This window comes from Mustela nivalis (genome assembly GCF_964662115.1).
Source record: "Mustela nivalis genome assembly, chromosome: X".
In the NCBI taxonomy this organism is placed as follows: Eukaryota; Metazoa; Chordata; class Mammalia; order Carnivora; family Mustelidae; genus Mustela; species Mustela nivalis.
Window position 1 is genome coordinate 40,408,832 of NC_139040.1, and position 72,089 is coordinate 40,480,920.

General features: G+C 39.9%; 1 long non-coding RNA gene across 1 annotated transcript; it reads left to right on the forward strand.

The window, feature by feature from the left end:
* The first annotated feature begins 3,410 nt into the window (after positions 1–3,410).
* On the forward strand, positions 3,411–35,742 carry LOC309856353. Its single transcript, XR_014307158.1, has 4 exons — positions 3,411–3,516; positions 3,657–3,825; positions 17,216–17,300; positions 34,902–35,742. It is a non-coding gene; the product is annotated as an uncharacterized lncRNA (long non-coding RNA).
* Positions 35,743–72,089: the final 36,347 nt, after the last annotated feature.

The following is a 72,089-nucleotide window of genomic DNA, read 5'->3' on the forward strand; positions in this document are numbered from 1 at the left end:
TTATTAAATCTACTCATATGGGATGTAGGGTTCCACTTTATGTCCCCTTTGCCCATGAGGTCATCAAAACCACAACTCAGTTTCACAATACTTTCTTCTGGATTCAGCAAATGCCCGTGGACAAAAGTTGTTTTGAGTGCTGGACATTTTCATCTAGGTCCTTGTCTTCTTCTAGATTTTGGCCTCATTATTTCTTAACTCTTTTCTTTTTTAGATTTTATTTATTTATTTGACAGACAGAGATCACAAGTAGGCAGAGAGGCAGGCAGAGAGAGGAGGGAAAGCAGGCTCCCCGCTGAGCAGAGAGCCCCATGTGGGGCTCCATCCCAGGACCCTGGATCATGACCTGGGCGGAAGGCAGAGACTTTAACCCAGATGCCCCTATTTCTGAACTCTTAATGAAGGTCATTTCTTGTTATATTTCATCTAGGTTTTTTTTTATTTTTTAAGAAAAATATTTTAAAGATTTTATTTATTTATTTGATAGAGACACAATGAGAGAGGGAACACAAGCAGGGGGAGTGGGAGAGGGAGAAGCAGACTCCCTGCTGAGCAGGGAGCCCGATGTTGGGCTCAATCCCAGGACCCTGGGATCATGACCTGAACCAAAGACAGATGCTTAACGACTGAGCCACCCAGGCACCTCATCATCTAGTTTTTTTTTTTTTTTTAGTTGTCCTTATTTGGGATGGTTAGCCCAAATAACTCAGTCTGCCATTACCAGAAGCAGAGATGTACATATATCCTCCTCCTCACTGCTCTCCTTATCCCCAGTCTCTCTCTTCCTTCCAGTTTCTCCTTCTCTTTCACAAGGTAACTGAAAGCTTCTTCCTTATTGTGTTATTTCCTCTGCACAAATCCTTCAAAACTTACTGTTGAAGGTAAAACAGAAATTAAATTCCTTAGTTTGGACAATCAGATCTGAAACTCTCTTTTGTTTTACTTATTCACTGAATAGGTATTTACTGGGTACTCACTAGGCCAGATGCTACCTATTCTTTTGATTCTTACCTCTTTTACTGCTTGTCTTACCTCCTAATTCACCATACACTTCAGCCAAACTGGAATGTTCACTATAATGTGGCAGAGCTGGGTCAAAACACAGATGGGCTAACTCCTAGGTCAGAGCCCTTTACACCATGAGCCCATATTCAGGTTTAAGTGCATTCGGTCTGAGTATTCATGTATATTCTTTTTTAAAAAAAGATTTTATTTACTTATTTGACAGAGAGCAAGTGAGCTCAGGAGAGAAGTAGGGAACAGGGAGCCCAATGTAGGACTGGAACACAGGACCTGAGCCGAAGGCAGACGCTTAACCGACTGAGCCACCCAGGCACCCCGATTTATGTATATTCTAGTAAAATAACTAGACAAAAGCTTAGCACATAAAAATTATACTGGCTTTTATGTATTTCTTGTTGCCTTTTAGGCTATCTGTCATGTGAGTCTGGAATGTAAGCTCTGAAAGTGAATTAAGTATTACCATCAAGTTTTTAGCAATCGCTATAATCACAAGGACACCTGGGGTGGGGGAAATGAAGCTTGCTTCCTTTGACAAATATGGCACTGATTGTGGAATTTGTTCCAGGGGCTAGGAAAAATGAGCTTGCAAACAAATCTACTCCCACCTGCTGGCAGTTGCCTGAAATACCAGTCAAAACCAACTTTCACTGAAAAAAAAAAAAAAACAACAACAACAACAAAAAAACAAAAACCAAAAACGAAACAAAAAAACAGTTCTGGAACTAGGCCAACCCAGAAACAGGATTCTGGGTTTGGCTTTTTCCACTATAGTATCTTGAGCCAACCCCTCTTCCTTTTCTAGGCTTCAGTGTCCCCACATGTACAACTCAGGTGCTTGGCAAAATTACTTGGAATGGCTGTTCCATTTTTTGTAAGCAAGAATTGTCCGCACAAGGATGCCTGAGTGACTGGGGACAAGGAATGAAGGATTACAAGCAGGAGGGGTGGGCTTGACTGACCCGCTCTTGCAAGTGATGGTTAGTGATGCTCCCACATTTTTTTTTTTCTAACCTTGCACTCATGTGGGAAGGAAGCATTTGCTGCGATGGAAGAAAAAAGAGGGAAAATGAGAGGGGAAATGAAGGTACTAGGGTGCTCTGCTGGTTATAAGAAGGCAGGAAATTATGAGATATATTTTTAAAGTGATTCTAAAATGGTAAAAAAAAGTGTGGGTGGTTGTTGATGATGGGTAAAGACTTAAATCCTTAGCTGTGACAAACAGCCACCCCCAGGAGTTCCACACAACTGAAACTTTGCAATATGTTGGGCACAAACACTTCCAACTCATTTACCAAATACTGAAAGAAAGAGAAAGGGAACAATGTTTCTGCTGGAATGTTCTAGTTAACCAAGAGTGAACTTGAAATCTGTTTTGATTTCAACACTTTTAAATGGCATGCCTTAGGATGTTCAAAGCTGAGTTCTATTTGTTGATTGCCTATTTGGCTTTTGTGCTCTGAAGAGGCCTCTTGCTAAACTTGTTTTAAATTGGACCAGAGATGGGAAGGAGAGAGGGTAATGAATGGAGGCATTTTCTCGTCTCAGATATCCTTTTATCCCACAGAGCTATCTATATTCAGGATAGTAGAAAGAATAAATACCCTCTAGTCAAAATGCCAGGCTTTTCCATACGATGGGGACAGAATGCTGGAACATTAGACTGGCCAGCTCTCCAGAGGCTAATTCCCTTGAAGATACACTTATCTTTGCCTTCTTTTCCCCTTTTATGGTGTCAGCCAGCAACACTCCAACGCTGTATCCTCTGGTTTGGGGTGTGTGTGTGTGTGTGTGTGTGTGTGAGCGCGCACTCCAATTTCTGTCCTACTGAAGGGTCACTCCTGCTGTGGCCAGAACCCTGTCATAAAAATTTATTTGGTGATCCTCTTCCACTCCACCCAGAGGCTCAAGCGTCTGGAAATGACCAACAGTCTTGTCCTGCTTCCCCCAAATGTCTAGCTCATTCAGAATGCAGATTCAGCCAGGGCAGTCAAATCACGGCACTTATTCACCACAAAAAACAACCTCTTGGCTACAAGCTGTTTTAAGAGAAAAACAAATTTTCCATTTTTGCGGGGGGGGGGGCGGGGGAGGGGTACGTCGAGCAGCGGACCCTGGCCCAACCCTCCAGAGCCAAGGTGCTGGAGTTGGCCCAAGAGATACTGCAGATGCCTGTAAGAGCAGAGGACTGGGCAGCACCCCAGTTGGGGAAGATAGCAGGGTGGTTTGTCTTTTTGTATGGCTCCTGGCATCTGCACAATTGGCTAGGCTGGCGCGGCCATGGAATGGGCGGAGCCAGCGGCGCGGCTGGCTCAATGCCCGCCCAGTTGCAGCGGGGACTGGATTCAGACCCAGCGTAATTCAAAGCGGTTGACCCGTCCTGTGGGCGCGGCGTGGAGTAGAGCTCCTGCGTGGCTCTTCCTCTCGCCGCGCAGGACTCCGGACCGACGCCCGCACTTTCTGCTCACCTTTGCCCTCTATGCTGAGCTCCTAGAGGTGACTCTTTGCGGAAGAGCTAGTGCCCTCACCCCATCTCATTCACCGCCTGACCCCCCCCCCCCCAGCTCCCTCTAGCCTCGTGCTTCCCGCTCACCTCCTTCTGTCCTTTTCCCGATCCGCGACCTTATTCTCCGTAGGTCCCAGCTATGCCATCCCGGGCTTGCTGGGATCCGCTGTCTTCCAATTGCTCTTCAGGACCTGGCTCCTGGAGGGCGACACCACCCCCCCCAACCTAGAAATTCCACTTTGACCTGTAATGAATCCTCCTCCAACGTTCCCAGCGTCGTCTTGGACCCTCTTTTATTGGTAAGCTGGTCGCTAGGCTACCGTGAGCCGGCAGGAGGGGCGAGTGGGCGGTCTTTTGGTAGGAGTTGGCTTGGGGACGCTTGGACCTGGGCTTCTGAGCCCCTGCTAATGCACCTGCCTGTCAGCCCCTGCAGGGGTTGGTGGTGGTAATGAGGGTGGCCAGTCCTGTGTTTCAGCCCATATGTTACAGTGGCACCTGATAGCACCCAATTTCAGTATGTGCCCAAATAGCAGGGGGTGGGGATACCACCACCACAGGGTCCAACCATCTGTCCCCAGGGACTAAGGTCCCAAGCGTTTTGGAGTCATGGGCATTGGCCCCCGTGTGTGTGGGGGGGGGGAGTGGTGAGGGTTGTGGGGTGTTAACTTCAGAGCAAAGAACAATTTTATTTAAGTAAAAGAATGAGATTATTTGGGAATGGCAGAGGAATTGCAATTTGTGACAAGCAAGCTATGGCAAAACATAAGCAAGTCCGAAGAGACAAAGGGAAGGTCAGCTTTTATAGGTTTTAGGAAGAAATTGGGGAGGGTTCTGGACAAAAGTTGACTGGAGAAGATGGGAGGGGCAGTTTGAAGATGGTCAGGGTTTCTCATTGGCTACAGGTGGTGATTAGTGTGCAGCTGGATCAGGGAGGGGTCTTCCTTTTCTTTTTTAAAGATTTTATTTATTTATCAGAGAGAGAGAAGGGGAGAGAGCGAGCACAAGCAGACAGAATGGCAGGCAGAGGCAGAGGGAGAAGCAGGCTCCCCGCTGAGCAAGGAGCCCATGTGGGACTCCATCCCAGGACGCTGGGATCATGACCTGAGCCGAAGGCAGCTGCTTAACCAACTGAGCCACCCAGGCGTCCCGGGTCTTCCTTTTCTTAAAGACAGGAGATAAATTCCTATGTGGAACGTGCCCTCTCTCATCAATGTCATTATCTTCGTTCTTCCTGCTGGTTATGTATGCTGCAGTGAGAGGTATGTACTTGAAAGGTCCCCCTCTGGGGCTTCCTGACTCCATTTTAAGTGTTTCCTTTAATTATTTTCACATTTACCCCTTTTGATCAAGATCTTTCCTTGAAAGTATTGCTGATCAAGAGTCAGAATTTTCAAATTTCAAATTTAGTGGTTTGTTCCTCGATAGCAGGAAAGATCTTTCCTGGTTGTCATTGGCCCACACTGGAGAGAATGTGCTTAATGATTGGAGCCATCGAGGCCACATTTGAGGAGTAAGGAAGGGTAGGAGGGAGAGCTATCAATCACTTCCCATGAAGAGTCTGTGTCTGGAGCACCTGGGTGGCTCAGTGGGTTAAGCTGCTGCCTTCAGCTTGGGTCATGATCTCAGGGTCCTAGGATCGAGTCCCGGGTTGGACTCTCTGCTCGGTGGGGAGCCTGCTTCCCTCTCTCTCTCTGCCTACTAGTGATCTCTCTCTGTCAAATAAATAAATAAAATCTTTTTTTTTTAAAGAGTCTGTGTCTTATCAAGGTCCTAAACGTTGGAGATTATCTCAAAGTGCAGAGCTAGCATCACGCTACTTGATGTATTACTTCTGAAGAGATTTGATAAGCAACAGTTAAATTTTAAAAATAATTATACAAGCAGAATTAAAAGTAATGACAAATCCAGTTTCCAGGATGGTTCCAAACCAAGATCCCAAACCCAGCTAAATATATCGAAAGACCAGGGGTCATTAGGTCAGATTTGTTTTAATCAGCGCATATGTCCCCTGATCTCACGTAATTGAATTTCTACTTCTCCAGAGGTATTTACCCACGTACAACAAGTGGTACCTGTTGTTGCACAAACACCTTGCTCAGCAAGTAGATAATCAAGGGCTCTACGATTGTCCAAAATTACATTAGTCAATGAGTCAAATGATGGCTGATAGGATGCTATTGCTTTGGGGCGCCTGGGTGGCTCAGTGGGTTAAGCCGCTGCCTTCGGCTCAGGTCATGATCTCAGGGTCCTGGGATCGAGTCCCGCATCGGGCTCTCTGCTCAGCAGGGAGCCTGTTTCCTCCTCTCTCTCTCTGCCTGCCTCTCTGCCTACTTGTGATCTCTCTCTGTCAAATAAATAAATAAAATCTTAAAAAAAAAAAGGATGCTATTGCTTTGGAATTGGCTGTGGAATTGGCCAGCTTTGCTAATATTAGGGGGAGATATCTGATTCTGTGTTCATTGGCATTTACTCCATCAATCCAAGGAAGTAAATATCTTCCTATGGAGGCAAACCAAGGGACATGTATACCTCCTAGAATTTCCCATCTATGATGGCTCTGGAGGTCTAATGGGGCAGACCAATGGGAAGTCTTTTGATTTGTTATAGATGTTAACAGGAATGCTATTAAGTAACCCAGTAACATTGCCAGCTATCTAAGCATTCATATGCCCATAGGAAATGCTGTCCCTTGCAAACAAAACCAGGTGGAACATAGAAGACTAAGGTCTCATTATTGATAGATTCCTTAACTGGAAATTTCCTGATTTGTAGCCATGGTTCAGAGGAGTTAGGATGACATTCTATGAGAGTCCCATCTTTTCCTAAAGGGCTTTTCTAAAAACCTTGCAAAGAGGCATAAACTTATTTATATTTCCCTTGGGTGCAGGGAGACAGATCACAGTTCTATAAGGAAAAGAACCTGGGGGAGTAAAAATTGTATGACTGGCAAAGATGGAGGGATTTGGCGGAGGTAGTATGATTATGTCTAAGGAAATGTTGAAGGTGTGTGAACACCTGGTTGCAATAAGCCAACCTGCTAATTAACATCTCTAGGCTTTTGGTTGTAATCAGCAGTGGCATTTCATTCTAGAAAGCAAGCAGTTGTAGGTAATACTATGGGATCTCTGACATCGAGATCAGGTTGGAGCTTCTTGTGACAGATCCAACGGTCAGAGAGGTTTCTCCCTTTTGCAAAGGATTGGAAATATGGATAAGGACACTGTCTTTTCCAGGAAGAGAGGGCAAAGAAAGTACAAGCAAAGGAAAGAAGGTATATAGATGCCTGGTCCTGTCATCTTGAGAAAGCTTTTTCATCTGCTTCAGTTCCTGGAAATCTTTATTTTTGGGTCACCAGTTGGTGTGTAGGTCCAGTAAAGGTTTGGTGCTTTATTTTTTTTTAAATTTTATTGCTTTTTTAAAAAGATTTTATTTATTTATTTGAGAGAGAGAGTAGGAGCAGGAGGAGAGAGAAGGGCAGAGGCAGAGGGAGAAGCAGACTCCCTGCAGAGCAGGGAGTCCAATGCGGGGTTGAGGGGTTTGATCCCAGGACTCTGAGATCATGACCTGAGCCAAAGACAGATGCTTATCCATCTGAGCCACCCAGGTGCTCTGTGTGCTTTCTTTAGAAGTGACATGGGAATCCACAATTCTGTTCCTTGGAATTCGACAGCACAGTGGTTGTTTAGCAGCACCTGATACAGGTCCATTTCAATGGGGATGAAGAGAGACTTTCTCGTCCTTGTGAGTGGATATAGTTCACCTTATGCTGAAGTAGCCAAAGATGTCACTTCAGTTACTTCCAAGGGAGTTGGAATTATATATCCAACACCATATTTGCCATTTTCACCTTTCAAATAAGAACTGCCAGTGAGCTATGACAAATTAGCATCAACCAAAGGAGTTTCCTGTAAGTCATCACAGGAGTCAGGAGGTGATCTGTCAGAGTCAAACAGTATTGTCTGGAGTATTGCTCTAGAAGAGGGAAGGAGAGTACCAGAATTAAGGTTATTATGGTGAGAAAAAATTATGTGAAGAACTGTGAGCAAGAGGATTTCATAGGTGGCGAGATGACTGGCTGAAAATAGTTGAGTGTGATGAGAATTTAGGTAGGGATGGAGGCTGATAGAGTATGAGGGTTGAGAACAACAGGATGATGAGGGATAACAATACTGTATTGTTCTGAGATCCCAGACAGAACCCCATTCACAGTCATTAGAATTTAGGAAGGTTTCTATTTCCTGGGGGCACAAAGATGGTTAGAGGGGATCCCTGACTATTCCTTCAGTGGCCTTAACTAAAAGGGCAGTGGCAGGAATGGCTCTGAGGCAAGGGAAGGTATTCTCAGGCCACAGGGTCTAGCTGTTGGCTATATTACCCTATTGGTTTATGATGGTCCCCATGTTTTTGGTTGAATACCCCCAAGGTCCTTCCCTTCCCTGTTGTATATAAAAGGGAAAAAAGGAAGTTGGTAATTGGGATGTCCAAGGGCAAAGAGATTTATTAAGCTTTCTTTTAAGATATTAAAATTAGGATATCCTGAGCATACCAATTAATGGGGTCAGGTTTAGTGTTCTTTAGTAATGTATGTAAAGGCTGAGCCATGAGAGGAAAGTTTGAAATTCATTTCTGACGCTAGGCCATCAGCCCACCTGAGGGAACCTTATAATGGGCACTTAGTTTTGGGGAAATTCAGGATGCTATGGAGCTTACTTGGATCTACGTGGAGCCCTTGTTCTGAGATTAGGTGCCCTAAATAACAAATTTGAATTTGAACAAAATTCAGTTTTTCCTTGGAGACCTTGTGTCCCTTTTAGGCTAAAAATCAGATGGATGCTGTTTTCCTGTGAAAAGGGGACACATGATTAGTGTCCTTATAACTAGCTCTAGTGTCATTAGAGATGGAACAAATAAATGACATTAAAGGTTCAGAGACGGAGACAAACCATATGAGACTCTGGGGGAAAAACTGAGGGTTATAGAAGGGAGGGGTGGGGGATGGGGTAACTGGGTGATGGGTATTACAGAGGGCACGTGTTGGGATGAACACTGGGTGTTATACACAACTAATGAATAATTGAACACTACAACAGAAATGTATGTACTATATGCTGGCTAACTGAACATAATCATAATTTAAAAAAGGTTCATTTGCTTCATCTAGTTGGCTATTTTGGTTGTTGCTGTCAAATTATAGAATTTATTTCCCCCTTTTGAGAGAAAGAAATTCTAGCACAGTATTTCTCCAAGAAATCCTGGCCCAACAAGTGAATAGAGGCAGAGAAACTAAGGAGAAAGTTGGGTATCTCTCAGAGGGCTTAAATAAAGGGGGATAGGGTTAGAGACAGGAGCCAGTTGAGGTTTATTTGACACACATTTCCCATTTGTTAATACTTGAGGCAAGGGCTATTTGATAACAGACGGGTTGAGAGCGGAGGGCATAGCTCTGGTGTCAGTAATGGCAGAGAGAGAGTTATTCCTAATCTGGAGAGTTGTTTCTCTAAACCAGCTAAGAGCAGGATTGGGAAAAGCCCCTGTAGTTCTTGGAGTTTCATTGTTGGGAGTTAGGAGGAGGGCACTTGGAAAGATTGGTTAAAACACGGAGGACACTTGGAATGCTTAAGCTTATAATGGTCTTTTTTCCAATGCTGTGGCTTTTTGCAATAATGACAAAGATCATCAGGAGGGTTTTGTTTAGGGGCCTCCATTTGTTTTGTTGGAGTTGTAAATTACCAGCCTATTCTTAGGGCTTTCCCAAAACCTGTTGCCTGGAATAAGTTTCAGGCTTGTACCCAGAAGCCCAATGAGCCCATGAATAATTATTATAGCTGGTTCCAAATTGTTTTCAGAGAGAATTCTGTTCTTTTAAATGTCAGATCCACGGGAGTAGCTTTTAACTTTGTGGTTGTGAATGGGCTGAACTGGGATCTTTCTTTTCTGGTTAAAAAGGACCAACATGGAATGAGAAACTATGTCCACTCCTGGTTCAGTTAATTTAACAAATCAGCTCACCCACGTCTTAGATGATTCAACTAAAAGGAAGACCACTAAAGTCCCTAATTTACAACTCCAACAAATGCTATTTCAGGTGTACAGTATAATGATTCAGCACGTCCATATATCACCCCATACTCATCACAAAAAATGCTCTCCTTACCACATAGTCTATTTAATTCTAGGTTCACAGTTTTGTTTGTTTGTTTGTTTGTTTTGTAAGATAGTACTTGCGTGCACATGTATGCACACATGTGGGGAAGGGGCAGAAGGAGAGGGAAAGAGACTTAAGCAGGTGAGGCTTAATCTCAGGACCCTGAGATCATGACCTGAGCCAGAATCAAGAGTTGGATGCTTAACCCACTGAGGTAGTGCCACTGGTTCACTGTGTTCTAATTTGGTTCTCAGAAAAACGAGTTTGGGGAGGTCATTGAAATTCTAAATTATTTTTGGTTAAGTTGGTCCAGACAGTTAAAAATGTGCATGAGGAGGGACCATAGTTTTTAAATATAAAACCAGACAGGATCCCAGAAGAAGGACCTTTTTGATAGTGTTTAGAAGATTGGGACCCCATTATTTGAAATCAGGGATTCATCATCACTAGCCATCAGGGAGATTCAAATTAAAACCACATTGAGATATCACCTTACACCAGTTAGAATGGCCAAAATTAGCAAGACAGGAAACAACATGTGTTGGAGGGGATGTGGAGAAAGGGGAACCCTCTTACACTGTTGGTGGGAATGCAAGTTGGTGCAGCCACTTTGGAAAACAGTGTGGAGATTCCTCAAGAAATTAAAAATAGAGCTTCCCTATGACTCTGCAATTGCACTACTGGGTATTTACCCCAAAGATAGAGATCATGACAGGAGCCAAAAGCAGTGGCTTAACCCACTGAGCCACCCAGGCGCCCCGTGACCACTGTTTCTAACCTGGTGACCACTACTAGATACTTGGGGCAGCCAGCCATGTGGTCATTGTGACTGTGTACTTCTGGGATGACTCTTTATGAGGTTTGCAGATAGGAAGAGGACTCTTAACCACAGGGAGAACTAATTAAGCATGATACCTCTGGTTGCCTTAATAGTCCTTGTTCTGGACAGGATCATGAGCTTGTGTATCTCCTGTGCTGTTGCTTCCCTTGCTGCTGCCTGTACACTCTCCTGACTTCCAAGAGTATTGAAGAAGAGCACATCCATGGTGGATTTTGGCCCAGGAATGGATGAGAAAAGGGGGAAAAGCATTCACTATTCAGCTGTTCTCCCAATGTAAGACCCCTATCCAATGCCAAACATTGCTGTAAGGGAGGCCCCTAACCCTAATGATCTGATTCTGGATGAAGAAATGTATAAATATGAGCAGAGTAGAGTGGAACCCCCTGGAACAGAGTATATCAAGTGAAAAAACAAGTAAAAAGAAAGAAAGAAAAAAAGACTGCAACAAACCTGAGTACAGGCAACTGTAATATTGTGATTTGTAAGAAAGAAATAGGTATTTGGTCATTCAGATGACCAAAATATTTTTCATATTTATTTGGTCTTTGTCCATGGTTTCTGACTCACAGCTCCTAAAACACGTGGAATTTCCTGTGGTAAGAGCTTTAAGGTTATCCTTTGTTATGTTAATGAGGCGACTTTTGGTCCTTTCTTAGATAACCTAAGAATGGGAGCTATTTGCCTCAAGGACCAACCATGTGGAAAGAGGGCTGAAACTTACAGTCTCACCCCAGACCTCCAAGGAGGAAAGAGGGGCTGGCTAGAGGTTGAATCAATAGCCAGTGGCCAATGATTTAATCAGTTACGCCTATGTAATGAAACCTCTATGAAGATCAGAAGGATAGGGTTTGGAGAGCTCCTGAGTTGGAGAACAAGTGATTTTCAGAGAATGGCATGCCTAGAGAGATTATGGAAACTCCCCACCCATTTCCACATACCTTTCCCTATGTATCCCTTCCATCTGGCTGTTCCTGAGTCATATCTTTTTATAGTAAATGGTTATCTGGAGAGTAAATGGGTTTCTTTGAGCTGCCCTAGCAAGTGAATCAAATCCCAGGAGCAGGTCATGGGAACCTTTGGTCTGTAGCTGGTTGCTCAGAAGCATAGGTAACAACCTGGTTGTAACAGGTAACAACTGGTATCTGAGTTGGTAGGGAGCAAGCAGTCTTATAGACTGAACCCTTAACCTGTGGGATCTGATGCTCTCTCTAGATAGTGTCAGGGTCAAGGTGGACTGGACACTTTGCTGGTATCTGAAAATTGCTTGATAGTGTGTGAGAAGGACCCTCACCCACCCACCCACCAAGCTTCACGTGTCGAAATTAGGTCCAGGAACCCAAGAGAGGGAGGAAAAAAAATAAATTGAAACCAAGGTCCACAGTTTAATCCAATTGGAAATCCAATATTTACTGAAAGAATTTATACAACACAATGATAAAAGCCTTCTCCAAAAAACAAGACTGTAGAATCTGTCCAAATCTGAATCAGTGGACACTCTTGTTGGTGTCTTGAGAGGTTACTTCATTGTAGAGGCTTTAGTAACCCCCTGTCATGCTCTATGGAGTCTTTGGACCACCCATGATGTTGGGTTAGACAACAGGTAAATTTGGCTGTGGGCTTCTGATGCAAGAAACTGCCTGTCTTGGCCTTGCACTATACACCATTAGAATGACAATTGCTGGCCACATACTGGACTATCCTCAAAGTAGAGGCTCTCAGAGATCCTGAGCCTATGACCCTCTGTACCCCATTGCCCAGTATGCCTTGGGTCATGGAACTGGCACCCCATAACCTCAGCATGACTAGTGAGGCCTCCTCAATAGAGGATAGAGCCAAACCTGAGCCTTCTAGCAGCAAATCTCTCTTGCAGGAAGGCATGGCCTTATCTGTTTTTACTCCCTTACCAGATGTCATAATGGTCCAAGAAACTCCCCCTACCCCACCAACCTCTTGGCTACTTGAGAAGCCCATTGCAATCAACTGATTCAACAACACTGGGAGTCTGTACACTACAGATGGTATTGTCACCATCATAGATATTACTGCTTCCCATCCCTTAACTAGGATGACCATGATAAAATAGAGGACAAAAGTGTCAGCACAATTGGCCAAACTTCAGGTAGTCATCTTAACACTAGATGCTCTGGATATCAAATAGCCCCATCTGCACATCTTTATAAACTCTTGGGCCATTGCTTATGAGTTGCTCCCTTTTGGGGTAAAGAACTCTGAGAATCACTTGTCTCACAGATACCCAAAATATAAATCAAGACACTATACTGAATTGGGTCCCCTACAAGTTCACATGTTGAAACCCTAACCCGCAATGTGACTGTATTTGGAGCTATGGCCTTTAGGGTGGTAATTAACTTTTAATAAGGTCATAAGGGTGGGGCCCTAATCCAATAGAATTGGGTCCTTATAAGACAATGAAGAGACCCCAGAGCTTGCTCTCTCTCTCTCTCCCCACCCCTTGTCTCCCATTCTCCCTCCACACTCACATGAAGGGAAAGCTGTACAAGGACATAGAAGACAACCACCTGCCAAGGATAGAGGTCTCATCAGAAACCAACCCTGTTGGTGCTTTGATATTGGACTTCTAGTCTACAGAACTGTGAGAAAAAAAAATTCTTCTGTTTAAGCCACCCAGTCTGTGGTATTTAGTTATGACAACCCTAGCAGACTAATTCACAGGATAACAGATGTCTCTCTATATACAGTTGTTTGTTGTTATTTGTGGTAGTTATGTCCTGTAAAAGTCACCATGAGTACAGAATTAGTGAATAGGAAACTGTCTCTCCTAGGAGAAATAGAGGATTAGGTTCCTGGGAGCCTCTAGTCACAACAACATATTCATCCACCAATCAGTGTGTAAACTTTGTTTTTTTGTGTTTCTATTTAAAGACATCTTATTTTGTATATATTGTTGATTTATTTAAATTGATATTTAACATGTTGATGATTTACACTGAACTCACTGATAACATCCCTCTAATTCATGCCTAAAACGTGTATTTTCTCCACAAGGCACATCACAGCCTTCTTGTGTTTAGGAAAAGTCTACAGTTTGTCAGCATTAAACTTGGGGGCCGATTTAAACAGTGAAACCACTAACAAAAAGTACACAAATGTGAACAACATGGTACTAACTATACTGTTGGAAGGTCACTTGTTTATTGTATGAGAGATGAAGTAAGAAGCTGGAATGCTACTTTGTCTAAACCTAGCTGAGAACTTGTGGGTCAGATGATTCAATTTTTTTTTTTTTTGTCACTCTGCACATGTTTGCAAATAACCACAAAAGTGCTGAGTGTTGATTTTGCAGTTACAAATAAGTTTTAGCAGGTAGACAAATTTGCAAAATAATCAAGATCAAGTGTATTAAGGTTACAGTGTAAGGGCTTCAACAGAAAGATCTTTGGAATCCAAGATCTTATGGTTATGGCCAAAGCATTCATTTCGGGTCTCAATACACATTGCTGGGCTCTTGAAAAAGGCAGTAAATGGAACTGGCAACTCCCCGATTGGCCTCAAGCTGCTTGCTTAATTGACAGCTCTAATTAGCTCCTCAAAGAACTCCTGCTTAAGTTACAAAAGTGGTAAATAGACCTCCTCTACACACATTGTTGTAAGCATTGGTTAGCCTAAATTCATGTCCTCTAAGTACTCACTACACCAATGCCACAGTTGCCATTATTAGCCATGAGGGTGGGTACTTTTAAAGTTCATAGTTTTCGATAACCTCTCTCTTTTTTGGGCAAGTGACTATTCCATTTCCTAGGGAGGCCCCACTACTCCCTAAGAGTCTCAGTTAACACCAAGATTTAAACTGATGTGAAGGCATCAAGGACTCAGTTATGTTACAGGGACTAAAATTCAGGTTCTATATTGTCTTGACATCTGGTAAAATTGGAAGGACCTCAGATGGTCTAATCAAAGTTCTCCTCCCCATGCTGTGCATGTAAATAAGTTCTCTTAGCTAAACAACCCTCCTTTCTGAACAGACCAGGTATAGTTCCGGCTTATCCCTAGCTAAGGGTTTCAATTCCCTCCCAGTTGTGGAATTATTCCAACAAGCCAATAGCATTCTCCCCTGGAAACCAGAGGTACTATGTCCTCAACAGGGCAAAGCCTGCCTCCTATAGACCCTGGTTGTTCACTCTGTTCCTGAGTGCAACTAGAGTGCAGCTCTTCCTGGTGCATTGTGTCCAGCTGTCTCAGGCTGGGACTATATGTGACTGACACATGGTTGTCCTTGCATTTGTCCAGCGTCAGGTGTTATGTGTTTGGCTATCCTCACCACCATAGGAAAGAATCCTTTCCTCCTTAATGGGGTGAATAGGAGGTGATCAAAATGGAGGTACAGAGCAATGGGAAAGACACAAAACAGAGAAATGAGAGACAACTGTTTGAGGACAGATTTTAGCCCACTTTCAAGGGTGTGTGTGTATGTGTGTGTTGAGAACCTGAGGGACCCTACTCAGTGCTACCAATGGAAATTATTAGCCTTGGATGTGCAATCTATAGAAGTATATTCATGTGGCCAGAGATGGGTATACTTTGAACTTATTCTTGTGAAACATTTGAAGGTACAGATTATTTTTTGTCTGTGTTTTATTTAAGTTTAGGTCTGTAGATACCTGAAGAGTTGTTAAATAGCTATGTCATGCCGATCATGCAGAAATATGTATTTGTTGTGGCCACAAGATGCTGAGCACTGGCACATGGGTAATGTATGATTGGAAACGGGAATACATCGCTTTAATTCAGGAATAATTCATCAACATAATTTGGAATATTGCAAAATGAAATTCTGTGACTGAAGATAATCTGGAATAAGTTTTCAAATGGCAAACGAGAAATGAACATGTACCGAAGGGGAAGGAAAGGGAGTTCGGCATTTCCAGGCAGCAGCTCTGCATTGTCCACAATCTCATATATCAGAGTGTGCTAGTGAATTCCCCCTGCAACACACACAGATTTGTGGGCTGTGATGTTTCTTGGCCAACATATGAAAGATCCCATTTCCTAGTGATGCTCAGGACCTGTTCTCATTCACAGGCCCCTTTTGGGGGTGAGTGTGTGTGGAATGGTCTCACTGAAGGTCTCAGGTGCCTTGCACGAACATTTCAGAGCTCTTTAGAAACACCAGCTAAATTAGGTTCTTGGGTACAATCCCAACATCTAGGCCCCATCCCAACATCCCAATTAGGTTCTTGTTTGAGAGTTCAGCTCAGTTATGACATTATCTACTAATTGCGTCATATTGCATGGGTTGAGTGTTCAGTCCCACAAGACTGCCCTCCCCCTACACCAGATGCCAGTCGCAAGTCTAGGTTCTTACCTGTGCTTCTGACTGATTGCCTATAAAGGAGACATTATCAAAGCCCTCTCCTAGGGTTTGACTCATTTGCTAGAGAAGTTCACAGAACTCAGAGAAACATTATACTTACTAGATATAAAAGGAAGTAACTCAGGAAGAGCCAAATGGAAGAGACACATAGGGCAAGGTATAGGGAAAGGCTGCAAATTTTCTATGCCCTCTCCCAACCCACTGCTCTCCCTAAATCTCCATGTGTTTACCAACCCAGAAACTCTCAAATCCTGTCCTTTTGGGTTTTTTTATGGAGGTTTCATTGTATAGGTGTGATTAATTAAATCATTGGCCAATGGCTAATGATTCAACTAGCATCTCCTCTCCCCAGGAGGTTAGGGGAGTAGGGCTGGAAATTTCAGCCCTTTAATCACGTGGTTGATTCTCTTGGCAAACAGCCTCTGTCTTTAGGTGCTTCTAAAAGTCACCTCACTCACATAATAAGAGATACCTCTGTCACTCTCAAAACTGAAGAAATTCCAGGATTTGGGGAGCTTTGAGCCAGGACCTGAGGAGGAAGACCAGATACATGTGAGAAATATATATTTGGTCATTTTAAATCACAATATCATACCAGTTCTTTGCAGGGCTACTGCTAGTTATTCATACTCACCTAAGACATCTTGAGGCATAATGTACATGGTTAATGAGAGATTCCAGATTCCAGAATGAATGTCTTTGAGAAGATAGCCAAGAATCTGAAATGGGTTTGTTTGGGTGAGGATCAAAAGGTTTTTTTATGTCATATGCTATATGTCCTAAAAACAGGTGTACAAGAGCAAGGTTGACATAGATTTGATAACAAAATGCCCAGTCCCAGCCCAGGGAGGGGAAGTGTGACTTTGAGCTGGAGAATGTAAACTGGTCACCACAGCTCAAGAGGGTGTCAAGGGTGGAAGATTACTTTTCCTGGTTCTAATCAACCAACTTAGAGAGCTGTGTCCATGCTGATTGCAAGGTGGAGCTCTTTAGGGATTTGAATACATTTATCTGAGGGCTGCCACCTGTCTACTTCTTCCACTCTCCAGTTCCCAGAATGTCTGCTGCTCCCCCATCATCCTATCTGATAACATGGACCCAGGCTTTGTGACCCACCCTCTGGTTAAAAGCTGAGGAGGAAGAAAAAATCTGCCTCATTGCTGTGCTTCTGGCTAACTCACTGTGGGAAGAGAGTTGTGTGGGAGAGAAGGTGTGTACGCATACAACTGTATGTTTGCCTGTGTACAGAAGGGAAAGCTCTGGAAAATTTACAGCTGGTGTGACCTCTGCTGTTTGTTCTCTGAGAAACAATATGGCATTTACTGATGACCAGTGACTTCTCTGTTTCAGCAAAAACTACAAATGAAATTGATTAAGAAGGTTTGGGGCAGGATGCTGACACAATATGATGTTCATCTGAGTCCAGCTTTTGAAGGTAAGCCACTTCTAGACCCGAGATCTGTGTATTAAGTTGAATAGAGCTGAGACACAGCAAACCAGTCCCATGAGTTAAGCTGACCTGTGACATACCTCCAGGCTTTACACTTCTACCTCTCCAGATCCCACCTTTCTGACCTGCAATAGAGTACTCCTGGGATGCTAGTCCTCAGGCCATTTGCTCTGACACTGGAGTTTCTCTCACTTTTCTGGCTTCATGTGCAAGATGCCTTCTGCTCTCTCCACACTCTCTTAGGAGGGTACAAGAGTTGAGGCACATTACCTTGTGTGACTGTAGGAACACAACCCACAGAAAGAGGTGTGCAGGCCAGATTTCCTATGTGTCTCAAGCTAGAATTTTCTGTACCATCTGCCATGCTCTATGGGGAGGGCCCTTGAACACACATTCTTTTTTTTTTTTTTAATGTCATGTTATTCACCATACAGTACATCATTAGTTTTTGATGTAGTGTTCCATGATTCAGTGTTAGCATTTAACACCGAGTGTACCATGCCATCTGTGCCCTCCTTAATACCCATCACCGGGCCAACCCATCCTCCCACCCCTCTCCCTTCTAAAACCACCATTTGTTTTCCAGAGTCCATAGTCTCTCGTGGTTCCTCTCCCCTTCTGAATCTCCCCCTTCATTTTTCCCTTCCTTCTCCTAATGTCCTCCATACTATTCCTTATATTCCACATATGAGTGAAACCATATGATAATTGACGTTCTCTGCTTGACTTTTTTACATAGCATAATGCCCTCCAGTTCCATTCATGTCAGTGCAAATGGTGGGTATTCATCCTTTCTGATGGCCAAGTAATATTCTGTTGTATATATGGGCCACATCTTCTTTATCCATTCATCTATTGAAAGGCATCTCGGATCTTTCCACAGTTTGGCTATTGTGGACATTGCTGCTATGAACGCTGGGGTACACATGGCCCTTCTTTTCACTACATTTGTATCTTTGGGGTAAATATCTAATAGTGCAATTGCTGAATCATAGGGTAGTTCTATTTTTAATTTTTTGAGGGAGCTCCACACTGTTTTCCAAAGTGGCTGCACCAAACTACATTCCCACCAACAGTGTAAGAGGGTTCCCCTTTTTCTACAACCTCTTCAACACTTGTTGTTTCTTGCCTTGCCAATTTTTGCCATCTAATCGGTGTAAAGTGATATCTTATAGTGGTTTCAATTTGAATTTCTCTCATGGCTAATGATGATGAACATTTTTTCATGTGTCTATTAGCCATTTGTATGTCTTCTTTGGAGAAGTGTCTGTTCATGTCTTCTGCCCATTTTATGACTTGGTTATTTGTTTTTTGGGTGTTGAGTTTGAGAAGTCCTTTATAGATCTTGGATATCAGCCATTTGTCTGTAGTGTAATTTGCAAATATCTTCTCCCATTCCGTGGGTTGCCTCTTTGTTGACTGTTTTCTTTGCTGTGCAGAAGCTTCTGATCTTGATGAAGTCCCAAAAGTTCATTTTTGCTTTTGTTTCCTGCCTTTGGAGACCCGTCTTGAAAGAAGTTGCTGTGCTTGATGTTGAAGAGGTTACTGCCTATGTTCTCCTCTAGGATTTTGATGGATTCCTATCTCACATTGAGGTCTTTCATCCATTTTGAGTTTATCTTTGTGTATGGTGTGAGGGAATGGTCAAGATTCATTCTTGTGTGTATAATGGTCTAATTTTCCCAGTACCATTTATTGAAGAGACTATCTTTTTTTCCATTAGATATTTTTTCCTGCTTTGTCAAAGATTATTTGACCATAGAGTTGAGGGTCCATATCTGGGCACTGTATTCAGTTCCATTGGTCTATGTGTCTGTTTTTGTGCCAGTATCATGCTGTCTTGGTGATCACAGCTTTGTAATAAAGCTTGAAATCAAGCAACGTGATGCCCCCAGCTTTGTTTTTCTTTTTCAACATTTCCTTGGCAATTCAGGGTCGTTTCTGGTTCCATACAAATTTTAAGATTGTTTGTTCTAGCACTTTGAAAAATGCCATTGGTATTTTGATAGGGATGGCATTGAAAGTATAGATTGTTGGGCAGCAGAAACATTTTAACAATGTTTATTCTTCTGATCTATGAGCATGGTATGTTTTCCATCTTTTTGTGTCATCCTCAAATTCTTTCATGAGTGTTCTATAGTTCAAGTATAGATCCTTTATCTTTTTGGTTAGGTTTATTCCAAGGTATCTTATGGTTTTTGGTGATATTGTAAATGGAATTGATTCTCTAATTTTCCTTTTTACAGTTTCATTGTTATTGTATAGGAAAGGAACTGATTTTTTTGTATAGATTTTGTATCCTGCCATATTATTGAATTACTGTATGAGTTCTGGTAATTTGGGGCTGGAGTCTTTTGGGTTTTCCACATAAGGTATCATGTCATCTGTGAAGAGAAAGAGTTTGACTTCTTTGCCAATTTGAATACATTTTACTTCTTTCTGTTGTCTGTTTACTATTGCTAGGACTTTTAGTACTATGTTGAACAATAGTGCCAAGAGTGGGCATCCTTGTCATGTTCCTGATCTTAAGAGAAACGCTCTCAGCTTTTCCCCATGGAGCATGATATTCACTGAGGATTTTTCATAGATGGATTTTATGAAATTGGGTAATATTCCCTCTAATCCTATACACTGAAGAGTCTTTATCAGGAAATGATGCTGTATTTTGTCAAATGCTTTTTCTGCAACTGAGAGAACCATGTGGTTCTTGTCTTTTCTTTTATTTATGTGTTCTATCACATTGATTGATCTGTGAATGTTGAACCACACTTGCATCCCAGGGAAAAAAATCCCACGCGGTTGTGGTAGATAAGCCTTTTAATGTACTGTTGGATCCTATTAGCTAGGATCTTGTTGAGAATTTTGGCATCCCTATTCAGCAGGGATATTGGTTTGAAATTCTTCTTTTTGAGGGGTTCTTTCCCTGGTTTGGGGATCAAAGTAATGCTGGCATCATAGAATGAGTCTGGAAGTTTTCCTTTTGTTTCTGTTTTTTAAAAGACCTTCAGGAGAATAGGTATTATTTCCTCTTTGAATGTTTAGTAGAATTCCCCAGCGAATCCATCAGGTCCTGGACTCTTGTTCTTTTGGGAGATTTTTGATCACTGCTTCAATCTCGCTAATGGTTATTGGTCTATTCACATTGTTAATTTCTTCCTTTCAGTCTTGGAAGTTTATAGGTTTCCAAGAATGCATCCTTTTCTTCCAGGTTGCTTAATTTATTGTCATATAGCTGTTGATAATAATTTCTGATAATTGTTTTTATTTCCTTGGTATTAGTTGTGACCTCTCCCCTTTTATCCATAATTTCATTAATTTGGGTCCTTTCTCTTTTCTTTTGGATAAGTCTGGTCAGTGGTCTACCAATCTTATTCATCTTATTCATTCTTTCGAAGAAGCAGCTTCTAGTTTTGTTGATGTGTTCTACTTTATTTTTGATTTCTAATTCATTGATCTCTGCTCTAATCTTAGTTATTTCCCTTCTTGTGCATGGATTAGGCTTAATTTGTTGTTGATTCTCTAGTTCTTTAAGGTGTGAAGACAATTTGTGTATTTGGGATTTTTGTATTTTTTTGAGTGAGGCTTGGATGGCTTTATAGTTGTCCTTTAGGACCATCTTTGCAATGTCCCATAGGTTTTGGACTGAAGAGTCTTCATTCTCATTGGTTTCCATGAATTAAGTTTTTCTTTGATTTCCTGGTTGATTCAAACATTCTTAAGCAGGATGGTCTTTAGCTTCCAAGTGTTTACATTTCTTCTAATCTTTTTCTTGTGATTGAGTTCCAGTTTCAAAGCATTGTGGTCTGAGAATATACAGGGAACAATCTCATTCCTTTGATATCAATTGAGACCTGATTTGTGACCCAGTATGTGGTCTATTCTGGATGGAGTTCCATGTGTGCTTGGGAAGAATGAGTATTCTGTTGTTTGAGGGTGGAATGTTCTGTATATATCTATGAGGTCCATCTGGTCCAGTGTATCATTCAAAGCTCTTGTTTCTTTGTTGATTTTCTGCTTAGTTGATCTATATATTACTGAGAGTAGTGTGTTAAGATCCCCTATAATTGACGTATTCTTATCAATATGTCTCTTTATTTTGGTTAACAGTTGGCTTAGTAGTTGGCTGCTCCCATGCTGGGGATATAGATATTTACAAATGTTAGATCTTCTTGTTGGATAGAGACTTGAAGAATGATATAGTGTGGTTCTGTATCTCTATAATCTTTAGCTTAAAATCCTAGTTGTCTGTTATGAAAATTGCTACCCCATCTTTCTTTTGAGGTCTGTTGGCATGAGAGATCATTCTCCATCCCTTTACTTTCAGTCTGGATATATCTTTAGGTTAAAAATGAGTCTCTTATAGACAGCGTATGGATGGGTCCTGTATTTTTATCCAATCTGCAACCCTGTGCCATTTTATGGGAGCATTTAGGCCATTTATATTGAGAGTGATTATTGAAAGATATGTTTTATTATCATCATGTTGCCTGTGAGGTCCTTGTTTCTATAGATTGTCTGTATATTTCTGTTCTGTATCACTCTTGGGGGCTTTCTTATTTTATAGAACCCCCCCCCAAAATTTCTTGCAGGGCTGGCTTAGTGGTTACATATTCTCCCCCACTTCGGGAAGGGCAACTAACCTGGACCACACAGCTTTAAGGTACAGTAAAACCTATCCTGTGTCCACAGAACAGGAGTGATGTTCTCTCGCCAGGGAATACCCAGGAAACCTAAACCAATGGCTGACATAAGAAAGGGTACATTCAATAGAAGTTCTATGGGAGTTTGAACTAGATACCAGTTCTAAAGGATTAATGAAGGCTAATGGTTCACACATATGCAAATAGATAGAGTTCTTTTGAATATTCATTGCCTCAACCCTAAAGAACACACAGCTGTGATGATTTGGCACCTGAACGTAGATCACTAGGGCCACTATGTTTGTCATGGGAGCTACCTTGAAAGCAAAGGCCATTGCTGTAGGCCCTGAACTTTGAAAGTGTGTCACTTGATTGATTTCTCTTGACTCCACTGCTCCCTGCAGAGTGTGAGGGGATAAGGTGTGGTGCATATATTCCAAGGTGAGTGGACATCTGGGGACTGGGAAGCTGGAGTGGAGAGGGCAGAAGGCAGGCTTTTAAAATAACTCTACTCTATAAGGAACCAGTGCCTTTTTTAGGTGGATTCTCTAGGGAAGAGGTCAAAACTCTTGAGTGAGAGAGGGCTGGATATATGGGACTTCAGCTGTTAGAGCACAGCCAACTCCCTCTTTGCATGATACCAACATTTGGATCAATTGGGCCAAACACTGCTGGGTGTCAAGGGGGTAGCTCCCTCATTTCTTTCTTTCCTTGTTCTCTTGTATCTTAGCAAAAAGCTAACCAATGAGCATTTAGGTACCATGCTCATTCTTCCTCTTTTTTTTTTTAAAGATTTTATTTATTTATTTGAGAGACAGTGGAGAGCACACAGCAGGGGGAGGGGCAGTGGGAGAAGGAAAAGCAGACTCCCCACTGGACAGGGAGATGTGGGGTTTGATCCCAGGACCTTGAGATCATGACCTAAGCCAAAGGTAGATGCTTAACTGACTGAGCCACCCAGGTGCCCCTCTTCCTCTGTTTTAAGGCAGGCAAGGTAGCTATATCTCAGCAGGCATCCAGGGCCAAGGTGAGTGAGGGAATCAAGGGCCAACCTCTGGGGATTGTCAGGTGTGGATAGTCTGCATTATGTCTGAGACACCCCCCCACCCCCCGCCACCATCTTTCAAGCTGATCTGTTTACAACCTGGTGCCTAAGTAACAGTGGGGATTGAGGGTGCGTGCTGGGTTACATTAAGCTTTCTTGGCATGCAGACCTGGGACATGGGAGAAAAGGTGGGTCCTTGGACTGATTTAGTCAAATGGTAAATGAAGAGGGAAATGCAAGAACAATGCAGGACCTTCTTTAGACAGAACAAGGCACTGCAGGCTCTAGGCCTAGGGCTGGTGTTTGTGTATGTGGGGAGTAGGGAGGCCAGTAGATGGGGCAGCTGCAGTCTGAATGGAGTGGGCAGCAGGGATGGAAGAAGCAGAGAACAAAGCAATAACACCATGGCACAAGGTGTCCCACTTAAGGAAATAGCCTCCCCAAACTGGTCAACAACCCTCGTGTGCTCTAGGGAGAGAGCTTAGCCCAAGGAAACAGAAGGAAGGTGAGCACCTGCCAATGGCCTGTAAGTACCAGTGAGGGGAGGTTAAAGTTGTTGAGGGGAATGTTTCACTGGGAGAAAAGAGGGCCTGGGCAGAGATTTACAACTTGAATCTGGAAGAGAGTGAGACTCCTGCTATCAAGGAGCGAACATGCTAGATTACATTTTCAATTTCACATAATCCAAGGAGGAAAGATACAGCAGGAAAGTGAGAACTGACACTGGACAGAGATGAGCAGGGAAGCCAGGACAGAAAGGAAGAAGGATGAGGGTAAAGAAGAATACTGAGTATAAGAAGGGAAACACCCAGAAATAATTAGTAGTTGGTGTATCAGTATCCCTTAAAATCCATTCAAACCATCACCTGCTTCAAAAGCAGGTTGAGCCCAAGCCTGTACCCATATCTGTGAGGTCATCAGTGGCAAGCAGGATCTAGGCAGTGGCATTTACCTCATGGGAGTCACCTCCTCCACACCTATTCCTCTTTTCAAGCCAGGCTTCAAGGAAATTAGGCCGAGGGCATCAGCATTTAGGGACCCCTAGATCTCTCTATGAGACCTCCCAAAACGCTTCAAGTCAAATCTCTTTTTGTGTCTGAGTTGGAGTTGAGTTTCAAGAATTAACCCATTTTTCTTCCCCCACAAGCTCACAAGCAGAGGTCTTAGTGACTGTGACCTGTTTAGTTTTACTTCCTTTAGAAGGAGGGGGCAGTGAGAAGAAGAGGAAGAGCAGGAGCCAGGGAAAGGTAACATAGCTGCTTCCCTCTGAGCAAGAGACCAGGAGCCACAGTGTTGTGAAAAGCAGCTCCCTGGGGGTTTCATTCAGCCCAGCACCTGGCATGACATAGGCAATGCCATATTGTGAAATGAAGGAATGAGTGAGCCATTTTCATCACTCCTTTTTTCATTTTGGAGCACTAGAACTATGATAAATACTAAGGAGGGAGAGAAGTTGTAACAGTGATGTTCTGAAGGGGGAGGGAAGTAGTTATTCCTTCCACTTTTCTTGCCTTCTTGAACTCATCAGGGAGGACAGTAAAGGGATATGGGGCTGAGGCCACCACTCCAAAGATGGGTTTTAGGCACTATACCTGGAGGCTTTTCTTTTAGTTCTACTATGAGAAATACTGTAGACTCAGTGTCAAGGACAATACATTTATTTCTTTTTCTTATGCTGTTGGAATTTGAGACGTCCAAGGTCAAGGTGCTGGCTAATTTGATTCCTGTCTTGTAGATGGCTGCCTTCTTGCTATGTGCTCATGTGGTGGAGAGAGAGCATTCTCAGGTTTCTTTCTCTTCTTCTAAGGGTACTAAGCCCATCATGGGGAGCCCACCCTCATGGCCTCATTTAGGCCTAATCATCTCCTACAGGCCCCACCTCTAAATACCATCTTATTGGGGGTTAGGCCTTCAACATAGGAATTTTGGAGTGCACACAAATATATAGTCCATAACACTTCTATTTTCAGTTATCCTTTTAGAGATGTGAGGATCCTTTAGCTAAGTTTTCATACTGATCACTGTTAGCATGTAATGTGGCCTTTTGAGGCAGATCTGTGCCAGGGCTCATGGCTTGGTGAAGGGAAAGCAGACTGCCTTTCAGCTCCCCCTTTCTCTTTTAGCTGGGAGCCCTTGGACAGGCTCTGTGCTGGTCCTTTAGGGTCCCCAAGATTCCTCCAGAAGGGATGCGTGGAATCATTGATAGAATTGTTTGCGTGGCACTAAATAGTCTAGAATGAAATGTATGATGCTGAGATTAGTGGGGGGCCCTGGCTGCCTGATTCTGTTCAAGTTCAGCATAATACCACTTCCATTCTTCCATTCTTCCAAGGTATGTGGGGGGCCTGAAAGGCTATAATAGAAATCTGCATCTATAGAAATCCCTGTCACTACATAGCACTTTGCTGGGGCTTGTTCATAATAGCCTTAAATGCTGGCATTTGGGCAGCACCTTAACTCAAAGGCCCGTTTACTTCTCCATTGTCATCCAGAAAATTATTTCTAATAGCACTTTGCTTTTGGAAGCACTGAGCTTGGAGTAACATGTTTCTCTCTTTGCTGCTCAGCTTCTGGGCCATCAGCCTGCAGTGAAGCCAGCAGGCTGAATCACAGTGGTCCTGCATATTTCCATAGCAGCAGTGTGATGTAATGCATAAAGGATAATGTGGCTTTGCTTTAGAGCTATTTATAGGCAGCTTTGAGCCAACAGAGAATAAAAATTTATTCATGCACAGCACCTTACGGTTCACAATATGCTTTTAAATCCGTGATCATATTTGAATCCTGCCAGTGGAAATAGGGGCCTGAAAAAAGGCCCCAGGAGGAAGAAACATACTCAAATATAGGCTTACACATCCAGTTACCTTGGCACATTAAAATAACACACAGTCATTCTCATTCACTCACACAAACATACTCACATGCTTATATGTTCATTCACGCACACTTGTACATGCTCTGACATTTTCATATTAACAGGCTCACACATTTCTCACACATGGACATGCTAGTACATTTACATAGAGACTCATACACTCTCATTCACTCACATATGAACATGCTTCCACACATGGACAGACTTGTATATTTACTGAAACAAACGTGAGTATAAACACACATTTATACTCACAAGTATTGCTTATGAACAAGTTCACATATTCACACATATACTTACATGTACAGGCGTGTTAACTCTGTCAATAGGATGACACAGGCACAATGACATAGCACACAGTCACTTGCACACAAACATGATCACACACACTCATGATCAGACATTCACTTACATACATGAACATGCTGATACATCATTGAAATACAAACACATAAAATTATGCATTCATTCACACTTGCATGTGGACAACGTCACACAAACAGACTCATAATCCCTCCCACAAAGACATACTCATGCATTCAGTCATACTTATGAGCATATTCCCACATTCACTCACACACAGTTATACTCATTACCATCGCAGGATATTCTCACACATGTATTAAAAACATTAATATTTTCACTGACCTATACATGTTCAAACACATAAACTTATTCCTACAGTCATTAATATGAACATATTTATATATTCACATGTGCATCTAGTCGTATCTTTACTCACATACATGAACCTAAATCAGCAGGTACATTAACACATTTTAATGCAATCATAGGTATAGTTATGATTGCTCACACATGTATCCATGTTCACATTTGCTTATTGATCATATTCACATTATAACATCATCATACAAAAACCTCATGAATTTACAAAGGAAAATGTTCATATAAATGTACACACATTCACACACAAAATGATCAGACATTCATGCATGCACTAAGACATTAACATGATCACAGACATATTCATACATTCATTCACATGAACTTGGTCAAAAATTAACTCTCACATATAGACACTAACACATACAACTTCACTTAAAATTGTACATTGTCATTTTCACATTCATGAACTGGCTTATGCATTCAATTGCACACAGGAAAAATACTCCTAGGTTAATGTACTCACACATTCCAACTTGCTCATGTATTAATTCACACATAAACATGAGCACATTCATGCATATGCTCACCAGTTCAAGCATAGACATGCATGAACACAGGAATTCATTAATACACAAACACAAACTTTCACACTTGCATGTTGGCATGCTCAAAACACAAACATGTTCACACTTTCATTCACATATGTTCATGTGCACACACATGTGCATTCCCAGATATTCACTCATATAAATATAAACAATATTTTTAAATCCACAAACATGGTCACACAGTATCTCACAACAGCACACTGCCATTTTCACTCACATTCACACATACACACATGCACATATGTTTACTCATTCATATGTGCCCACACTTACTTCCAATATTCACCCCATTCACACATGTGGACATGCTCACATGCACTCACACAATTACACATGCATGAATAAGTTTACATGTTCACATAGTTGACATGCTTATAAACACACATGCAATGCATTAACATATTCACTTGTCCCCAACATTCACTTACACACATGAACATGAGCACACATTCACATACATACAAGATCATATTCACTCACACAATCATACAAAAACCTACATACACTCAGACACTCACATTCACTCACACTTACACATGAACACACAGTATATTTCCACACAAATGGACACACATCAAGTCAGTCACACACAAACATGCTCACATTCACTCACATACACACCTTAACATGCTCCCTACAAACATGTTTGCATATTCACTAATTCACATGCATAGGCTCTTGTATTCATTCAAACTTGCATTTCAATAAATAGCTACATCCTCATGCATTTTCTCAGACATAGATATCTTTTCACATTCATTCAAACACAAATACATAAAAACAGAGATACAGAGCCCACGTTCACTCATATTCACTTATGAATACACACATATGCTGACACATTCAACACATGAGCACACTCAAATGTACATACAATCACTTGCACACAAACACGAACATATTCACATATACACACAATGAACCTGCTCACATACTCACGTACTCTCATTAACACCTTCATGTACATGGACATGATCAACATTTACACAGATATTTTCACATATGCAGACTCATACACTCACAGAAATATATGTACACATTAACTAGCTCACATGAATGAACGTGGATACATATATACTTGCAGATAAGCATGCTGACATAGTCTTTCACAAATTTACTCATACGCATGAAGACACAGAAACACAAATTCACATTAACACATGTGAACAGGCTCACTCATACACAGATGTGCTCACACATATCCACACAATTCTATCTTTGCTCACATGAACATACTAACAGATTTACTCCTTTTCATAGACACAGTCACATACACTGACACATATATTCATTCAAACACACATATATACTCAAATTAACATGTTTATACATTCAGTTACCCAGTATGTCTCATGATTCCTGTGTCACTCACATTTACTGATATGCATGATCATATTCATCTTTAAGATGTTCACACACTCCCATGTACAGATGTTCAACCACACAGACACAAACATGGTCACAATTTCCTCACACAGACACCCTTACATATAATCATTTGCACATACACACTCACATGTATAACTATGGTCACAGTTCACTCAGATTCATAAATATATTCATCCCAAACACACTCAAAAATTCCCTAACATTAAAACATTCACTGAGTTACACAAACATGTTCACAGATGTATTGCATAGACATACAGTCATGCTCACATGTTCACTCACTTACAAAAATGTTCATTTGCTCACATATAAACATGCTTACAAATTCACATACAGATACTCATGCTCACAAGCATACACTCAATTGCATTTGCACATGCATATTAACATGCTCACATTCACTTGAATACACATTTTCTCACACTCATCACAAAGCTTACACATTTACTCATACAGATATACTCACATGAATATTCTCATATATTCCTCACAAAAATACATTCACACATTAACAAGCTCAGACAGATGAACACAGTGATATATTTATTCACACAGGCATGCTTACACATGCATTCACTCAAATAGAACTTGCTCACACAATCACAGACACACTCATATAAGCTCACAGTTATGTACTCATACATTAACATAAAACAGTATCATACTCATCTATTCTCACAAATGACTATTCACATACCACAAAGCTCACACATTTACTCCCACACAGATAGGCTAACATATACTCTTAAGCCCTTCTTGCACATTAACCCACAGAAATATACTCAAACATTAACATGTTCACATAAACACTTATGCATTTACTTACACACATCAATATGCTAACATTCATGCACATGCTTACAAAATCACTTATACATATGAACAGTCCCACTCATTTAAACACATAAACTCATACTTGATTAGGTTCCCACATTTATTCCCACACACATATGCTTATATGCATGCACAGTCATATTCACTTATACAAACATGTTCACACACTCACTCACCAAAACTTGCTCAAAATTTCACTCAATTGAATGTATTCACAAATTCACTCAGTCACATTCACATATGTTTGCATACATACACACTCACACATGTACATGGACACACTCACAAATACAAATGTGCCCACACATTTACTGGCACACAAAGATGCTCACATTCACCAGAGGCTCACAAATTTGCTCACATATATACACAAAGATGCTCACAAATTCAATGATTCAAATATACTAATATTTTAAAAATACCACACAAACATACATACTTACAAATTCACTCACAAACACAAATACACTAGTATCCATTCACATGGTCACCTATTCACTCATACTCATGTACATGCATATTTACCTAATCAAACAAGTATACTATTAACACATTCCTATTTGAACAGGCTTACACATTCACTCTCCAATGTGGATGTTGTTATATAAAGGTGGCCTCTGTTTATTGTCCCTATGTCTATTATTTTTTTCCAGTAGCTTAGAACCCATGAACTCAAAAGCTGGCCAGCACCAACTCAAATTTTTACACATTAAGTGTTTTAAATAGATCCCAAATAAGCAGATGTTTAACCATTTAGAGCTTGCCTGCTTTGCATACCATGCAAAAGTGCATCCAACCTCTCCTGGCCATAGATAAAATAAGCCCTGTAGCTATAAAAGACTTCAAGGGAGGGCTGCCCTTCAGCTGTCTCTGACCCTGAGACTCCTTGTTGTATTGCTGAATGTCCTTGCCAAGACACATAAGCCCCTACTCTGATTCTGTTCTTTTATGGGAGTTCCCTTGCTTTCCTCTCCTTTTTTAAAAGTGGATCCCACCTGGCAGCCTCTGGAAGGTCTCCTGGTATGAGAGAATTCCCCTGCATGCACATCTGTGAAAGCTTCCTCCAAGATAAAGTCATCGTATGCTACTGCCAACTTTTGGCCATATCTTTTTCTGTGATCAGCCTCTAAACCCTTATAGCAGTTGCTACTAGTGGTGGTAAGGATAGGGGAGGATTTGGGTGATAATTAGGAAATCAATACAGGGTTCATGTCCACTGAGTCAGTGGGACAATTAGTTGGTAAAATGATCCTGGACTGTCTTATATGGTTGAGACTCAAACTTTAGAATGCCTCCATGTCAGTTTGGTATGACCTTTTTCTTTGCTATATTATTCTTGTATTTTCTCGTGGTCTCTCCTTGTGTGTGTGGTTTTGTTTTCTGGGCTTTGTTTGTTTGTTTGTTTGTTTGCCTGACCAAGCAATAGCACCAGAATTTGAGCCAACCTCTGTCACTGCAACTGACTTTTGGGGTTGTAGGCTCTAAGTTCCCTAAGGAACTGCCCACCTGGGCCCCTCAGTAGGCAGGTACTGGACATTGTAAGACCTCTGGGCCTGAAGAGGAAAAGGAGAGGAGCGTAAGTCTTTGGACTGAGTGCTACCTCTGACCCATTACAGGCTTTAGCAAGAGGAGCTCCCTGCAGCTAGGCTGGTGATTTGGGGTATTCTGAGATGAGAAGACATCTTTGTCCCTGGGGACAATTTTGGCAGGTAAAGGAATCAAAAGTCCAAGATGTAGGTTGAGGCTGGTCTCTTCAGACACCTTTGTAAACAGCAAGCCTGCCTCTGCTGCCGTCTCAATCAGATCTGCTGCCAATGGTATCATTCTAGTCACTCACCTGAAAGATATGGAGACCTAATCCCTGGGCTGAGCCAGCAAAAGCATCACTTAAAATGACTGAATGCCGGGAAGTTTATGTTGTGGCTCCTCCCAGGGCTCCAAAGGAGGTGGCTATCCTACTAAACAAGTGTTCCAAACAATGAGACATGTGTTGGGCTGTACTCATGGTAGCTTTTCCCCAGCCCACCACCTGGAGAGAAGGGGGCAGCTCAGCTGTCAGCTGAGGGTGTTAAAATGAGCTTATCAGGCAATAGATGGCCTGTAGTCTGGTGACAGGGCAAGTATGAGAAAGCTGAATTGAACCCTAAGTCTACCCAGTTGTTTCTCAGGCGCAGGGGGAGCTCCTGAAAAGTGTAGTTTCTCTTTATGGGCTATAGTGGTTAGTCCTAAGACAATTCAAGAGGACATAACTGCCCCGGATTTAACAGAAACTTATAAAAGACAAATTCAGAATCAAGTGTTGCCTATTAATTCTACAAACAATACCCTACTTGGCCTACATCAAAATTAGTATCAACAGCGAGACTGCCCCCTTCCGGCGCCAAGTAAACCACTTATATAGCCAGCTCCCTTTTAAGTGTGTACTCTAAGATGAACAAGAGAAGTTGTATTGGACACTAAGGGACAAGGAGAATCCCAAATTAGATGATCTCTGATAAATCTATGGAAAAATTTTGATATTTAGGAGCATTAGATTACAATCTGGGCAGGCTTCTCCTTCAGAGATAGTCCTGCCTTCCCTCCCTACCCTTATCTCTGCTAGCAGCACATCAGGGTCTAGTGGTATGAGAGTAGGTCCCTTCTAGGAGACAGTTACCTTTTTACCACTTTAACTATAGTTTGGACTCCAAAACACTAACAGCACTGGCTGGCTCTGACGGACACAGGTACCTAAAATCTCCTAATCCCAGGAAGCACTCAGACTTTAAAAGGAACTCACCAGGAGATGACTGATTTGAGAGGATTAATTGAAGTGTTAGCTATCTGCTCAACTAATAAAATTGGCCCAGGGGCACCTGGGTGGCTCAGTGGGTTAAGCCTCTGCCTTTGGCTCAGGTTGTGGTCTCCGGGTCCTAGGATCAAGCCCCACATCGGGCTCTCTGCTCGGCAGGGGGCCTGCTTTGCTTTCTCTCTGCCTGCCTCTCTGTCTATTTGTGATCTCTCTCTCTGTCAAATAAATAAAAAAAATTTAAGAAAATTGGCCCAGTTTTGCTAAAAAAAAAAATGCTTCTTACCTGGATGTTACCCCCAAAGACTATCTCTTTTCCCATGATTGGAATGGACTTGTTCAGTGAGGAGACCACCTCTTGAGACAAATCTAAGGGTTACATGCTACTTGTGAGCACTGGTCAATGAGAAACATTCAACCTTTCCCTCCCCATGCACGAGGTTAATATGCCACAGTAATGGCTAAGGCAAAGCACTGAAGGGTTATGTCTTGTCATATCTGACTTAGTTCCCCCATGTGGCCTGCACTTAAAGCCACTACTAATGAGGGGAGGCTATCTGTATAATGAGTACCATAAGACTGTTCCCTGTATTATAGTAGCTCTAATGCATCATCTTAATGAATGACATTCCAAATAATTGGTAGGTGTTCCAGAATCATAGATTGGGCTAACAGGTCCTATTCATTAAAAATTTTGTAGGAGAGTAACCCATGGTTTGCTTTCACCTTGAAGATCAATAGTATATCTTTTTCCAGCTGTCTATGTGGTACATCAGTAGTCCTGTGATAGCATACAGAATTTTCAGACAGGACTAGATGTCTGCCATGCACACCCCAACCCCCAGAACTCAGTTTTGGCATTCTATCAGTGACACCCTCTTCACTAGACCTGGCCAAGCCTCTCTCATAGGCTCTCCCAACCATGAGTGGCCCTCTCACTGAGAAGGGAAGAGCAGTTGCCCCCCATAAGGTACAAGCTTCCCCTCCAAGTCTGTTAAATTTCTGGGCTAATTTGAAACTCAGAGGCGTAAACTAGTCCCAATCCACCAAAAGAGGAGCTCATAGGGCTCCAACTTCCTACATTCGTGAAAGAGGCCAACGTTTTGTAAGAATGTTTGGATTCTGGTGCCAAATATTTGCTGGCCCCCATCTTCCAAGGCATTCATAAGTCTTCCTCTCTTCAGGGGCGGCCTGATTAAGAGCAGGCACTAGGTAAATTAAACGAGGCTATCACTTCAGCTATCCTACTAGTGCTCTGGGAACAGAACTTACAATCAGAAGGTTTAGCCTCTCTAAAGTTCACTTCTGGGAACCTCTGGACCAAATGGACAGACAAATGCCTGACCCAGGGACTTTTGGTATAAGTGACTCTCAGACTCAGGCCAAAGATTTTTGTCACTAGAGTGGCAACTACTGGAAGGGTACTGGGCCTTTACTGAAACTGAAGCCTTTAATGGAGCAGAGTGCCAACTACCTTATGGACTGAGATTCCTATTATGTATGCCCTTGTGTTGGGGGACCTGGAGCTGGTGCAATAAATTAAGAATATGCACATTTTGAACTGCTGCACCACAAGGAGGCATGAGTCACCCACATGGGGTTGTCAAGTACCTCCCTCAGCGTCTGAGCTTCCACTTCAGGGAAATGAATACCTAAAGGTCATTTTGATTGAAGGTGCAGTTTCAATGTACTTGCATGAAGGAAGAAAGAAGACAAGTCCCAAGATTTATTACTTACGGTTCCCAGAAATGAGGCAAGAGTGGGGTAGGGAGCACAGCTAACCAGGGGAAGGGTGGTCCTCCATCCCAGGTCAAGATTAAGCAGAAGGTACAGAGCAGGATAGCGAGTTCCTTGTAAGGTGGTTGGCACAGAGGGTACTTTTTGTGGCCTCAACTCTAAGTGGTTATTTTAAAAGGTACCTTGGAAAAAGCAAAGTGGGAACTTTTGGTGGGAACCCTAAACTCTGGGTGTGACCACGGTTGTTATACTATAAAATGCCCAGATAGCAACTCAAAATAGTTGTTTTCTCATCACAGCCCTGGGTAATAGAAACAGCTCTCAGGAAATTTGGATCAGCAACAGAGGCCTCTTTATTAACATGGGAACAGTATCTACTGGATTGAGCTAAACCCAACCCTGCTAGAGTGTCACAGCTCCATTAAAAAAAAAAAAAAAGCCACATACCTTTCCACTGAGGTTAATTTGCCAAAACTTCTAGGACTTCTGTTGGTTTACCCATGCAAGGCACCAGCCTCTGCTAATGTTACTGAGGGGTTAACAAAACAGATTTTATAGCCTTTGGGACTGCCACAGGTCAGTCAGGCTTCTAGTCCTGTTTTGCTGCAAAGCAAGTACAACAATGGACTTAACAAAATAACAATTTTGGGGTTTTTCATACCCTTTCATCCTGTAGCATCAGGTTATCACAGAAAGACTTGAATCAAGGGCTATTGAGAGAACTTTAGAGCCTGAAGTGTTCAAAGATACTGCTCATAGTCCTCATTATATTAAATTCATGCTCCTTTGACATAACTATACCATATTTAAAATCACAGCAAGTGGTGAGACCACCAACAGAGTCATTTCTATCTAATGGTGTATACCCACACCAGACACAACCCAATTACAAGCTCTCACAGAGAGGGTAGCCCTGGCATTGCCATCCACAGATAAGGAACATTCATCTGGGACTTTGACCTTTCCTTTCTTTTCCTTTCCTTTCCTTTCCTTTCCTTTCCTTTCCTTTCCTTTCCTTTCCTTTCCTTTCCTTTCTCCCTCAGATAAAAATCAAAACTTAGCCATTTCTTTGATCCTAATGAGGACTTGACATGGACCAATGAATCTGGAACCATCTTCAGCCTGTGATCAGTCATAATCCAGAAGAAGCCAAGCAGACTACCCATCACTCTGTGGAGAGAGAGGTGCCCTCACCTACCACCTGCATCCTTTGCTCCACTGAAGGTACTGTGGAAGCCATGAGGGGGAGCTAAAACTCAGGCTAGGTAACACCATTTTAACAATACCCAGAGGACAATCAGTCCCTTACCGCTGGCCACAGTTGACCACTGACTTTAAGCCCTATGCTATTACTGTGCTCCTTCCTTACCTGAAAAGTTTCTACCCTTACCAGTGTTGATTGTATGTCATTCACCCAAGCCCTGGTAATCTGCACACTTCTGTAGACAGGGTCTATCTGGAAACAACATGCCACAGACACACCATAGTGAGAGACACCACACAGGTGAGACTGGGGGCAATAGGAACCATGCTGTTGGCTATTCAGGTTAGTCAATCATACTATCATGACCAAGGACATCAACACGGAGGTTAGCATTCTTTTTCCTATCTCTACCTACTGTTACAAGGAGTACCCCTTCTGGCTAAGCTGGACTCTTACTGCTAATGACTCATAGATGCTTTCTAAACCCTGGAGGCCTACTGTTACTTCAGATCGGTAAGACCCACTGTTAACAATTAGTGCCATCAAACAAATAGAGTAATGGGCCAGTACTTATCAAGTCTCACTTAAGGACTGCCCAGAAATAATATGCATCCAGTATTGAAACCAGGATGCTTGTTATTGTTAGAGTTTGATTAAAAATACTGTCATCCAGAGCCAATACCAACAAACTGTATGTTTACAAAGATAAAATTATAGATCTTAACTAACCCTTGGTATAATGACATATGTAAACCCTGCCAAAAATTTTTGCTGTCATAATTTTTTATCTCTTTTCCTATTAATTACAATGCCCTCTCCCTCTCTCTCTTGCTCTCTCCAGTATAAGCCCCACTTATTGAGGCAGAAAAATATTGCACTAACCAGGTGGCCAGGTTCACTTTACCATGGGTTTCCTCTCTGGTTGCTAATCAGTATAGACAAAGAAGGAAAGGCATACAACATAAAATTAACCAGGACAAGGCCTGCCTAAAATGTCAGGGGCTACAACCAGCTTGGGAGTTCTTTCCTAACCTAACCTCACCATACCAACATCAAGATTTGCATTACACTCAGAGAAAGCAGGTTCTTAGAATTAACAGGCTAACTACCTGAAGTAAACAATCATAGCTTTGGGTTTTTTGTTTGTTTCTTTGTTTGTTTTGAAGAACAGCAAAAGCAGTTCTTCTGAAAAACATATTTGATACCTTGTAGAAATCTAATCACTCTTTACATGGCAATTTCTCCATTCAAATTGACAGCTACCTGTTTACAACCATTACAAAATTTGCCAGGCCTACCAGGACCATCATTAGTAAGAACTTGGGGAAATATTTAAGGGAGACTGCCACCCAATGTTACTCTTGTACGGGATCTTTTATTTTTTTTTTAAAGATTTTATTTATTTATTTGACAGAAATCTCAAGCAGGCAGAGAGGGAGGAAGGGAAGCAGGCTCCCCGCTGAGCAGGCTCAATGTGGGGCTCGATCCCAGGACCCTGAGATCATGACCTGAGCTGAAGGCAGAGGCTTTAACCCACTGAGCTACCCAGGTGCCCCGTACGGGATATTTTAAAAGCATCTACACCACACCTTGTGGGATAAAGCAATGAGAAGCTCAGCAGAAAAGCTAACCTGGGAGGGAAGCTATTGGTATTGTCACATGACTGCCTCCTAGGAGTCCACTTCTGAGGCTATTAAAGCTATATGAATAGCTGTCCAAGAAAAATTTCCACTAGAATGGCAGCAATGGAGCAGGTGGTAGTCTCCCATTGAAACACAGCAACGTTATGATAAACAGGGACAGAATTAGGCTGGATATACAGCGCAATGGATGTCTATTTTGAAATAATTTGGCCCACCTGTGAGGATCCTGTATGTGCATACTCCACATTTCAGGGTCCAATTTAGTGCATTCCTAAATTAATGACTTTTTCCAAACTGCCAAGAACACCCCTGCTAAGTTTGTTCGGTGCCCATGGGAACACATCGGTGCTAATTGTTATTGGCAGGTGGCAGGAAACTCAAGCAACAATTACGCCAATCTGAATAAGGAGGAACATACAGTTGCTCATCAGAACAAACCTGCATATTACCTTAGTCACAGCAATACATAAAGATGGCAAATTGAACCACATTCTGGGCTTAATTATGCCAATCTGCTTTTAGTACACATAGCATATACCTCTCTCTGGTCAAGCTCCCCCATAAACCTCATTTATCAAAAGGAACCTAGTCCTCTAACCATCATATCCAACACAATATCTAGAGGCTAATCTCACATAAGAATGGCACTGGTGGGGGCGCCTGGGTGGCTCAGTGGGTTAAGCCGCTGCCTTCGGCTCAGGTCATGATCTCGGAGTCCTGGGATCGAGTCCCACATCGGGCTCTCTGCTCAGCAGGGAGCCTGCTTCCTCCTCTCTGCCTGCCTCTCTGCCTGCTTGTGATCTCTCTCTGTCAAATAAATAAATAAAATCTTTAAAAAAAAAAAAAGAATGGCACTGGTGGGCTGAATCCATACCATTTTTATCTGACTCAGGTGCTGAATGCAAGGCAGGTAGAATGCAAGCTTATTTGTATCGTTATATGCTTCTATTAATACCACCTGCAGTTGCACCAAGCCACACAAAATCACCTTTATGGGAACAGAAGGAAGTAGAGGAAGCCTGGTGGGCCTGTTAAGGGAATCAAATGGCTTTCCCTTGTTTGACCCTGGAGAATGTTTCTTATACTTGGGTTTGGCTCCAAATTCTAGAGTTTTACTTAGCAGCTGAACCCTCTGAGTACTTCCCCCAACAAACCATGCTAGACAGAACTCTCCAACGCCACAGATCTTTCACATACATATACTCACTCTCACATTCATTCACACATGCTCACATGTGCATCCGCACACTTATATATGCACATTAATACACTCGCACAGGAACATGCTCACACATTGACTCATATACACTCACATCCACACTGACATTCCTCACATGGATACACTCACATATCGACATGCTCACACCAATGACCCTACTGATACTTTAACTTACGCACAGAAACTTGCAAAATTCCATGCACACGATCACAAATTCACTCCTAAACATGAACACACAAGCATTTACTAAACTACACAAATAAACGCACATTAACAAACTCCTATGGATTGCCATGCTTGTTCACACACTGGCAGATATTGAGATATTCACTGGCTCACACCAGCGTGCCCACACTCATAAGCACATATATACACATTCATGCTCACAAATTCTGGAGACATGTATATACTCAGACTTGAATGTTCACATATATAATAGTGCTTAATCACTCACTTGCTAAATATCCTATACATAGTTATTCACACATTCTCTCACACACATCAGTGCACTTATATTCTCTCACACATATGACCATACTTAAACATGGTCACACACTCACATCCTCATCCATTTACTCACACAAACATGCTTATAAATTCACTCACACACATAAACATCTTCAAATTATTTCCATGTAAGTATATTCCCAGTTAACTTGTACAGTAACATGCTCTCATGTATATATTCTCTCCATTCACTGGTAAACATGTATGTTCACATACACAAAGATGCCCACAAATCGACTCAAACATGCTCATAAGATATACATATTCACACACACATTTGTAAACCCTCATGTCAATTTATTCACTCATGAATATGATCACAATTTTATTCACAAACAGCATACTCATAAACTACTCATAAACATTTCAACCCATGTGCTCACACATTCAATCACATGAGCTTGTTCACAAATTCACTTACATACTGGCACACTGGTATTTGCTTAAATTCACACACCCATATATTCACTTATATATGCATATTAACCTCACAAACAGAAAAATACTCACATACTCACTCACATACAAATATACTCTCATATTATCATGCTACTCAAATTCACATTTACCCATTCAGTCATACATGAACACCTATACATGTACTCACACACACACTCCATCCCTCATACACTTGAATATGCTCAGGCATCCACATAATAACATCCTCAATTAAGGACATGCTTATACAATTATTCACTATTAACATCATATACATAGACATACTCACATATACTCTCATGTTGATGCTCATTAACATTCTCACCCCTAAGACCTTGATCATGTATAATCATACATATTGGGGTGAATGGCTAGCTCAGTTGGTCAAATATGCAACTCTTGATCTCAGGGTCATGAGTTCAGGCCCCACGTTGGGTGTAGAGCCTACTTTAAAAAAAGAGACTCTCTCGTATTACATGGAGCACTTGGTGTGGTGCATAAACAATGAATTCTGGAACACTGGAAAGAAATTTTAAAAAATAAATAAAAATAAAAATAGTCTCTCTCTAAAAATGAATAAAAGATGTGAATAGACATTTAAAAAAATCATGCTCATGTATTGACTCACTAGAGAACCTGCTTCCTCATGAACATGCTTACACATGTACTCATGGAAATGATTATTGTCACACATTAGACACACATTCACTTGTACACAAATTCATTCACATGTTAAAATATACTCACATATTAATGGTCTCATAGAGGAAATTGCTCATATATTCACTCACAGATATGAACATACATACAAGTGCACACTCAGTGACACATAAAATAATATGTTTACACATTTATTCACCCCAACTGGCTCACACATTTAGTCAACTGAACATGATTACGGTATCACTCATAGACAAGACACATTCATATATGTCACATGTACACATACATTCCCTCACTTTTTGCAATAAACACTGAAACACGGGCATGCTCACACATTCATTTGCGAAGGAACATAATTCCAAACACATATTCACACATTTATTCATAGGAATGTATTTTTCCATTAAGAAGCTCACGATGAGGGGCACCTGGGTGGCTCGGTGGGTTAAAGCCTCTGCCTTTGGCTCAGGTCATGATCAGGTCATGGGATCGAGCCCCACATCGGGCTCTCTGCTCAGCGGGTAGCCTGCTTCCCCCTCTCTCTCTGCCTGCGTCTCTGCCTACTTGTGATCTGTCTGTCAAATAAATAAATAAAATCTTAAAAAAAAAAAAAGAAAAAGTGCAATTGCTGGGTCATAGGGCAGTTCTATTTTCAACATTTTGAGGAACCTCCATGCTGTTTTCCAGAGTGGCTGCACCAACTTGCATTCCCACCAACAGTGTAGGAGGGTTCCCCTTTCTCTGCATCCTCGCCAGCATCTGTCATTTCCTGACTTGTTTATTTTAGCCATTCTGACTGGTGTGAGGTGATATCTCATTGTGGTTTTGATTTGTATTTCCCTGATGCCAAGTGATATGGAGCACTTTTTCATGTGTCTGTTGGCCATCTGGATGTCTTCTTTGCAGAAATGTCTGTTCATGTCCTCTGTTATTTCTTGTACTATTGGGTATTTACCCTAAAGATACAAATGTAGTGATCCAAAGGGGCACATGCACCCGAATGTTTATAGCAGCAATGTCCACAATAGCCAAACTATGGAAAGAACCTAGATGTCCATCAACAGATGAATGGATCAAGAAGATGTGGTATATATACACAATGGAATACTATGCAGCCATCAAAAGAAATGAAATCTTGCCATTTGCGACAACATGGATGGAACTAGAGCGTATCATGCTTAGTGAAATAAGTCAAGCAGAGAAAGACAACTATCATATGATCTCCCTGATATGAGGAAGTGGTGATGCAACATGGGGGCTTAAGTGGGTAGGAGAAGAATCAATGAAACAAGATGGGATTGGGAGGGAGACAAACCATAAGTGACTCTTAATCTCACAAAACAAACTGAGGGTTGCTGGGGGGAGGGGGTTTGGGAGAAGGGGGTGGGATTATGGACATTGGGGAGGGTATGTGCTTTGGTGAGTGCTGTGAAGTGTGTAAACCTGGTAATTCACAGACCTGTACCCCTGGGGATAAAAATATATGTTTATAAAAAAAAAAAGAAAGAAAGAAAAAGAAGAAGCTCATGATGAGGCACCTGGGTGGCTCAGTGGGTTAAACCCTCTGCCTTCAGCTCGGGTCATGATCCCTGCGTCCTGGAATTGAGTCTCACATCAGGCTCTCTGCTCAGCGGGGAGCCTGCTTCCTCCTCTCTCTCTGCCTGCCTCTCTGCCTGCTTGTGATCTCTGTGTCAGATAAATGAATAAAATCTTTGAAAAAAAAAGCTCACGAGATGAACATACTTGCACATTCACTCACATATACAAAAATACCCAAACATATGATCATTCACACAAAAATGTCCATAAATTTATTCCAACATAATGACACATGAATGTGTGCTCACATACACACATGCACAGATCCTGCATGTATGAACATATGAAAATTAACACACTCACAAACAGGAACATTACCCATTTATTTGCAAGTAAACATTTTAACACTCATCATAGAGCTCACACATTCAGATGTACACAGGAACATACAGTCCCAAGCACATGCTCACATGTTCATTCACACACAAATTTACTCACATTAACAACCTCATGCAAACGAGAATGCTTACACATTAACACACAAAGGAGAATGCTTATACAGTAACACATAAATGAACATGCTTACATCTATGTACAGATTCACAAATTTACTCATACACATGAACAGGTACAAACATTTACTTAACCACACAAGTATACTCACACTGACACTTGTAAATAGGCTCACACATCAATATCATACATGGGCATGCATGGGCACACATTTATTCACTGACATGATCATGCTCAGAGGTTTACTCACACTGGTGGGTACACTTATTACTCTCATGGATATGCTCTGTCATTCACTCACTCAAAACAAATATACTCAAATCAACATGGTTACACATGTGGAATACGTTCACTCACTCACCCATACATGCTTGTATACACAGTTACTTAAATGGTCACTCCTATGTATCAATGCTGATACATTTATTCATGTGTATGTGAATTCTTGAATTTATGTTCACAGACACATAATCACTTACAAACTCAAATCTGCTTAAAAATTCATTCACGTGGAGTGCCTGGGTGGCTCAGCTGGTTAAGTGTCCTACCCCTGATATTAGCTCAGGTCTGGATCTCAGAGTCTTGAGCTCTAGCTCCATGCTGGACTCCATGCCCATGGAGCCTGCTTCAAAAAAATTCACTCACATACATAGACATTCACATATAATCACTTGTACATATTCACACACCCAGTCACATGTGCCTATCAAGATACTAACTATAAAAACCTGGTTATTATTCAGTCATATATATTTGTGCTCAAACACACAAACTTATGAAGTTATGAAGTCATGTACTTATAGATAATAGACATGCACATACTCACACATTCAGTTACTAATAAAACATGCTAACAGTTTACTCAAGAATGTAGTGACATTTTAACTCACATAGTTACATACATATATAATATCATTCACCCTCCCAATTACACAGACATGCTCATTCACTCACATAAACATGTTCACAAAATCACTCACATATCCAACAGACTTATTTATACTCACATGTACATACTCACCCTTTAACTTACACAAAATCACATGATTATAGGAGCATGCTCATATGTTCACTTGTACATGAACATGCTCATACTTAACAAATGCTCACACAGTCACTCACATGAATACACACATTAGCAAGCTTAAAGATGAATCCACATTCACTCACAACATGCTTACAGGTTTACTAACACATAGCCATACATCTACATGCTCACATGTTCATTGAGTCACATGAACATGCCCACAAATTCATTCCCACACAGGACACATTCATATATTCATATATTCTCACATTCACTCAATCACATTTTTTCTTACCACTCACAAATGTACTTATACATTTAAATAATCATACACTTGTCCATCCTTATCTTAACATAATCACAAACTCACACATTAACACATTCAATTATACACACAAGTGTTTGCAAAATCATTTGCATATATAGACATTCTTACATGTGAATATTTATACAAATCACATGCCTAGTCTTACAATCATATAAATTTATATTATAAATTTATAAATTTATATTTACATTCTCAAAACCAGGAACATGCTTATAGAGACACACAAACATGCTCATAGAGCATGTTTATAGAGACACACAAACATGCTCATATCCACCACAAAGCACAAACATTCACTCAGAGAAGAAAATACACTCACATGTGCTTATGTTCAGATGCTAACATTTCCCTCATACAGAGATACTCACATTAACTACTTTATGGCAGTGACACTCACATAAATACTAATATCCATGTACATGGCCACTCACACTTGAACACTCACAGACACACACCTCAACACTCAAATATCATAACACTAATGTATGATATGTTCAAGTGCATATATTTACTCTCTCAAACATTCCTGCTCATATATATGCACACATTCACTCACACAAATATACTCACACTTCACTTATTTGAATGAGCATTGTCACACATTCACTCACACACCAGATACTCAGGAGATTTATACACACACACTCACACATTCACTTATACATGTGAATTATCACTGACACAAAGAGGAATATTTTCATATATTCACTTGCACATGATCATAGTCACACTCAACAGGAAGGTCACAAATTCAAACACAGAAGTACACTTACATTCACTGACACACACATACATTCATGCCTTTACACAAATAAAGTCATATGTTAATAAGATCATACCCCCCAATCTACTGACACACTCACTAAACAGAAACATGCTGATATGTGTGTTTATACTCACAAATACACTCCTACAAATAAGTACACACAAATATTCACTTAAAATACAAATTCATACACAATAAAACACCCTCACCTATGACTAGGTTTATACACATACTGTCATATTTATGCTCACATGTATACAAATGCTCAAACATGCACTCATAAGAAAAGCTCATTCACTGACTCACACAAACTTGATAAGCATTTCATTCACATGCCTTTGCATACTCAGACGGCTGGTTTGCAATCTCAGGAGGTCTCTGGGTGAAATCTGAAACCAGCCCCTGTACACAGAGAGCAAAGAGAGACCAAGGAAGAGGCAGACCACTCCAGGTTGGTAGGTGGCAGTTTTAATAAGCAAGAAAACTTGCATACAAGACTTGTATTGGGTGGCCAAAAGAGGAGTAGACCTCTATACCTGCCTGCCAGAATCTTAAAAGTTTGTATGGAACCCTTAATGGGGTTCAGTCATATATGTAGTCCAGATGGTCTCAGGAACACATTATTCTCAAGGCTACATCCATGAAATGGCTCCTAGTGGGTAATGGTAGGCAAAATGTACATTCTAAGGACAGGGGAGGGGATAAGGAGCTTCTGATTGCCCAGGTCCTGCTTGCAGGTCAGTATGCAGTCACATCCTCTTGATGATCTCCTTGAACACTCTGTCCTTTATGACTGACTCTTATGATCTTATATACCCCCTTCTTTCACATCGTGTCCCAAGTGGTCAGCAAACGATTTTCTTAGTCTGGAGGTAGCTCATTGGGTGGCTATCTGGCCTCACTAGAGGAAGATGCCATGGCAATAATATAAGCACATGCAAGAGAAAAGACAGATGAAGATAATAATTTCCAATAAGTAACAGATTTTCTCCCCAAGAGCCCCATGATCCAAATCACTGATTTAAGTCCCCTGGGCTGGGGGTTGGATCACCCAAGGCATTCATTTGTGGCCTCATGTGATTTAATAAAGATGATAAGTTAGCAGGGCCTGAACATATAACATTCTCTTCGGGTAATGGTACATGTTTCTTCTTGTGAGGCAGTAGTAAAGTCTAAGGCCATCCTAAGGAACTACAGAGTGGTAACTGCCTGCATACCCAACATTTGGATTGATTCCTTTGCTGGGCACATGAATGGGCCTACTAAAGAAAGGTATTTCCATCATAGCCCACTCTGGGCCTGGATTTCATAGCAGCAGAAGTCTAAGGCTGAAAGACAGATATTTAGTAGAAACTTGTGTGGGAAGGACTTCCCCATCTATAAGAATTATACTTACGGACTGACCAATCCTTAGATGGTAATGTGGCCACAGCATTAGGAATTTTACCTGGTTGTATATACCATACATGAATACAGTACATGTTGGCCAGGACTGTCAGATATGAGGAAATGGATTAGGGGTAGGATATGTCACACCAGGACCCCTACCTTTTCCCCCCTTTTTATGGTGTGTGTTCCATTCTAGGTATAGTATACAGGTCTGGTGTGCAGCAAATAATAGGATCCCAGTGGAGATTGAGTAATTCCCTTTCACTCTGGGTTACAAAATAAATGACCTATTTCAGTGAGACATCCCACTTCAAATTCCAGTAGATAATATCTTTCCTAGGTGTGATGGTTCTTGCTATTCTCAGCAGCATTGCATGTCTATCCATGTGAAATTTGGAGGCAATAGCTGTTTTCTGCAACTTGCATACCTTTCCGGTATTGGGTGTCTTGGTAAGAGTCTCCAATCTGGCATATGGGGCAATCAGCCCTACTGGTTGATCATTCAAATGTATGAAGACTAAGGATAGTACTTTAGTCCTCCCAGTCAAGGTGGTTTTACTTGTTAGTAATTTGATCTGGTGCTTTAATATTCCATTTTTCCTTTCTGTCAACCCTGATGCTTTCAGGTTAGAGGGGAAGATGGATTCTTTGTTCAGTGTCATGTTCTTTCATCCAGTCTTGAACATCATGACCTTTGAAATGTGACCCCCATCATTGTCTATTCAGTGAGGGTATCTGTATATAATACTCAGCTTTTCCAGTCCTCTAATGGTGACAGTCTGGCTTTCATGGCTGTAGAAGAAAGCTTAGGATAGAGCAGATGCAGTGTCCACACAAACTAAAGCTTATTTAGAACCTTCACGCAGATGGAGAGGGCCAATGTAATAAATTTGCCCATCCCTCTCTGGTTAGAAACTCTAATGGATGGGCCCAGATGCTTTTGGAAGTTGCCTGAATATTGTTTAGAACACATAACACATGCTGTTACTGCTTTAAACAAGTCACTGTATTTGAAGGGCAATCTAGCATCCTTGGCAATACACCATCACACTTGGGCACTCTGGTGGCTGCTCTTTCTATGTACCCAGTCTACTGTGTCTACTGAAGAATAGATTGCTAGAGTTCATACCCAGACTGGAACATCAGATTCCTGATTGCCAGGGGCTGTCAACACCTTATGAGCTGGGATGTGGGTAACAGTGAGGAGTGCCTCAGGTTCTTGCAGGCAAATCCAATTGTCTTTCTACATATCCTGACCCCACAAGGGCTTATTCATGATCATCTACCCCCTTGGTTTTCCCATTGATGAAGCCATAGTGCTAATCACTATAGAACAGCCCAACTGTCGTTGTAATTGTTAATAGCCAAGACTCAGGAGAGATCACAGGCAAAACTGCTCTCTTCAGTTCACCGGCTGCAGTTCATTCTTTTTCACATCCAGAAGGTGTCAGTGTTGGGCCAAATAGTGACTCTAGGCTGTGATGATGGCTTGCCTTGACTTGAGACTAGACCCCTCTGTATACCAGGTATCAATAGGAATTTTCCTTTTTCTATCTCTGCAGGCCTCAGGGGCTGCCACAGGAATGGAGTGGGTGCCATTGAAGGATTTACATAGTCTACAGGGCTTAGTAGCATTCATGTTTCTAGAGACAGTGGGCTGGTGAACAGGGTGCTCCACTGATGCAAATAGGCACGCCTTTTAGTAAAAGTGAGAGTTTGAACCATAGCAGAGGTCGGTAAATGGAATATATTCTCAAATACTCCTTGATAGGGAGGAAGGTGCTTACCACAATGTATTGTTCATTAAAGCTATCTGGTCATATCTGAGTCTACGGACATTCTCAAATATGACATTCCAGTCAAAGCCTTGGTAATATAACCAATGTTTCTAAGTGTGTCTAGTTACAAGAATAGATTCTTAGTGAACTTATGCAAATAAATACATTGCCATGAAAGTAAAAATACTAAGAGTTTCTAAATTCTGGAAGAATCAGGTAGGGAGAATAGATCAATGTTTCATCTTTGTTTATAAAGCTGTATGTCAGCAAAGTTTTGATAGCTTAAGAGAGAAAAGTCTTTCTTGAATCTGCAAAAACAAAGCATAAAAGAATCAATGTTTCAGATAAAAAAATCATAAAAATTATAATCTTCCTCATCAGTTCATTCAATTTATATAATTTATTCTTGTCACTCTCTTCTTAGCAGCTTTATGAATTCATGTTTTTCCCATTAGAGTTCTGTAAATTTTTATTTTACAGTTCATACCAGTTCTGTGGTAGGATCTCAGTTACCACAAAACCTGTACTTGTCAGAGTCTTTCCATAAATTTCTTTGAAGATGAAGCACTTTTGCAGGACTGCTTTTCCAAAAGCATCAGAGTAAAACAATTATCTGTAAATGACAAAACATTTTAGCATGGCCATGATTAAAGATTTGATGAGAGTTCATTATAATGCAGTTGGCAGGGCATTTGGTTATTTCTGTGACATACATCAACATACAGAGAGACATGGAGACCCCACAACTTTTGTTCCAAAACTTTAGCCATGAATTAGGTACAATACAAAAGGTACTATTTTATAAATAACAGCTGAATCCAAACTGTCTCTGGAGATGGAGCAAGTTAAGGTTACCCACTCAAGTGGCTAAAGCTTTTTAGCCACAAATATTAAGGCTTTTAAGCCTCAGATATTAATTTGAGGAGACTTTTAAGGTTTGTATTTGCCCTTGAGTAATCTTATGGAGGCTGTGGTCTAGAGTTTGGGCAAGGGAGCTTCTATTACGCTCTGGATTTTAAAAAGCCTCTTTCTCTCTTTTTTTTTCTTCAGTCTCAGACAATTGGGGGCAGTGTTTTGGGCATTTCTTAGGATGTTTACATTTCAAACGCACAGTAAAATTTACAACTGCAGCATTAGATAAAGAATGCAAGCTTTTCTCCTAGGAGATTTGAGGTATATTTTTCTATTATTGGAAGTCTAGAGTGATTACTAAAATTTTCCTTTGTTTTAGGGGCTAGACAACATAGAGTGCTTTGTCCCTTATTGTCAACTACCATAATATTCTTCCCTTGTTCTCTTCACCTTTCCAGAAGTTCCAGCTCTTTGTCACAGGTGCTGGGATCTTAATCCAGGTAATTTTGCACCCTCCTAGCTTTGTCAAAAAGCATGCTGAGTATTTGAACTTATCCTGCTTTCCCACCTTTCTACCAGCCCGAAAGCTAGCAGAGTCACTGATCCCCACACATCCTTCTCAAAACTTGCCTCTTCTTCCAACTTTCTAACTTCAGATTTAGCCTTTAATTGGACTTCAGTAGCCAGCCTAACTGCCCACAGTAGAGGCCAACCCCTTGCACCAGCCATATTTTCCCTGCTTTTGCCACAATGCACTATGTGTTGTTACTTAACATAAGTGCATTAGACCAGCTGGCATTTTTCAAGTCATCCCCATACTCACACATGGCCCACAAGCTTCTAACAAACAAGTCACCCCTGTTCACATAGAGGTTGAAGACCAACCCAGGATTTTCCTCATGAATGCCTTTTTCCCAAGACCCATTTCTTTTTTTTTCTGGCTAGCTCGCCAGTTACTGCTTTGTAAGCTTGGAAGGTCCTTGGGTGAAATTTTAAACTGTCTTCCGGTTATGGAGAGCAAGGAAAAATGAAAGAAGGCAGCAGACCACTCCAGATTGGTAGGTTGAAGTTTTAATAAGGAAACTTACATTTGAGGCTTGTTTGGGGTGGCTGCAAGAAGAGTAGATCTCTTCAACCATCCACCAGAATCTTAAAAGTTTATGTAGAGGCCTTAAATGGGGTTTGGTTAATACCCAGTCTAAATGGTCTCAACATTACTCTCTCTAGGTCACATCCTTGAAATGGGTCCTAGTGCAAGAACAGTGGGTATCATGTAAATTCCAAGGACAGGAGAGAAAGTAAGGAACTTCTGATTGCCCAGGTCTAGCTTGAGGGTCAACTAGCAGTCAAGTCCTCTTGATGACATTCTCTAACAAAGATACATTCACATGGACTTTCACACAAACTTGCTTAAACGTTTTAGTCAGTCACATGAGTATGCTTATAAATGTACTCATACAGGGAAACAAATATATACACTCATATGCTCTTGTACACCCCTTTATTTACACATGTGCATTAACCTCAACATAAGGAGTTGATTCACACACACACTCAAACACAGACATCTACCATGAGGCTCAAGTATCCCCTCACATGTAAATAAGCTCACAACCACTTCCACTCATATGGTTATGTTACATTCATACAAGAATTCTCACAAGTGACTGGAGGAGTCAAGATGGCGGAGAAGTAGCAGGCTGAGACTACTTTAGCTAGCAGGGGATCAGCTAGATAGCTTATCTAAAGATTGCAAACACCTACAAATCCATCGGCAGATCGAAGAGAAGAAGAAAAGCAATTCTAGAAACAGAAAAGCAACCACTTTCTGAAAGGAAGGACTGGCGGAGAAGTGAATTCAAAGCAACGGGAAGATAGACCCCAGGGGGAGGGGCTGGCTCCCAGCAAGTGGCGGAGCAACAGAGCACAAAATCAGGACTTTTAAAAGTCTGTTCCACTGAGGGACATCGCTCCAGAGGCTAAACCGGGGTGAAGCCCACGTGGGGTCAGCGTGGCCTCAGGTCCTGCAGGGTCACAGAAGGATCGGGGGTGTTTGAGTGTCGCAGAGCTTGCGGGTATTGGAACGGGAAAACCGGCTACAGAGACAGAGCTGACAGTAAGCTCGCAGCTCGGGTTTACCTTGAACCGGTCGCGGGCTCCGTGGGCTCGAAGCGCAGCCGGAGGTCAGGCGGATGGCAGGCTGGACGCTGTTCTCTGAGGGCGCACTGAGGAGTGGGGCCCCAGGCTCTCGGGTCCTCCGGGCCGGAGACCAGGAGGCCGCCATTTGTATTCCCGTCCTCAGGAACTCTACGGAAAGCGCTCAGGGAACAAAAGCTCCTGAAAGCAAACCCCAGCGGATTACTCAGCCCAGCCCCGGGTAAGGGTGGTGCAATTCCGCCTGGGGCAAAGACAATTGAGAATCACTACAACAGGCCCCTCCCCAGAAGATCAACAAGAAATCAGGCCAAAACCTAGTTTACCTACCAAGGAGTGCGGTTTCAATACCAAGGAGAGCAGCAGAATTCCAGAGGAGGAGAAAGCAAAGCACGGAAATCATGGCTTTCTCCCTATGATTCTTTAGTCTTGCAGTTAATTTAATTTTTTTTCTTTTTCATTTTGTTCTCTTCTGCTAAAAATTTTTTAACTTTTACCCTTTTCTTTTTTAACGTTTTTTAACTAGTTTATCTAATATATATATATATATTTTTTTTTTCTTTTTTATACTTTATTTGTTTTCTTTTATTAATTCTTTTATTTCTTTTTTTTTCTTTCTTTCTTTCTGAACCTCTTTTTATCCCCTTTCTCCCCACCTCATGATTTGGGATCTCTTCTGATTTGGTTATAGCATATTTTCCTGGGGTTGTTTACACCCTTTTAGTATTTTACTTGCTCCTTCATATACTCTTATCTGGACAAAATGACAAGGCAGAAAAATTCACCACAAAGAAAAGAACAAGAGGCAGTACCAAAGGCAAGGGACCTTATCAATACAGACATAGGTAATATGTCAGATCTAGAATTCAGAATGACAATTCTCAAGGTTCTAGCCGGGCTCGAAAAAGGCCTGGAAGATATTAGAGAAACCCTCTCAGGAGATATAAAAGCCCTTTCTGGAGAAATAAAAGAACTAAAATCTAACCAAGTTGAAATAAAAAAAGTTATTATTGAGGTGCAATAAAAAATGGAGGCTCTCACTACCAGGATGAATGAGGCAGAAGAAAGAATAGTGATATAGAAGACCAAATGACAGAGAATAAGGAAGCTGAGCAAAAGAGGGACAAACAACTACTGGACCACGAGGGGAGAATTCAAGAGATAAGTAACACCATAAGACGAAACAACATTAGAATAATTGGGATTCCAGAAGAAGAAGAGAGAGAGAGGGGAGCAGAAGGTATACTGGAGAGAATTATTGAGGAGAATTTCCCCAATATGGCAAAGGGAACAAGCACAAAAATTCAGGAGGTGCAGAAAACTCCCTTCAAAATCAATAAGAATAGGCCTACACCCCGTCAACTAATAGTAAAATTTACAAGTCTTAGTGACAAAGAGAAAATCCTGAATGTAGCCCGGGAAAAGAAGTCTGTAACATATAATGGTAAAAATATTAGATTGGCAGCAGACTTATCCACAGATACCTGGCAGGCCAGAAAGAGCTGGCTTGATATATTCAGAGCACTAAATGAGAAAAACATGCAGCCCAGAATACTATATCCAGCTAGGCTATCATTGAAAATAGAAGGAGAGATTAAAAGCTTTCAGGACAAACAAAAACTGAAAAAATTTGCAAACACCAAACCAGCTCTACAGGAAATATTGAAAAGGGTCTTCTAAGCAAAGAGAGAGCCTACAAGTGGTAGATCTGAAAGGAACAGAGACAATATACAGTAACAGTCACCTTACAGGCAATACAATGGCACTAAATTCATATCTCTCAATAGTTACCCTGAATGTTAATGGGCTAAATGCCCTAATCAAAAGACACAGGGTATCAGAATGGATAAAAAACAAAACCCATCGATATGTTGCCTCCAAGAAACTCATTTTAAGCCCGAAGACACCTCCAGATTTAAAGTGAGGGGGTGGAAAAGAATTTACCATACTAATGGACATCAGAAGAAAGCAGGAGTGGCAATCCTTATATCAGATCAATTAGATTTTAAGCCAAAGACTATAATAAGAGATGAGAAAGGACACTATATCATACTCAAAGGGTCTGTTTAACAAGAAGATCTAACAACTTTAAATATCTGTGCCCCCAACGTGGGAGAAGCCAGCTATATAAACCAATTAATAACAAAATCAAAGAAACACATCAACAATAATACAAAAATAGTAGGGGACTTTAACACTCCCCTCACTGAAATGGACAGATCATCCAAGCAAAAGATCAACAAGGAAATAAAGGCCTTAAATGACACACTGGACCAGATGGACATCACAGATATATTCAGAACATTTCATCCCAAAGCAACAGAATACACATTCTTCTCTAGTGCACATGGAACATTCTCCAGAATAGATCACATCCTCGGTCCTAAATCAGGACTCAATCAGTATCAAAAGATTGGGATCATTCCCTGCATATTTTCAGACCACAATGCTCTGAAGCTAGAACTCAACCACAAGAGGAAGTTTGGAAAGAACCCAAATGCATGGAGACTAAACAGCATCCTTCTAAAGAATGAATGGGTCAACCAGGAAATTAAAGAAGAATTGAAAAAAATAATGGAAACAAATGATAATGAAAACACAATGGTTCAAAATCTGTGGGACACAACAAAGGCAGTTCTGAGTGAAAAATATATAGCGGTACAAGCCTTTCTCAAGAAAAAAGAAAGGTGTCAGGTACACAACCTAACACTACACCTAAAGGAGCTGGAGAAAGAATAAGAAAGAAACCCTAAGCCCAGCAGGAGAAGAGAAATCATAAAGATCAGAGCAGAAATCAATGAAATAGAAACCAAAAAAACAATAGAACAAATCAACGAAACTAGGAGCTGGTTCATTGAAAGAATTAATAAAATTGATAAACCCCTGGCCAGACTTATCAAAAAGAAAAGAGAAAGGACCCAAATAAATAAAATCATGAATGAAAAAGGAGAGATCAAAACTAACACCAAAGAAATACAAACAATTATAAGAACACACTAAGAGCAACTCTACGCCAACAAATTTGACAATCTGGAAGAAATGGATGCATTCCTAGAAACATATAAACTACCACAACTGAACCAGGAAGAAATAGAAAGCCTGAACAGACCCATAGCCATTTAGGAGATTGAAACAGTCATTAAAAATCTCCAAACAAACAAAAGCCCAGGGCCAGATGGCTTCCCGGGGGAATTCTACCAAACATTTAAAGAAGAACTAATTCCTATTCTTCTGAAACTGTTCCAAAAAAATAGAAATGGAAAGAAAACTTCCAAACTCATTTTATGAGGCCAGCATCACCTTGATCCCAAAACCAGACAAGGATCCCATCAAAAAAGAGAGCTATAGACCAATATCCTTGATGAACACATATGCGAAAATACTCAACAAAATACTAGCCAATAGGATTCAACAGTACATTAAAAGGATTATTCACCACAACCAAGTGGGATTTATTCCAGGGCTGCAAGGTTGGTTCAACATCCGCAAATCAATCAATGTGATACAACACATCAATAAAAGAAAGAACAGGAACCATATGATACTCTCAATAGATGCAGAAAAAGCATTTAACAAAGTACAGCATCCCTTCCTGATCAAAACTCTTGAAAATGTAGGGACAGAGGGCACATACCTCAATATTATCAAAGCCATCTGAAAAACCCACAGCAAATATCATTCTCAATGGAGAAAAACTGAAAGCTTTTCCACTAAGGTCAGGAACACGGCAGGGATGTCCATTATCACCACTGCTATTCAACATAGTACTAGAAGTCCTAGCCTCAGCAATCAGACAACAAAAGGAAATTAAAGGCATCCAAATTGGCAAAGAAGAAGTCAAACTAGCACTCTTTGCAGATGATATGATACTATATATGGAAAACCCAAAAGACTCCACTCCAAAACTGCTAGAACTTATACAGGAATTCAGTAAAGTGTGAGGATATAAAATCAGTTGCATTTCTCTACACCAACAACAAGACAGAAGAAAGAGAAATTAAGGAGTCAATCCCATTTACAATTGCACCCCAAACCATAAGATACCTAGGAATAAACCTAACCAAAGAGGCACAGAATCTATACTCAGAAAACTATAAAGTACTCATGAAAGAAATTGAGGAAGACACAAAGAAATGGAAAAATGTTCCATGCTTCTGGATTGGAAGAATAAATATTGTGAAAATGTCTATGCTATCTAAAGCGATCTACAAATTTAATGCAATTCCTATCAAAGTACCATCCATCTTTTTCAAAGAAATGGAACAAATAATCCTGAAATTTATATGGAACCAGAAAAGACCTCGAATAGCCAAAGGGATATTGCAAAAGAAATCCAAAGTTGGTGGCATCACAATTCCGGACTTCAAGCTCTATTACAAAGCTGTCATCATCAAGACAGCATGGTACTGGCACAAAAACAGACACATAGATCAATGGAACAGAATAGGAAAGCCCAGAAATAGACCCTCAACTCTATGGTCAGCTAATCTTCGACAAAGCAGGAAAGAATGTCCAATGGATAAAAGGCAGCCTCTTCAATAAATGGTGTTGGGAAAATTGGACAGCCACATGCAGAAAAATGAAATTGGACCATTTCCTTACACCACACACAAAAATAGACTCAAAATGGATGAAGGACCTCAATGTGAGAAAGGAATCCATCAAAATCCTTGAGGAGAACACAGGCAGCAACCTCTTCGACCTCAGCCGCAGCAACATCTTCCTAGGAACATCGCCAAAGGCAAGGGAAGCAAGGGAAAAAATGAACTATTGGGATTTCATCAAGATCAAAAGCTTTTGCACAGCAACAGAAACAGTTAACAAAACCAAATGACAACTGACAGAATGGGAGAAGATATTTGCAAACGACATATCAGATAAAGGACTAATGTCCAAAATCTATAAAGAACTTAGCAAACTCAATATCCAAAGAACAAATAATCCAATCAAGAAATGGGCAGAGGACATGAACAGACATTTCTGCAAAGAAGATATCCACATGGCCAACAGACACATGAAAAAGTGCTCCAAATCACCTGGCATCAGGGAAATACAAATCAAAACCACAATGAGATACCACCTCACACCAGTCAGAATGGCTAAAATTAACAAGTCAGGAAATGACAGATGCTGGCGAGGATGCGGAGAAAGGGGAACCATCCTACATTGTTGGTGGCAATGCAAGCTGGTGCAGCCACTCTGGAAAACAGCATGGAGGTTCCTCAAAATGTTGAAAATAGAACTGCCCTATGACCCAGGAATTGCACTACTGGGTATTTACCCTAAAGATACAAACGTAGTGATCCAAAGGGGCATGTGCACCCGAATGTTTATAGCAGCAATGTCCACAATAGCCATACTATGGAAAGAACCTAGATGTCCATCAACAGATGAATGGATCAAGAAGATGTGGTATATATACACAATGGAATACTATGCAGCCATCAAAAGAAATGAAATCTTGCCATTTGCGACCATGTGGATGGTACTAGAGGGTATCATGCTTAGCAATCGGAGAAAGTCAATCGGAGAAAGACAATTAGAGAAAGACAACTATCGTGTGATCTCCCTGATATGAGGAAGTGGTGATGCAACATGTGGGCTTAAGGGGGTAGAAGAATAAATGAAACAAGATGGGATTGGGAGGGAGACAAAACATAAGTGACTCTTAATCTCACAAAACAAACTGAGTGTTGCTGAGTAGGGGGCGTTGGGAGAAGGGGGGTGGGTTTATGGACATTGGGGAGGGTATGTGCTTTGGTGAGTGCTGTGAAGTGTGTAAACCTGGTAATTCACAGACCTGTACCCCTGGGGATAAAAATATATGTTTATAAAAAATAAAAAATTTAAAAAAAGAATTCTCACAAGTTAAGCTTACACAGATGAACCCAGTACACATTTACTGCCTTATGCAAACATACTTCCACATGCATATGCTTACAAATTTTATGTATGTGCTTGAATACACAAATATTTACTTCAACATTCACATATTTTCACATTGACACACTTTCACATTTATGGATTCACATATTCATTTTCCTGAAGGTTCATGTTCACAAACACACACATTTGCTCACATGAACTCTTTTAAAATTCATTCACTCAAAATACACAGTGACCAGATTACTCCCACACACAGACATACTCACATTTTCATTACACACTCACACATTCAATATAAAACAAACAAGCAGTGAAACAAACTTCCTCTTCCCTTACTTTTATGAGCATTATCATACATACAGTCATGCACATGAACAGGATTACAAAATCATTGTCACAAACAGGAATATGCTTATGCAATCATTTGCATATGAAGATGATCATACTCTCCAAGAAGATCACAGATTTACTCAAGATATAAAAGCACATTTGTTTATAGACATGCTTATAGATTACCTTACTCAAACATATTACCCTATTAGCAAGATCACACAAACATGCATACACATTACACATGAACATGATAGCATGTATGCATATAGTTACAGAAGCCCTCATGGTCACACACAGATACTCACTTTAAACACATGTATTTATACATTAAAACTCAATCTGACCCCCACTGGCTGAGATATACATTGTGAAACACACAAATGCTCACATATATACATACACTGCCATATTTAGTAAAAAAGAATACACATGTCCACTCTCAAATATGCTCCTAAATTCACTCTTATACACAGACATAGATATATGGACATGCACACATTGACTTAGTTATTCTTTCACCAAAATATGCTCAATAAATTCAGTCATATGAACACACAAATTCACTGACATGGGGACATGAATATGTACACTCAGATGTTCCTGTTCATCCATGAACTTTTACCACCACATCAACAAAATCTCAAACTGAAACATTCTCACATAGACACACACACACACACACACACACACACATGCCCACACTTATCAAGAAGTTTAAGCATTCATTCATACTGAGATACACTCGAATATACATGAACATGGTCACCAATCACTCAAATTATATACTCACACATCAATAAGCTCAAACAAATGAACATGTACATATTTACTCACATGAATATGCTATCATTCATGCACATGGTCACAGATTTATACCTACAAAATAACACACATTTACTTCAACATTCAAATATTGTCACACTACCACACAGTCATGTCTTGTTCAATATTCACTCTCATGTATAAATATGTTCACATGTATGCACACATTCATATGTTCACTCATGGTAACACAGTTTAATCACTAAAAACACCCATATTGACAAATTTAATAATTCTCAGAGACATACATACATTCACAACCTCATGTATACACTTTCACCCACACAAACATGCCTATACCTCATTCACTCACAGCATTATGACCCACTCACATATACAATCATGGTCACAAAGTAACTCCTACACAAGACAAGTTTGTTACTGATACACAAATACATTCACTTACCCATGAAAATTGTCACTAAAAGTAACATGTTTCACATATTCATTGGCATGTGAACATGCTCTCACTCACAAAAAGCTCACACCTTCACTTCCATATATAAAATGCATCCACCCACATACATACACACATGCTCATATATTACCTCACTCAAATCTACTCACAGGTTAAAAAGATCACATAAAAACACACACTCAAGTATATATGAGCATGCTAACATAACACAAATGCTCACATACTCTTACAGATGAGCACACAAAAATACCTACTTTAAACATATAAACTTACATACTATATAACATTCTTGCCATGAACCAATTCACACATAAATCATCACACATATTCTCACATGCACATATGTGATGAAACATTCAAACACTCACTAAATAATGCATTCACCCACAAAAACACACTTACAAGTTTACACATATGTAGATGCAGTCACTATGTGCACACTGACACATTCACTCAATCGCATAACACGCTCACGGATTCACTCACGGGGACTCAAATATGTCCATCCAGATGCCCCACTCAGTCCTTCACTTAAACATGCATATTAACATGCTCACAATCAGGAGGATAACCCCATATTCACTCACATATACACTAATAACACAAAGCTCAAACTTCAATTCACAACACATATACATACTCACATATATTTATACTCAAATGTTCACACTTTACTCACATGATATACTCCCACATTTAACAAGGTGAAGCAAACATGGTACATATTTATGTACCCAACCCAAGATGGTATCATGTAAACATGCTCAGAAATTCATGCACATGCATGAATGCACAAATATTTACTTTAATGCTCAGCTATTATCACATTCACACTCATGTATAAGTTGACATGAACACTCACAAGTATACATGGTAAAATATGTGTGTGTGTGTACATATGAATATATATATGCACATCCTCATACATCTACTCACATTAGCACACAAACAATTCACTCACTCAAATGACAGACAAGTTTCCTATCACACATACATTCATACACTCCAATGCTCCCAATTACCCAATCTCTTCACTTATATTAACATGCTCAGAATCAGGAACATGTTCACATATACTCTTACATATATGTTCATCACAGACCTAAAGCATTAATACATTTGTAAACTCACATGCACTCAGTCATATGCTCACATTGCATCCACACAGTATATACACACATTAATATGCTCACAAAATGAACATAATACACATTCATATACTCATATGAACATGGTATCCATTCACATGCTTACAAATTAATGCATACACATGAATACAAACATTTCCTTCACCACTCAAATGTTCTTCCACTAGCGCACTCTAAGACGTATACAAGTTCATATATTCATTTTCAAAAGTATATACGCTTACATATATACACAGGATCACACATTGACCTATATTAACATGATTATAATTTATTCACTCCAATGAACATATGAGAAATTACATATGTAGACATACATATATTTACACATATATATATGTGTAAATATGCCACAACTCATTGAGTCATGGAATTATTATATATTCACACACATAAATATAATAAAAAATCAAGTTGGTGCAGCCACTTTGGAAAACAGTGTGGAGATTCCTTCAGAAATTAATAATAGAGCTACCTTATGACCATGCAATAACATTACTGGGTATTTACCCCAAAGATACAGATGTAATGAGAAGAAGGGCCATATGTACCCAATGTTCATAGCAGCAATGGCCACAATCACCAAACTGTAGAAAGAGCCAAGATGCCCTTCAACAGATGAATGACTAAAGAAGATATGGCCCATATATACAATGGAATATTATGCCTCCATTAGAAAGGATGAATACCCAACTTTTGTATCAACATGGACAAGACTGGAGGATATTATGCTGAGTGAAATAAGTCAAGCAGAGAGAGTCAATTATATGGTTTCACTTACTTGTGGAGCATAAGGAGTAACACAGAGGACAATAGGTGAAGGAGAGAAGTGAATTGGGGGACACTGAAGGGGGATATGAAGCATGAGAGACTGTGGACTCTGAGAAACAAAATGAGAGTTTTGGAGGGGAGGGGGCAGAGGGATAGGTGAGCCTGGTGGTGGGTATTAAGGAAGGCACATATTGCATGGAGTGTGGTGCATAAACAATGAATCTTGGAACACTGAAAAAATAAAATTAAAAAATAATTTGTACACCATAACCATACATATTGTTTATATATCCACAATCACACATTCACTTACACATACAAATTATCATTGTCTCAGTGGAAACATGCTTACATATTCACTTGCACCCAAATAAGCTCACAGTTACTGAGAAGTTTAAAAATTCACAAAACCATAAAATACTTAGATTCCTTTACATATACACTCTCGCACATTACCTTACTCAAATATATTCACATATAAACAATATAACAAAAGAATCCATTATAAACTTGCTGTACACAAACGTGCTGGCATGTTTCACATGCTCATAATTTACACATACAATGAATATACCAAAATACTCATTTACACACAAAATTTTGATCACAGTACATGAACAGGCTCACACATTTTTACATAGACATACATACATACACTCACACATTAATCACTCACAAACAAGTTTAAGCATTCATGCTTTGAAATGTGCCCACAAAAATCACTCAAATTCAGACAGATACATGTTCAGACACACCCATGGACACATTCTTCCCTTCACACAAACATGGTGATATTCATTCCATCACATGATCATGTTCACAAATTCATTCACGCAGGGACTCAAATATATGAACTCAGATGTTCCCATTTACACATTCACTTATACGTGCTATTATTGTTGTGAAAATTAGGAATATGCTTACATGGACACTTGCACAAAAACAGGCTCACATCCACTATGAAACATATACTTTAAAACTCAAATGCTTATGTTAACATTCAAATGTTGACATAACATTTTTTTAAAGATTTTTTCTTTATTTATCTGACAGAGATCACAAGTAGGCAGAGAGGCAGGCAGAGAGAGAGGAGGAAGCAGGCTCCCTGCAGCACAGAGAGCCTGATGTGGGGCTCGATCCCAGGACCCTGGGATCATGACCTGAGCTGAAGGCAGAGGCTTAACCCACTGAGCCACCTAGGTGCCCCAGTTGACATAACATTTTTAATGAATGTATAGTGTTCAAGTATATTCACACACTCATTCTTTTACTCATATTAGCATGCTTATAATTTACTTATTCAAATGCATATATTGACAAATTCTCATGAATTCATGTATTGACATATTCACATTCAGATGCTCATTCACATGTACAAAATTGTTCATATCTCACTCTCATGAGCATAATCATGCATTTACTCATACACTTGAAAGTGATTACAAATTCACTAATACTTCAGACACATTCATTGCATTTATAACACACACTCTCCCACATTCACTTTCCCACATAAATCACCTTTGTCACAAACACAACATTCTTATACTCACTTGCACAAGAACACACTCACACTCAGTAAGAATCTTACCAATTCACTCAGTTACATAAACACTTATATTCACTCACACACATGCTCACAAATTACCTTATTCAAATATAATCACACATTATCAGGATTACACAAAAGACGTAATCATATGCTCACTTCTCACTGATATGCCAACAGGATTTCACATGCTAACACATGAATTTATAGAGATGAGAACACATAGTCACTTTATAAACACAAATTTACACTGAGTAACATACTTATGAATAGCCTCCCACTTAAACTGTCACAGAAAGCTTTGCTCATGTGTATACACATGCTCACACATTCACTTATAAACATGCTCAGCTATTCACTCATTCAAATATGCCCGGAAAGTCACATTTAAAGACGTATATACATTCACACACACACACTGATACGTTCACTCCTTCACACAGATGTGCTCAAGTATTCACTCAATCACATGATCATATCCACAAATTCATTCACACAGGTACTTCACTATAGAATAGACTCAGGTGCTCTCACTCACACATTTACTTACACATACTAAATTAATGTGCTGAAAATCAGGAACTTGTTCACATGTACACTCAGATCTATCAAGCTCAAATCAGAAGAAAATACACTTATACTCATATGTTCATTCATATTTCACTCATGCTGATATACTCACCTGTTAACTAGCTCACAGAAGTGAAACTGATACATCTTCACTTATTCACATAAACATACTAACACCATGCACATGGCCACAAATTTAAGAATACACTGGAATGCAAATATTAGCAGCAATATTCAAATATTGAAATACTAACATTCTCAGAAGTTTACTCTCACAAATGGACAAGCTCACCTATATGCATATGCTCATTCCCTCACATTAACATGCTTATAAATCACACATGCTGACAGATTTACTCGCACATATACACATACTAACATACATTCATATTTTGTGGCTTACAGTTCAGATACTCACACAAAATGGCCCCCATCTCACTCACGCACTTGATCATAATCACGGATTCACTTAAAAACATAAACTTAACTACAAAATCACTCACATCCAGATATACTCACTTCATTTATACATGCACACTCACATCCAGTTACACTTACAAAATATCATTGTCACAAACAGTAACATGCTTATGTGTTGAATTGCACACAAACATGGTCATACGTCTCAAGAAGCTCATAATTTCATTTACTTACTTAAAAACCATCATATTCAGTTGCACACACATGGTCACAAATTACCTTATTCAAATATATTCACACATAAACAAGGTCACACAGAAAACACATTTATTCCCTCACTACTTGCAAATATGCTAACATGCTTACACATACTTATAAATTCATTCATAGAGATGATTGCAGTTATTCACTTCAATCACACAGATTTATACCTAAAACACCCACGAACATGCTCACACATACAGTGTTACACAGAGATATGTTCACATACATACCCATTCTCACATACTCACTCTCTAAACAAACTCAGGTTTGCCCACAGACTCACTCATATTCAAAAACATATATATTCACATGCATGTACTAGCACCTTCACTGCTTCATAGAAGCATGCTGAAATATTCCCTGAGTCTAACAAGCATATGCACAAGTTCACTGACACAGGGACTCAAATATATACACTCAGATGATTCTTGATGCTCTTACACTTTCACTTACACTTACACATGCATGTTTTTAGAATCAGGAACATGCTCGCATAGAAACTTCTATACAAACATATTGACATCCACCATGAAGTTCAAACATTGCTCACAAAAGAAAATATAAGCACTTAGACTCACATGCTTGCATTATCTCACAGAAATATGAACACATATTAAATAGTTTACAGCAACAAACTTGATACACATTATGTCACTCACATGAACATGTTAATACCTTTATTGTCAATAGATAATTGTACCATGTGGAGTTTAAGAGGCAAGGAAGGCTTTATTCAAGACAATTGAAATAGGGAAGAGAGACTATTGCAATAGGGGAAAGAATTAAACCCAACTCTATATACAACAGAGAAAGATGAGGATTTATGGCCAATAGGGAGGGCGATGGAATTAGTGATTAGAAAATTACTAAGAGGAACTTGGTTATGTATTGTATTAGTTTACCTTATGTGTCCACTTGATTGGACTAAGGTATGCCAATATTGATGGTAAACAGTCTTGATGTATCTGTGAGGATAAGCCCAGACAAAATTAGCATTTTAATTGGTAGACTAAAGAAAATTGCCTTCACTGATGTAAGTGGGCATCATTCAATAATTCATTTAGGGTTTGAATAGGACAAAAATGTGGAGAAAGAACAAATTTACTCTCTCCTTCAGGTGGAACATCCATTTTGTCCTGTTCTCAGTCACTGGTACTCCTAGTTCTTGGGCCAGACTTCAATGAGGAATTACACTGTAGTTCTCTGATTCTTAGGCCTCTGGACTCAAACTGGGACATACTCCCCTGGTTCTCAGGCCTTCAGATTCAGGCTGAATTATACCACTGGCTTTCTTGGCTTTGCAGCTTGCGGACAGCAGATTACAGGACATTTCAACCTCTATAATTGCGCGAGCTAACTCCTATAATAAAATTTACAGCTAAAGAAAAACAAACAATAAAATATCTATAAAGGTAGATTATATAAAGATATATATAAAATATATAGATATCTAGATATCTATTTCTAGATTGTATATTAATATAGATATATAGATGTCTATCCTAATATAATATAAGTACAAAGAATATCTATGTATAGATATGGATATATAAGATATCTACATCTTTTTCCTTCTATATATTTTTTGGTTCTATTTCTCTGGATAATCCTAACAAAGGTATCCAGAGGGACTGGGTGGGGGGAGCTTGGTTAGATATCAAGGGGAAGGATGGAAAACTTGATTTCAATATGAAGAATGTGGCATTCTCACTCAGATGGCTTAGCAGGATTCACTTCCATATATAGACATACTCAGATACACTTATTCACACACAGAAACATTCTCCCCACATAGATATGCTCATTCATTCAGTCACATGAGTATGCTCACAGATCATCTCAAACAATGACACAAATAAATGAACCTAGTAAACATTCATGCACACAAACATGCTAACTTTCATGCATATGCTCACAATTCACATGTAAACATAAACACAGAGCAACATTTACCTGAACAAATAAGTATTGTCACACACACTCTGACAAGTTCACATACTCACTTTCACAAATGTGCATGCTTATATTCATATACATGATCACATTCACTGTCTCACCTTAACCTAATAACAATTAACATAGTGACAAATTATATATATAGACATACATGCATTCACATCTACATACTTACACATTCACACAAATATGCTCACACCTTCATTCATTTAAGTGAATATGATCATACATACACTCAAATGAATATGCTCACAAATTCACATACATATACAAAGATATATACACGCTGACACACTCTTTCACAGAGATATGCTCAAATGTTTACTGAATTACATGAACATACTCACTAATTCACTTACATATGGACACAAATATGTATACTTAGATACTCCCATTCACACATTCACTTGAGCATATTATAATGCTTAAGCATGAACATGCTCACATATATACTCACACAGAAAGATGCTCATAATCATCAAGAAGTTTTAACATTTGTATGTAGATAGACTCAAATATACTTACACTCACTGAACCCTCAATATACTCACTCATTAACAAGTTCACACAAAGGAACATGATCCTCACATACAGATACACTAAGATCTGTGCATACGCTCACAAATTCGTACATACAAATGGATACATAAAACGTTTACTTGATACTCCAGTATTGTCACCCTAATATTCTCTCAACTATGTAAATTCCCATATTTCTTTTCATGAATGTACATGCTCACAAATATCCAAATGCTCTCACATTCACTCATTCATGTTAATATGTTTAAAATTTACTCAAATATACTAACAAGTTTATCACACATAGATATACATACATTAATATTTGCATACTCACACATTTACTCTTTGAAAAAGTATGTTCACACATTAATGTATTTACATTGGCATGATCACACATTCCAGTCAGTCACTCACATGAACATGCTCACAGATTTATTCCAAAACATAGATACATTGGTTATACTCAGATGCTCACACTGATAAGTTCACTATATTACACAAACTGCTCAAATATTCACCCAGTCACATGAACATGCTCACTGTTTCACGTACACAGGGACACAGACATATACACTCTGCTTCAATCTTGTATTCACTTATGCACACACTTGGTTGACAAACAGGAACATGCTCATATATATATATATATATATTTTTTTTAAAGATTTTATTTATTTATTTGATGGAGAGAGAGAGATCACAGGTAGGCAGGGCAGCAGGCAGACAGAAAAGGGGAAGCAGGCTCCCCGCTGAGCAGAGAGCCTCATGTGGAGCTGGATCCCAGGACCCTGAGATCACGACCTGAGCCGAAGGCAGAGGCTTAACCCACTGAGCCACCCAGGCACCCCGCTCATATATTTACACACAAATCCTCTCAAGCTCACCAAGAAGACAACCATTGATTCACATAAGATACACTCATATGCCCACATTTCATTCACACAAATATAATTACATGTTAACCATCTCACTCATACAAATGTATTACACATCACCCACTCAAATGAACATGCTAACATCTGTGCACATGGTTACAAATTTAGGCATAGTCTTAAACATATACAAATATTTACTTCAATAGTCAAATATTGTCACTCTAGTACACTCAGACATATACAGGCTCTAATGATTCTTATGGATGTACATACTTGTGTATATACACACAGCCATTCATTTCCTTTGAAAGAGATGTATGCCTTCATTCACTGACATGAGATTTAACACATTCAGTTACATGCATGTAATCACAAATTTGTTCACACAACAGACATATTCATTGAATTTATATGCACACACCTACATTCAGTAAAGTGTGCAAATTATACTCGCAATGTAAATATACTCATTCAAATATGTACAAACATCCTCACACTTGCCAAGAAGCTTACATCATAAATATACTCATATTCACTCATACACATACTTATGCCATCACACAAAATGAACACACACACACACACACCCCTACATGCTGTTATACATCCACACATTCCAAAATTTACTCATACAGATGAACACATACAAAAACTCACTTCAGCACATAAATAAACTTGCAGTAAAACACTCTCAGCCTTGCATAGGGTGTAACATATTCTCTCCCACACATGTACATGCTCTCATACACAGGTTTACTCATTAACCCATCCTTATGAACTTGATAACTTATTTACTCACACTCATAGACATATTCACACAGGTACTCATACATTTTTAAAGTGACATATATTTATTTTAGAGAGAGAGTGTAGGTATGCGCATGAATGGAGGGAGGGGCAGAAGGATATAGAGAAGGAGAGAATCTCAAGCAGATGGCCCACTGAGTGTGGAGCCCAACATAGAGCTTGATCTCACAACCCTGAGATGATGACTTGAGCCAAAATTAAGAGTCAGATGCTTAACCTACTGAGCCATCTAAGCACCCCTGTACTCACATATTTAACAATCACACAATATAATCTAACATTCTCACACACATGAAAATACTCTCATTTATTCACCTCAATACACTCACCTACAAAGTCATCCACACATTTACTCACATGTATCTATACTCTGACACATTCACTCATACATGTAAAAATGTTTTAAAATCCCGCAGATGTATTGATATCCCCAGATATAATATTTACATGTGCTGATGCATCAAGTCACAGTCACATAATTGTATGCTTTTATGTAAAATATGCTCATTGATCATCAGTGCATATACACGCTAAAAAATAATTCATGAAATTTTAGAAAAAAATTGTGTACATGCTCTCATTAACTGAATCCTTTATATAGCACACATTGAGTCATTCATACATGTTCACAGATTTTTCTCATGCACAAACACATTCATGGGTATGTACTATCATTTTCATTCACACAAATATACCTACATATTAATCTTATAGAAAAATATGATGCATATTTACTAATACACATAAACCTAACACCCATGTATGTGTTCACAAATTCATGCATACATATATGCCCAGTGTTTACATAAGCACTCAAAAACAATAAGACCTATCAAACATTAACAAGTACACATATATACTCATGACTATACTCATGCTCACATACATGTTCATGCTTACACTTTCACCATTATCATACACAGTTCACACAAACATACTTACAAATTTACTCATATATAGATATCTTTGCATACATTAGTACCCACATGCTAACACATTCATTCATTCACATGCTTACACCTTTACTTACAGTACTATGATTATATATTCACTCACTCACATGAACATAATCACAAAAGTTAATCACATTAGTGTAAATATACATTCTCATGTACACACTGACACATTCATTCCTACACACATACGTGCTTATTCACACATGTTCACAAATTCTCTCATGCAGGGTCATAAATCTATGGGTTCAGATGCTCCCATTTACCTATTTATTTGCAAACACATTAATATACTCACATAAGGAACATGCTTATATGTGGACTTATGCATGTACATGCTTATACAAAGAAGCTCACACACTCACCCATATGTGTAAATAAACTCACATTCACTCACACAAGCATGGTTACACATTTTTTCATATAAACATGTTCAAACATTGATAAGCTCACACAAAAGAACACACAGTTTCACCTATCTACACGCTAACAAACGTGCAGATGCTCACAAACTCATGTCCAGTTGAACATATACAAATATTCACCTAAATCCATAAATTTACACAGAAAACACCCATGAACAGGTTCAAACATACTCCACTACACACATGTGTGCCCACATGCATGTGCAGAATCACACATTCCCTCATTCATAAAACAGGATCACATAGTCACTCATACAAACATGCTCAAAGTTTATTCACATACATGGATATAGGTATACACATATGCACACATTGACACATTGACTACTTGGCACAGAAATGCTCAAGCATTTCCTCAGTTACATGTGTATGCTCACAAATTGACACATAGGATACACAATTATACACACTTAGATGGTCACAACCATATTCCTTTACACATATACACCAGCATGCTCACAACAGCAACACACTTACATGTTCACTCACACACAAACATGCTTACACTCACCATAAATGTCAAACACTTCAACAAATAGGTATACTCACATATGCTCACATGCTCACAATTCCCTCACAAAAATATACTGACACTTGAACAATCTCACAGATTAACATGATACAAATTAACTCACAGAAATATGCTCATATCTATACACAATTACAATCATGTGTGTATATTTTTCACACAAAAAAATTTTTTTTCACAATTTTTCACACACAAAAAAAGTTACTTCCACATGCAAATATTATACATTAACCTACTATCAGATATGAACAAATTTAGGTATGTGATCTCAAAATGGGCTTTCCCACTAATACTTTATTTAGTGAAACTAACTGCCTCAAATTTTGTCTCCTTCCCATGAATATACTTACACTCACACATACATAAGACACATTTACATATGCTTTTCCACACCATATGTTGCTTCATGCATGTACATTAACATACCTCCCAAATAAGGACAAGCTCAGACATTCAAAATAATATGTCCACACTATCCACGACCTCATAAAGTTGCTCAGATACATATATACAGTCACCTACCTATATATGTCATACATAAATACACTCAAACATGAACAAGCTCATACTGATATGCATGCTTACAAATCCATTCTTATAAGGGTCATGCTCACATGCATTCGCATACTCATGTAATCACTCACTCACATGACCATGCTCAGAGATTACTCATATTTATAGACACACTTGTATATGCTCAATCACAGAAACACACACTCACTTAAATACATAAATGTACTCAAATAGTATGCTCTTTACACGAAAAAAAATATACTCACACATTAACCCATATGTGTTAACATACCCACTGTTTGAGACATGAGCTTACTTAACATTAATATGTTCACATATTTGCATGCTTATCCATTCACCAACACACAGACATACCCACAAATTCATTCATCCAGAGATACCTTCCCACAAAATCATTTGCATACATTCATATCCACTCACACTCCCATTAACATGTATACATGTACAAACATGCTCACCATGTACTGACATACATGCTAACACATTTCTCTTACAATCAAATACAAAACATCCTCACATACATGAAAACACACACACATTCCATGACTCACATTAAACTGATCACACTATTAAAGTACAGCATCCATTCTTGCTAAAAAAAAAATCTCAACAAAGTAAGGATAGAGAGAACATACATCAACATCAGAAAGACCCTATGTGAAAAAGCCACAGGTAATATCATCCGCAATGGGGAAAAACTGAGAGCTTTTCCCCTAACATCAAGAACACTACAGGGATGCCCACTCTCACCAGTGTTATTTAACATAGTACCACAAGTCCTAGCCTCACCAATCAGAAAACAAGAAGGAATAAAAGGCATTCAAATCAGCAAGGAAGAAGTCAAACTTTCACTATTTGCAGACTATATGATACTTCATGTAGAAAACCCCAAAGACTCCACCAAAAAAATTGCAAAACTATACAGGAATTCAGTAAAGTCAAAGAACATGAAATAAGCATACATAAATCTATCACATTTCTATACACTAATAATGAAGCAGCTGAAAGAGAAATCAAGGAATCAATCCCATTTACAACTGCACCCAAAACTTTAAGATACCTAGGAATAAACATAATCTAAGAGGTAAAAGATCTGTACTCTGAAAACTTTATAACACTGATGGAAGAAATTGAGGATGACACAAAGAAGTGGAAAGACATCCATGCTTATAAATTGGAAGAACAGATATTGTTAAAATGTCTATACTACCCAAAGTAATCTACACATCTTTTTAAATTTATTTATTTATTTATTTATTTATTTATTTATTTTTAAAAATAAACGTATAATGTATTTTTATCCCCAGGGGTAGAGGTCTGTGAATTGCCAGGTTTACACACTTCACAGCACTCACCATAGCACATACCCTTCCCAATGTCCATAACCCCACCCACCTTCCCCACCCGCCCCCCAGAAACACTCAGTTTGTTTTGTGAGATTAAGAGTCACTTATGGTTTGTCTCCCTTCCAATCCCATCTTGTTTCATTTATTCTTCTCCTATATACACAATGGAATACTATGCAGCCATCAATAGATATGAAATCTTGCCATTTGTGATGACGTGGATGGAACTAGAGGGTATTATGCTTAGCAAAATAAGTCAATCGGAGAAAGACAACTATCATATGATCTCCCTGATATGAGGAAGTGGAGATGCAGCAATCTACACATTTAACGCAACCCCTGTCAAAATGCCACCAATAGTTTTCACATAGCTCTAACAAACAAACCAAAATTTTATATGGAAACCATATGATAATTGACTTTCTCTGCTTATTTCATTCAGCATAATTTCCTCCAGTCCCATCTATGTTGATACAAAAGTTGGGTAACATGAATGGCATTAGGAAAAGTGAATTGAGGGAAATTGGAGGGGGAGATGAAACATGAGACACTGTGGACTCTGAAAAACAAACTGAGGGTTTGGGAAGGGAAGGGGGTGAGGGGATGGGTGAGCTTGGTGGTCGGTATTAAGGAGGGCACATATTGCATAGAGCACTGGGTGTGGTGCATAAACAATGAATCTTGGAACCCTGAAAAAATAAAATAAAAAAAAAGATGTGGATCATATACACAATGGAATATAACTCAGCTATTAAAGTGGATGAACACCCCTGATTTGCATCAACATGGGTAGAACTGGAAAGGATTATACAAAGTGAAATAAGTCAAGCAGAGAAAGATTATTATATGATTTCACCCATATGTGGACATGAGCAATTGCATGTAGGACATTATGGGAAGAAAGGGAAAACCGAAGTGGGGGGAGATTCAGAGGGAGAGATGTACCATGAAAGACTGTGGACTCTGGGAAACAATCTGAGGGTTTCAGAGAGGGGATGGGGTAACCAGAAGATGGGTATTAAGGAGGGCACATGTTGTAATAAGCACTGGATGCTTAGGCAAATAATGAATCTTTGAACACTACATCAAAAAGTAATGATGTACTATACAGTGGCTAAGTAAACATAATAACAAATACAAAATGAAATGAAATGAAATTTATATGGAACCACAAAGGACCCTGAATAGCCAAAGCAGTCTTGAAAAGCAAAGCTGGAGGCATCACAATGTCAGACTTCAAGTTCTATTACAAAGCTGTAGTGATCAAGACAGTATGGCACTGGCACAAAAACTGACATAGGTCTGTGGAGCAGAACAGAAACCCAGAAATGGACCTATAACAGTATGGTCAACTGATCTTTGACAAAGCAGGAAAGAATATCCAAGGGGAAAAAGTCTATTCAACAAGTGGTGTTGGGAAAACTGGACAGCAACATGCAGAGTGAAACTAGACCACTTTCTTACAACATACAAAAAATCAAAATAGATGAAAGACCTAAACTGAGACAGGAAACTCAAAATCCTAGAGGAAAACACAGGCAAGAACTTCTTTGACATCGACTATAGCAAATTCTTACTAGACGTGTCTCCTGAGGCAAGGGAAACAGAAGCAAATATGAACTATTGGACCTCATCAAGATAAAAGGCTTCTGCACTGCAAAAGAAACAATCAATGAAACTAAAAGGCAAATAACAAAATGAAAGAAGATATGCAAATGACATACCTGTAAAAAGTATCCAAAAGCAATAAAAACTCATCAAACTCAACTCCCCAAAACCAAATAATCCAGTTAAGAAATGGGCAGAAGAGGGAGGAGTCAAGATGGCGGAGAAGTAGCAAGCTGAGACTGCTTCAGCTAGCCGGAGATCAGCTAGATAGCTTATCTAAAGATTGCAAACACCTGAAAATCCATCGGCAGATCGAAGAGAAGAACAGCAATTCTGGAAACAGAAAAACAACCACTTTCTGAAAGGTAGGACCGGCGGAGAAGTGAATCCAAAGCGACGGGAAGATAGACCCCGGGGGGAGGGGCCGGCTCCCGGCAAGCAGCGGAGCAACCGCGCACAAAATCAGGACTTTTAA